The sequence below is a fragment of the Taudactylus pleione genome, unplaced genomic scaffold (genome assembly GCF_031769625.1).
Source record: "Taudactylus pleione unplaced genomic scaffold, aTauple2 ptg000095l, whole genome shotgun sequence".
Classification (NCBI taxonomy): Eukaryota; Metazoa; Chordata; class Amphibia; order Anura; family Myobatrachidae; genus Taudactylus; species Taudactylus pleione.
Window position 1 is genome coordinate 14,406,915 of NW_028284497.1, and position 60,948 is coordinate 14,467,862.

Here is a 60,948-nt window from a genome sequence, read left to right on the forward strand (position 1 = left end):
TTTTTTTTTATGTACTTTGTAAGGCGCTGCGGAACACTTGTGGCACCATATACAGAAATGATAATAATAAAGAGAAGTGTCTGAAAATATGCGTATTTATTTACATGTACAGACAACTCTGCATACTGTAGCCCACAATTCCATCGACAATCCCCCACTCTGAACCTAGTCTGTGTAAAAATACTCTGCTACATCCAGTTTTGCCTACTTTGTGGCAAGTGGAGATGTGACCAAGGCCACCCATAAAAATTAAGGACCCCCTAAGAAATATAATCCTGGATAGGTGGACTTTGCAAGAGTATAACCAGACGCTGATGCAGGTATATAAAAAAATAGTTTTATGTAAAAAAAACATAATTCAAATATAAAACAATTTAATATTTACATACTGTAGATAACATAAAAGTATATAAATGAAAGAAAATAAATATGTAAACACTATATTAGAGGCATTTGAACTGGTGTAGGTGCAAAATCTTAAGGTGCATACACGTGTAACAATTTTGTAACCAACGATTTTCTGTCATATTTTCTCTTGAAAAAGTGAACGATTTTTTGAAGTGTAACGAATGATATTTTGAACGATGAACGAATAATGTTCCTTCCCTTAATGAAAATCGTCATGTTGGACAGTCTGAAATGGACGATGAACGATAACTACAAACGGGAGTGCGCATTTGTGATTCTTGTTCATCGTTATAACTCATAAACTGAATGACTTTTTTGAACGATTTAACGATAACGACGTCGTTATCGACAAATTGTTCAAAAAATCGTTACGTGTGTATGTACCTTTAGTAATACATATGAGTTATCGTGTCCTTAACAATTTCCAGTGCATTGTTAAAGAGATTGCTACAATCTTAAGGCGCCCACACACTAGACTATTATCTGCACAATTTGCACAATTTTGATGCATCGTAACAATAAATCATTCAAATTTGTGGAAATTGTGCAGTTTCCACTGGGCGATAACGATCCGATGCTCGGTCCTGCAAGTTGTTAATCGTATCTTCGGATCTTACCTACTGCAAGTAAGATCTGGCAATCTCTTTAACGATGCACTGGAAATTGTTAAGGGCGCATGATAGGTCGTTAGTAGATTGTTTGTGAAAATTAGCACTTTATGCATGATATCGTTTGTCCAGGACTGCAAGGGAGCTGCCGGGGAGTTCAAGGGAAATCTTTCAAGACATTGCATTGTTTGCAAGTCGTTTAGTGTGTGGGTACCATTACCTGCTGTAGGTAAGATCTGAAAATATGATTAACGACCCGCGGGACCGCGCATCAGATCGTTATCGCCCAGTGGAAACTGCACGATTTGCACAAATTTGAACAATTTATTGTTACGAAGCATCAAAATTGTGCAAATCGTGCAGATAATCATCTAGTGTGTGCAGGGGCGTAGAGAGTGGTGCCGTGCCCCGGTAAAGAGGGGACATGGCCTAACTGCGGGAGGTGTGGCCACGCCCCCTTGAAACAAAACAGCCCCTCAGCCCGGCACAAAGCTAGGGGGGGTGCGATCAGTGTGATCACTCCCCCCCCTCAGGCATAGGAGATTGCTGTGGCTGCTGCTTAGCATGCGCAGTCGGGGACCATCGCCCCGCTGTGCACTCGCGAGCGGGTCTGAATCAGGTCCTCACAGCCTTCCAGGCTATGACATTAAACTTAAACTTGACACTTCAAAGCCTGGGGAGGGGAGAGTGGAGAGGAGACAATCGGGCTGACAGACTGCCCTGAGCGGCCCCGCAACTTACCCCCGTGGCCATGCTAACCACCGCCGTCAGTCACCTGCAGACCCACACCACTTTCTCACCCCTAGTACCTCGATGACACCGACGGCAGGCTGGGTGTGTGGGGCCTTATTAGGCTGGCCTCTCATCGTGAGATTGGCTCAGCCTCAGCCAGGCACTGACAGGCAGCCAGGCATTCTGTGTAAACGCACAGAAGCCAGGTGACACAAATCGGGGTGCGGGCCTCAATTGAAAAGCTGCCCCAAAACCAATAGCCCACCGGGATTTTTCCCACAGCAAAAGTAACAGCCAATCCGCCCCTGTCTCTAAATCAGGCCACATAAAGCCAAGAACAATGGGCTCTATTCAGACCCGCTCGCTAGATGCGTTCGCACGCAGCCAGCGTATGCAAATCCGGCAAACCCACAGTAAGGCAGGCGATTGCACAGCAAGGCATTAGCATGCCCACTGTGCCTTGGCGTGCGATCACGCTGTGTATGCAGATGCCCACCAACCTGTCTTAAGACACCCACTTATGCACGTCATCTGCAAGATTTGTATGCAACCATCGGTAACACTGAGTACCATCGGAAGTGAACGCAGCACTTGTGGTTGACCATACCCTACCGCAAGTACTGCGAATGCTTCAGTGTGAAATTCAACCATGTGACATGTACTATGACGCTGTGTCTTAATTATGCACGCCTCTGAAACGGCGTTGAGACGCTCAGACACGCCTGCGTTCGCACCGCCACTCCCCCGTTTTCATCGACCAACCCCTGTCACCACCCACAAATGGCTGGTCCTGTCACTCAAGCTAGTTAGGAGTCTATGCACAAGGGGCGATCGCACGGACTGGTTTGCGCACATGCACTGCGATGCGTATGCATGCGCACAATGCAAACATTGGCAGTCTGCGCGCAAACGCTTCCTAATGAGGACTGAATCGGGCCCAATGTCCCAAGTGCTAAAAAGACAAATGTGACCCCCTACAATCCATATTTCTCACATTTCCCCATTACTGCTCTCACTGCCCCTCCAGACCACAGATCTATCGTTTCCCCTTTACTGCTCTCAGTGCTCCTCCAGACCACAGATCATTTCCCCTTTACTGCCCCTCCAGACCATAGAGCTATCCTTTCCCCTTTACTGCTCTCACTGCCCCTCCAGACCATAGAGCTATCCTTTCCCCTTTACTGCTCTCACTGCCCCTCCAGGCCACAGATCTATCATTTCTCCTCCAGACCACAGATCCATCATTTCCCCTTTACTGCTCTCACTGCCCTTCTAGACCACAGATCTATTATTGCCCATCTGCTGCTCTCACTGCCCCCTCCAGATATTGCCTAGGTAAATTGAATGATCACTTCTCCCATCAGATGCAAATGCTTTGTGGTTTTATAGCACAGCTGTGCCATCTCTGCTCCTAAAGGACTGCTTTCATCAAACTACTGTGCGTTATGTAACTCACCACCTCAAACACCTGCTGTCTGCATAACTTGGACACTCCTTTCTAAACTCCCTGCCTGGACATTGCAATGACTTGCCACTTTGCTTGCTGCTCTTAGTGATTGCTATTTATTTATCAACACATCTCTGACTACATAATTTCTGTACCAATATCAATTTGCCTTTATATCCTTAAAATTCCTATCTGCATTGCCATTGTTTTTTTTTACCATACCTTTACGTCTATGCACCTTTAATATTTTTTATGTTAATATTTTCATCCTACACAGGATGCGGGGATTCCGGCGCCGGAATCTAGACACTTTGTAATCCCAAAGAAAAGTATCGGGTTTGTGGGAAGGGTTAGCATTAAGCACTAGGGGGAGGTTTAGGGTTGGGCACTAAGGGGGGAAGGTTAAGTTTAGGGTGGGGGGAGCTGGAGGTTAGGTTTAGGTATTGGGGGGGAGGTTAGGGTAGGGAGAGGCTTAGAATACTGACCGACAAGTGTCTGTATTCTAACCTTATTGGGATGCTGGCATCGGGATTCTGACTGCCGGGATTCCGAGCGCTGGTTTCCCGTACCCATCCCGCCTACACCCATACTTATAATCTTACCTGCACTGTTATATGACCAGCATTTTTGCCAATTTAACTGCACTGTCTATCTGTACACACTGTAATTCGCAACAGCTCACTTCAAAGTATTTACTGTCACCATTTGTCCTCGCTCCCACCCAATACCCATCCTCCCCCCTTTCCCTCAGCTCCCTCCCAGACCAGCCCAACCCCACATACCAGCAATCCATATCTCCTCACTTCTCTCCCTCCCTTTCTTTTCTCCTCCTGTGAAGTCCACTCTATCCTTCACTTCTACGCCATTTATGTGTGTCTACCGTCCCCCTGTCCCCACTTCCCATTTCCTTGACAACTTTGCCCCCTGCCTCCACTTCCATCCTCCCTACGTGCCACTGACTTGGCCTCAAATTTGGAAGTGAAAAAAGAGGCAATCTGTCATGAAATCTTCTCCCATGACTAGTCTGTTTCCCCTACCACGCCACCCTCCTGCCACCAACCATTGTGCTCCTTCTGCCCCACTACAGATGAAGTCCATTCCCTTATTTTATTCTCTCCCCTTGAATCTCATCCCCTCTCGTCTCATTCATTCACTCTGACCCACTGCCTGCTCCCACCTTGCTCACCTCTTCAATCTATCGTTCTTCACTGGCATTTTCCTCATCCTTCAATCTCGCTCTTGTCTTACCCATTCCAAAAACAAACAACCTTCACCCCTCATTATATAATTACCGCCCCATTTCTCTTATATAATTTTCCTATAAAATACTGGATCAGCTTGTCTACAGCCATCTCACCTGCTACCTCTCAGATAACTTGATCCTCTACAATCTGGCTTCCACACCCTCCACTCCACTTGAACTGTCCTGGCCAAAGTCGCCAATGATCGTTTGGTCAAATCCAGGGGGCCATTTCTCCATCCTGGACCTCTATGCGGCCTTTGACACCGTGGGTCACCCTCTCCTACTGCACACCCTTCAGACCATGGACAGTATCACCTCTATGTCAACGACACTCTAGCACTCATGATCTCTCCCCTTCCCTCCTCTCTCGGGTGTTCAGTTGCCTCTCCGCCATCTCCTACTGGATGTCCGAGTGCTTTCTCAAACTAAATATGACCAAAACTGAACTCATGGTCTTCCCTTTATCTAGAGTCTACTCCCCTCCCAACATATCACTGTCAACACCAACTCCACTGCCTGGGAGCAATTCTTAACTCTTCCCTCTCCTTCGCACCCCACATTCATGGGTCTATTTACTAAAACAGTGTTAGGAGACAGAGTGAAAAGTGTTAAGGTGCCAGCCAAACATCTCACAGGCTGTGTTTGAAAAATGACAGTTGGGAGCTGATTGGCTTGGACTTTATCACTTCTCACTCTGTCTCCTAACACTGCTTAGTAAATAGACCCCTCAATCTCGTGCCCTATTTTGTCGGTTTCAGCTTCGCAATATCACTCGCATCGCAAACTGATATGCAGTTTACTTTCCCCTCATTACCTCCCTTAGAGGCAAAACTTTGTTTATTCGCATTGGATATTGAGAAATTGTTTAATGCAAATATTTATCGTTATGTTTTAGGCTTATCCACTTTAGCAAAAGTAATTATTGCCCGTTCTTGGTGTGCTCCAGATTCTCCTGATATACACAAATGGAGGGCACTTGTTAATGATACCATTGATCATGAATGGTATGTTTATACTAGTTGTAAAGCCCTTTCTAAATTTCACAAATTATGGGATAGGCTCTTTATTTCATGGGCCTTCGTAGACCAATCGGGGATCCTTCCGTGTAATCTATCCTCTTCTATTCTCCCTTATCGTTCCTTTTTTGTTTGCCCGTTCTTTATTTTGTTTGCTTCCTTATTGTTCGATTATTTTATTTTACTTCCATGCGCGAGCTGTTTATATGTCATATTTGTGATCTCAGGTTCGGTTTACTGCTGATACTTCTTTGATTGTATATTTTGGTATTTAATTGTACCACTGTACTTTCCTTTTTTATTGGCAACACATTTTTGTTTATCTGTTTTTGTTTTGTTTATAATATGTAGAAAATTTTCTGATAAAAATCTACATGATTAAAAAAAAAAAAAAAGATAGCCTTATGCACACCATGACAAAACAAGATTTACTTTGTGGGACAAAAATAATTAAATTAAGGGGTTGAGAAGGCGCATTTATGGAGGCAATTCAGGTTTTGTGGGGGGAAGGGTAGCACAAACTATTTTCTTCCTTGTAGAAGGGTTTGTTGTTTGCAGTGCTCTCGAGATCCTGCCAATCGAGAGTTAACCTATATTCAATGCAATTTCTTTTGCAACTTCCAGGAGCACTTTTACAACAAGCACATCAACCAATGTAATGAAACATTCACACACATAAGAGGGACACGTTACTATTGTTATTTATATAGCGTGCACACATTCTGCAGCGCTTTACAGAAAATGCTTGGTCATTCACAACAATCCTTGCCTCAGTGGAGCTTACCATTTATGTTCCCTACCACATGCACACACTAGGGTTAATTTTTTTTGTTGGGAGCTAATTAACCTTCCAGTATATTTTTGGATTGTGGGATGATACCAATGCAAGCACAGGGAGAATATACAAACTTCACACAGTTAGGGCCATAGTGGGAATCGAACCCACAACCTCAGTGAAAAGTAATGCTAACCATTACACCGTTTGTGCTGCCCAAATATATGTAATAAAGGCGGCACAGGCCAATCACTGGCATCAACAGTGATATGCTAATCAAATAAAAACACATACACAGGTATTTGCACAAAATGTCACAGTGTTATTCACATACTTAGCATATACTGGAAAAAAGGGACACCCAATGTTATGACATATACCAAAAAACTGGGATGTGTTCTTCCTACCATGTAAGTATCGCAACAACGCTCCCTCAAAAACACACTTGGCGCATACAAACCCCACTTTTCCATGACCATGCTGATAATTGAGACCCAACATTGAAGCTGGAGGTACAGTAGGCATGCAGCAGCCGTCGCAGCTCTCTCCCCCATTGCTCTACTTGTGTTTCTTTGTCCCCTGCCCAGTATCTTTGACAATCAGTAACAGATTGTTCATCTTAATGTCAAATCAAGCGAACATGAATGAAAAGAACAAAACTTCATCAAACAGAATAATGGACCTATATTATTTCAGCACACTGGGCTGTGATCTAGGCAGGTGGTATTCCTGCCTGCTTCTCTGTATGCTTTCTGAGGCAATCTCAGATTACCCTACCTCTTATCTCTCTCTTTGGCGCTCACTAGTCACCGCTGCCCCAAAAGTGTGGCAATGAGGATGGTCTTACCTCCCAGTCCCCTTTTCCCTCATGCTGTTGATCCACAGGCTTGGCAACCATGCCCCATGCCCCTTATTCAGCCCCGGCACCATTCAGCTCCTTTGCCCACATAAAGACAACTCTGAGGTCTCCATGATGCATTTCTAGTTGTCATTTCTAACTAGACTCACAATCCTTAGAAATATGTGCAGATAGATATTCCTAAAGCAGTTCCAAACGAGATTCGACAATTAGGTGCATTTGTACAACTAGGCTCTTTGCTTTCATTGAATAATACTTATTCTTACCTAGTCTTTTTGGTTATACATTTATTTTCTGTAACATAATTATACATCTTCCAGACATTCCTAACACTTACTGTGAACTAAACACGGCTTACCAGGTTCCCCTTTATAAGTTATAGTGAGGAATAAATGTGGTGGCAACACCCTCGAGATGTGTTTCCAGATCCTCTCTGTATGGAAAATTCCCTCTCCCTAACCAGTACAATTATTCAAATACCTACAGATGTGTCTTCATACACCTAGCATCCATACACCATACAGTGCGAGATGCCCAGTGCGACTGAGCCGCTATGAGAGGGCTAGCGTAACGCATCTTTCTTTACATTTTGCATTAAAATTGCGGCTGCTGCATCGTAACATTTCATATACAGATTTCAAAGCAGTCGCACAGATATATTTATGAGAATAAGACACACATTTTGAGTGAATAAAGACACTCAGCAAGGTCAAGTTGCCCGAGACTTGTTGTAACCCGTAAGGGGCTATTCACCGCGACTAGAGCCACAGTGTATTAGAACATAATTATTGTATTTTCAAAGATCTATTAGCAGTATAGCACTGCATAATAGTGTTGACAATAGTTTATTAGTCAAGCCATCTAACAAGTTTGCCAAACACATATAAAACTGGCCATATTTCCAGCCTGTAGATAAAAGGCAGATTGTCCCTTTCAGTTCTTCCAGCTGGGGGAGGGGAGCTTTTATGTTAAGTGTGACTGTAGTTTTCCTTTAAGTCAGTTCTTCAAATATTAGAATACATGTTATCTCTATTATGTCAAGACACTTGCAATCCCCAGCCATGTTCTTTTTTTATTTTCAAATGTAACATGAAAAAAATAAATCAGAATTTAATATAATTATACTTTTTCTATTCCAAAACAAATCTCAACAATCTACACATTTTTATACAGATTTGCTTTGTACTTAAGATCAGAAAAATTGTTTCATGCGTTTGTCTATATAGTTGATCCCCTATAGATTTGCAAGGGTCAATAAAAGCAGGATTAATAGTGTGTGGGAGTGACAGCAGCAAACATTTATCAGAAATAATTGGCTTTTTGTGAGCAAACCCCTAGTGACCAAGATCAAGTCTTCTATTGATGGCCTCCAGGCTGAACATGGTCCTCTGAAGCTTTCCTGTGGCCCACAAGCTCCTTAAGTGTACTATGGCCCCTCTAGCAATATGGAAAAACACTCAACAATTGATCAATAATGTATGAGGCTCACTTCATAATAAACTTGGACATAGCCCATTCTATAAAATTTATTGTCAGACCAAATGATACAGTAGTGAGCAAAACATTTTGGGGTGATGCTCATAGACGAGAGTGTCCACCTCCTGAAACCACTACAGTTTCCCCGGTGATGTATGCAGCATCAGGAGAACAGAGGAAAGAGACTACTCCAGCACAGTCTTCAGGCTCCCCAATTCTGTGGTAAAAACAATCATGTCAGTGTAACTCCTTTGCAAACAGCTACCATACATTTATCAAGGTAAATGTATATACAGGTTGAGTCTCCAATAACCAAAATGCTTGGGTCCAGGGGTATGTTGGATATCGGAATATTCTGTATTTTGGAATATGTGCATAACATAATTAAATATCTTGGGAATGGGACCCAAAACTAAACACAGAAAGCATATATGTTTTATATACACCTTATACACACAGTTTGCAGTTATTTTATACAATATTACCAACAATTTTGTGGCTCAAACAAAGTTTGTGTACATACATGAAATTCGTTTATGTTTCATATACACCTTATACACAAAGCCTGCGGGTAATGTAATACAATAATTGTAATCATTTTGTGCCTTAAACAAAGTTTGTGAACATTGAACAATCAAAAAATAAAAGTTTCACTATCTCAGTCATGCTTTAAAAAAAAAAATCCGTATTTCGGAATATTTGGATATGGGAGACTCAACCTGTATATGTAATCAACAAATATATCAACATATTGAATAAGATACACAAATTAAAATTAATACATCAGGTTTCACAGTAGGACGAAAAAGTGACATTGATCTAGCCGATTAACAGATTTGTACCACAGGCAGTATGTAAGTGACAATTGTTATGAAGCAGGTAGTGTATAACCCACAGATTCACAAAGTCGGTCCTCAAGACCCCAAACAGTGCATGTTTTCCAGGTCTCCTCGTAGAATCACAAGTGAAATAATTATCTCCCCCTATGGTTCTGTCAGTGAGTAATGAATACACCTGTGCAGCTGCTGGGTGACCTGGAAAATGTGACCTGTGTGGGGTCCTGAGGACCGAGTTTGAGAACCTCTTGTATAGACTATTTGCAAAACAGTTTATGCATTACTTGTTTGTATCTATTGTGCATGTATAAAATACAGTATACAGTAAATATACAGTGCACGCTCCAGCCCTGATGGTCACAAAAGTACATATTTGGGCCCTGCTTTATATACAAATGTTGTGTAACACATTAAACACTAACGGCCTGATTGAGTTGCTCGCAAGTCTGTCTGCAGATGGATATGACAATTTTTAAAACAGCGAATGCATGGGAGCTTGCACACACAACTTAGATCAATTAGGCCGTTTCAGAGTGTTATGGATCTCATTTGTATCGACGCAGATGAGTTGGTGTAACTGGGTGGCAACAAGGCATTCACACGTAGAAAATGTGTGTCATGGGCATGTATGTGGAATTACCGGCTATTAAGAGTTGTGCGTATGTCTGATGACAGGTGAGTATCTTGAACCCAAGATAGGGGTAATACAAATGTGTGCTTATAGTGATGGCAGCTACCTTCACAAGTGGATGGACGGGGGTGGTGTCGTCGCATAGATGTAGTCAACTATGAATACAGGCAGATACTTGTATTTGTGTCTATAAGGTTTCTAGAGCGCCAGTGATATGTCTTGTACCAGAAATAATTAATTAAGAAGGTATGCAAATGTCTTATAGCCTCCCCCTCACAACAACGAGGTGTCTGCTCAACCTGATCAGTGCAAGTGGTGGTTAGCAACTTCAAAAAACAATATGAGGACAATGTGTTCAAGTCAGAGCGCCTTAAAGTGCTATATGGTGCATAATAAATAAATAAAGTGCAATAGAAATAGGCAGTGATCACTTAAACTATATGTATACAGACTCAGTAAGAAAGACCACTATCTAGGATCTAATAAATAGATCTAAACCATGAATAAAATAAAAAGCATATTTAATAGTGACAACAGACATAAAAACATGGATAAAAAAACATAAGCATAATAGATGACAATATTAAAAATAGATATAAGTGCATGTGAATAAAGGGATTATCCCTTGAAGAAGTCATCTATTATGCTTATGTTTTTTTATCCGTTTTTATGTCTGTTGTCACTATTAAATATGCTTTTTATTTTATTCATGGTTTAGATCTATTTATTAGACCCTAGATAGTGGTCTTTCTTACTGAGTCTGTATACATATATATTGTTTAAGTGATCACTGCCTATTTCTATTTCACTTTATTTATTTATTATGCACCATATAGCACTTTAAGGCGCTCTGACTTGAACACATTGTCCTCAGATATTTGTATTTATTTACTAGAGACTCTGAATCATATACTAAGAGTTTGCATACAGTAGATAACACACTAGCATTTACCTGCAGAACAGTTAAGTGAAATTATCCAATTGTAGATTATTCAACTCTATGAAGCATGCTCCTAGTACTCACTAAACAATAGATTCACCCAGAACATAGGGCCTGATTCAGAGCCGTTCGCTATTTGCGGTCGTTCGTTCAAAAACAAGGGGTGGCTATTCAAATGATCCGTTCGCAAATTGCAGTCTGTTCACACCTCTAAGTCCGAACGAGCGAGCAAAACATACGCTTGTTTATTTGTTAAAAATGCCCCCTGGCCGCTCGCACCATACGTCATGTCCACTATTTATTAGATTAATCGAGTACATCGACCAGCGTATGAACTGCTCGCTATTCTTGTGGTTGGTTTTTGCTACCACAATCTTGCGAGCAGTTCTGGCTATAAAATAACCCAGTGACGTGGTCAATGACGCTGCTGTATTAATTATGCACACCCATAAAACGCCCGTTTTGACCTTTAAGCACGCCTGCGTTCTGATCTCCACTCCCCATTTTCAAGCACCTTCCCCTGTTACCACCCACATACGCCTCATTCTGTTACTCAAAATAGCAGGCATTTGCTATATTGCGAGCACATGAATTTCGGCCGCACTGACTGGTTCGCGCATGCGTATAACGATCCGTACGCATGCGCAGATGTGCGAACATCGCTCGGAACGAGCGTATTGCCGCTAGCGAGTGGCTCTGAATGAGGGCCATAATTTCTATTTTTGGTGCAAGCACAGAGCATTGAGGTCTCATTTATCATGAAACATTGCTATGTAACAGCCGTGGGAACTTAGCTAACTGTAACATAGGTGAACCAATGAAACAAGTCCTAAGGGCATGTAGTTATTATACCGACATGCGGCATCCCGGCTGAAGAAATCCCGGCACTGGAATGCCACTACCCGGCTACATGACCTGCTCCGGAATACCGACAGTAAGTGACATCCGGAATCCCAACAGCCAGCATGCCAAACGTAAGTATAGTGGGGCTGGTTAGGACTTAGCCGCGCGGAGAAGGGAGAGGGGGGGGGGGGGTTAAGATTAAGTACCACCAGGGTAGGTTAGGGTTAAGCACCTCGGGGGGGGGGGGGGGGTTAGGTTTATGCAGTAAGGGGGGAGGGTTAGGTTTAGGCACCAAGGGGGAAGGGTTAGGTTTAGGCACCAAGGGGGAAAGGTTAGGTTTAGGCACCAAGGGGAAAGGGTTAGGTTTAGGCACTAACGGGGGAGGGTTAGAGTTAGGATGGGATGGGGGGAGGGTTATTGTGAGGATGTAGAAACAGAGGGTTAGGAAGGCAAGGGGGGAGGGTAAGTACACTTACCCAACCCTTGACGGGATCCTGAGCATCGGGATGCCGCTGTTGGTATATTGACAGCAGGCATCCCGACTGCCGGGATTTCATACCCATTCCGTCCTAAGTATGTCTGTGCTAGGAGGCAGAACCCACTAGGAGAAAAAACCCACTACTCCTGCCAATGCACATAAAAACAAAACAAGTTGCCACAGTAAGATAAGAGCTAGATGTAAAGTACTAAAAACAACTTCTCATTCAAAACAAAATACTAATATTAGGAGCATTCTGGATAGTTACTACGAATGGTTACTACGGTGGCCCGACATGAACCTAGTAGAGTATTTATGGGATGTGGTGAAGAGGTCCTGCACCTACAAATATCAGGAAGCTGTGGGATGTTATCCAGATGGCATGGGTGAACATCTCTCCAGAGATCTTCCGTCCGAGGGGGCCTTACACGATACTAGGCATCTATCCCATGACTTTTGCCACGAGAAATTTGGGCTTTAAACAATAATGTGCAAGTCCATTATGTTATAATGTATAATTAAATGTACATTTTTAGGCTATCACAAGCCATTGTTCTTGGAATGCAAGGTTATAGAGCCTTATTCAGAGATGGACGCAGTGCCGATAATTCTGCAGTTGCGCAATGTTTTGGTACTGCACATGCTCGAAAAGCATGTGAGCAATGCCATTCGCAATTGTGTACAGAATTGCTAACACTTGAGAAGGGGTTTGCGATTCCTGGGCGTTTCTTGCGATTCCTGGGCGTTTCAGGGTGGAGACTGGGAGGTGACCGAAAGTGATCACAAAAAAGGGCCAACTAACGGATGTGTTATAGGTGTGTCACAGGCGTGTCTGTGAACGCTGCTGTGTTCCTTATTGCAAATACAATGCTCCAGTGGCCACGTTTAGTTGGGTTTGAGGAGAGTGGCTAGGGTAGACCCTAATCTACTGCAAATGTTGATGGTGTGACTGATGTTGCTGTGCTTGCAATCTCCATCGCAAATGCACAGACCATGCACCCTAACAGTGGGTGTCTCACCACTCGTACACTCCATCACACCGTCCTGCACAGCAGGAAAGCGGAGATTAGCATTTGCTTATTCCTGTAACTGCTATTGCGGAAACGGATGCAGCCACATCTGCATTACCAACTATCTCTGAATCAGGCCCATATTAATTAGATCCCTAAAAAACCCATTACCCTTTCCTGGAACCAATCCTCTTCTATCCATCCATATTAAGTATTTTCTCAATGATCTTGCTGGGTGTAATTACATGGTCATTATGTCTGGAGCACTGTATAACCTGGACTCTAGGGAGAGGTATACAGGGAGACCAGACCCAAACCTCCTGAGACTAGCAGCTTAAGCACAACAATGATAGTGGTTGATGTGCGTCTCATAACAGATGAGGGTAGGAGGAGCAACCCAGATGCGGGAAAACCTCAGCTGGATCGGCGTCTGGGCTGGGGGAGGGGCTGCCTGGGAGAGCCTACCTCCCCTATGCTGTAACAACCCCCGGGTGCGCTGCCCTTATACATGGCCTCCGCCACTGTCCCTGACGCTAGACTAACTTACCCTGGTGGTCTAGTGGGGGAGCAAATGCAGCTGTCGCCCAACTACAGCGGCCTCCGGCAGGTCTCCAACTACCGGAGGTACGCACTGCCACGTGGTTCCCTGTGCTTCTGGCTGCAGTCCCGGGTCCCAGCATCGACGCTAGCCAAGCTCCGCTGGTGTCCGCTGAAATCACCAGTTCAGTTACTGGTGTTGCGACGCCGGCGGGGGTAGATAGAGCAGCAGCATAGGCGTACTTTAGGATGCTTAGCGTTGCTTGCTCTAATAGCAAAAAATAACTAAAATAAATCATAAAATAAAAAGCTTGGGACAGCCTGAGCAGCCCCCGTTATAAAAGCTGCGTCTGAATCCTGCCGCACCAAACTCAAAACTGAGTGCCTGTGGCCAGGGTATATATGGGGGAGGACCTGAGGCATCCTGTGAGCTGAAAGCTTAACTGTGCCTGAATCACTCCAACCACATTTTCCCCATGGTATCCCTGTGGATCCCTATGGACCCTGAAGAAGAAAAAGGATTTACTTCACAACACATTTACCCTATAATATACAAATCATGTACCAATGATCCCCTTACACCTGCAGGTACAGAGAGGAGGTCTAGATCTAGATTTTCAGTAGAATAAGATTGATTGTTCCTACTGTCAGTGCAGCTTTCAGTTTCAGAACTGTTTTCTATGTACCTGTGACTGTAAGCTGCACAGCGCCAAAGGAAATGAACAGCACACACAGTGCCATAGCAGGGCACTAATGCTCGCGTTGTCTGCTCCACCCCCACACATGTGATGTTATGACATCAGGCAAGGGGGGAAGGGACCAGGAAGCTCACCCTACATGCCAAATAAGGATGACACTTGGCCTAGCCCTGGAAGGCAGCACCGCTTGCACACCCCTAGTTATGGGTACACACATGTGCAGAGTAATATGTGCTGTGGTCAGTGTGGCAGTTAATGAAAACTGAAGTTGGAACATGTAAAGTAATCACTAAGAATTAAATCAGTACTCTGTTATAGTATTGCTTTATTATCCGGTACTTGTCCAGTATGTATTGTAAGCAAACCAAAAGACTGATGGTTAGTGTATTCCAAAACTAGAATTATTCCACTGCTTACCTTCTAATACCTAGAGAGGTTGTTAGCTGCTCCAAGACTGATTCGTTCTTCCACAGCTGTGGAGAGAAAAAGACTGTCCAGCTCAGCTTCATGTTACTGACCTCCACTACACAGTACAGAAACCAACCTGCCTCACAAGCACAAATTTGTTTCACAATACTACACATCGTTCTTTAACATCACTATAGACTCACAGGTGTACTGAACTTGGTGCGGATGAGGCCAGGTGCAAGACAATTTACTCTGATGTTCATAGGTGATAATTCTGGTGCGAGAGCCTTGGTGAGGCCGAGCAATGCAGTCTTACTGACACTGTATGGGCCCAGAGCCTAGGAGAAAATGAAAAAACTATTTCAGGGAGAATATGCATCAGTAAAAATAAGATAATGATTATTTATATAACTCTTTTCTCCGAAAGGACATAAAGCGCTGTACATTTTCTGGAAATACACCATGATGGTGGCAGCCATATTGAAGGCAGAATGGTTGTGTGAATACAATATATATTCTACAAAGTACAAGGTCTGCAGATTGCTCACCCCACCTACAAAAATACTAGGCAAGGCGGGCTGTGTAAGTTACTATTGGTGGGATAAGCAAAACTTGGATATGTGGTACACATTGAGGTACTAGAAAACGCAGAAAGTGAAATACTAAAAATCAATAACACAAAGTCATGAATTCCACAGATCATTCATCCTACCCACAAGTGTACCGTGGGAGGGAGCCATAGATAACAATGGGCGGGTAAAGCAAGACATGGAGATAAGATCCATAATTGGAAAATAAAAAAAGCAAAATTCGCAATACAGAATACACAAAGCAACCTACAAAGTACAAAATGCACACAGAATCATGTATTTCATCCTAACCATGAACAACATGGCAGTAAGGGAAACCCAGAAGCAAATAATTCCTCTGCGCTATTAAAGGGGAATACAAAGTACCCAATATGTGATGATATATAAATATGAATAATTTTAAATAAAAAAAGCCGCTAGTTCCTAAATGTTGAATCGGTGGGGGAAGGAAAAACCAAAATGTACCCGAACCTTGGAAACAGCGAAGGTAGCAGTGGAGGGGGAGGCTGGGCAGTCCAAGGTAGCTGACAGGTTGAAGTTGGCTATGGCTATGCAACACAGAACACTTGGGGACACGGGGTAGGGAACAAGACCAAGTTAGACTAAAGGATTGCATTTCATTTTGAGCAACCCATGATGCAGAGGTCCAGAAGGTGTGGAGGCCATCGATGTGAGGAGACCTAGGTGCTGTGTGTGCAGTCCCAGATGCAATAGATGTGAGTGGGGGTGGATACTAGAACCAGTGGCCAAAGGAGGACAGTATCTTGGATGAATCACAGTGGTTATAAGAGAGTAGGCAAAGAACATAAAGAAATTACAATGGCAAATAAACAATGTACATTCAGAGATGATGCATTAATGACAATGGAAAGGCAATGCATAGCAATAGAAAAAATGAGAACGTAGCTAAGTGAATAAAATGCATTATACAATAGTACTGAGAGACACCTGTAGCAACAATAAGAATAATTCACTCACTGGGAATGGGGTGAAGCCTGCCACAGATGAGACAATCACAATACTGCCACCTCTGGGAAAACAAGACAAGATATTACCAGGAGGCTAGGTAAGAAGCAATGCTGTGCCGTCTACACACACTTTAATGGATTAAAAAAACTCAAATATGCTGATGAACCATGCAATAAATGCAACATGAATATGACATAGAAATGTAAGATTTGTTCACTTTAAAATATCCACATAAATGATGCAATTAGACAATGATCAGAACAGCAAGTAGATCAAACAAACAGGACACTGTGAGGACATACTTGAAACCTGTTCCACAGATAGCTGTATAGAAAAGTTAATGTGCCCATAACATACTTCTACAAGGGTGGTTCAATAAGTAAGGTAGTAAGTTCTCTCAAGTGTGTATGAGTGGCCTATCTGCTCGGCAGGCCAGAGCACATAGGCCACTGCTTTCCCTCATGGCCATTACACTGCGCCTCATATCAATCATACTGTCCCAACATCAGTTGTAAGATGGCAAAAACAAGGTCAAACTGAGGTGTGTAGTGTGATTCGATTTCTACGTCTAAATGGCACATCAGCAGCTGACATTCATCGCCGACTTGTTGAATTGCGGAGGGAATTCGGCGAAAAAAACTGGGGTTGCTGCAAACAGGCATTGTATTGCTGCACGATAACACCAGGTTACACTCAGCCAACCGCAGGATTGAGATTCAGGTGTTACGGCACTACCATAGGGAAACACTGGACCATCCTCCCTACAGCCCTGACCTGGCACAGAGTGATTTCCATCTTTATGGACCATTAAAGAAGCACCTGGGTGGAAGGCGATTCACAACCAATGGTGAAGTTTAGCAAGCCATCATGTCGTGGCTTCAGGTGCTTGACATTGACTTATTCTACAGTATGTCGGGATAGATGCCTTGGTGTATTGTTGGATCAAATGCTTAGACAAGTATGGGGGAAAAAGATTTATGGTCTTACCTGGGTAAATCCTTTTCTTTGGAATCCATAGGGGAACACAGGCATTACCATAGGCATAGCCTGGAGCAGGAAGAGTCCGGGCACCAACTAGTTAAACTTTTTCTCCCAGCAGCCTCAGCTCCTCCTCCCCTATACCCCACCCCCAGCCGCCGGCAAGCCAGTTTACCTAGCAAGCCAAAGGCAGGAGCGAGAAAGAGGAGTAGGGAGACCAACACACACACAGGTCCCAACACCCGTAAAAGCCAAAAGGAGAACTGGAAGCAGAGTAAAATCCCTGCAAGCCAGGGGACACAGGCATTACCATGGGGAGTCCCAAAGCTATCCCACTAAGGGAGGGGACGCGCTGGAGCTGTGCTGACAACCCTTCGGGCAAAATCAGCAACCACAGTAGCGAAGATGTTAAATTAATAGAATCTTAGGAACGTATGGGTGGAGGACCATGGGGCTGCACCCTATCATGTTCCTCAGCCGAGGCACCCTGGCAAGCTGCCCAAGAAGTACCCACCGATCTGGTGGAATGAGCCATCACCACAGACGGAAAAGGAAGGTCCGCCACAGCGTAAGCGTGACGTATAGTCAAACGGAGCCAACTGGCCAAAGTCAGTCTTGAAGTTGGCCAGCTCCATCCGTGAAAGTCATAGAAGACAAAAAATTAAGCCAGAAAAAACAGGGACCCTGATTTCCAGAGTGATGAGAAACCTAGGGGTAAATTTACTAAAGTGAGAGTTTTTAGAAGTGAGTTTTAAAAGAGATGTTGCCCATAGCAACCAATCAGATTCTTCTTAACATTTAACTAGCACCTTCTAGAAGATAATAGCTAGAATCTGATTGGTTGCTATGGGCAACATCTCTTAAAACTCATGACATCACTGGTCGTTTACGACATTATAGTGCACGATTAATGAACGATTACGATGTCGTAATCGTTCTATCACTCATTAAAATCGCCTAATGGATATGCAGTTTTACTCACAGCCGTATACTTTAACAACAGAGAGAAACAATCGTTAACATCAGACAGTTAGGGAGGCTCAGACCTTACTCAGGAATTGCTTACTTCAGCGCACGCTATGAGACCTCAGGCGGTGTCTGGTATCGCAGTGGCTCATTTATGCAAGGGATTTATCGGTAAGTACCAAAATCCTGTTTTCTCCTTCATCCACTAGGGGACACTGGAGTTCAAGACAGTGGGGACGTCCCAAAGCCAACCTCCCGGGTGGGAAGCGCGGAGTACTTGCCGACCTTCCGGCCAACCGAAACAAGGACAGCCCAAGACTGGAGGCATGTCGTAGAGCCAGGAGACAATCAGAGCTCCTTGCTGAACAGTCACAGACATTCCACAACTTACAGCGTAAATTCAATGGAATACGGCTAGAGAGAGTACCCGCAGATGAGAAGCATCAGAACACCGTAAGCTCAGCCAAAAACAGACCAAGCAAGACCGTTGGGAGCAGAAAACCCCAACTAGAATCCATAGAATGGCAGTAACATGAGAACAAAACTCGAGAAAACCGTATTAGCGACAACTACAGGAAGCTGCAACAGTCTCAGACAGCAGAATCCCAGCACTGCGGGACATCATATAGATAAAAGTATAATGAGACCAATATACAGAGACAGAGCTGAACCTGTCCACAGACTCCTAACAAAGCAAACAAGGAGGCAAGAGTCACGACCTAACAGTCGCCCTGAACCATTCTCGAGGTCCAACAACTAATGGGTTGGTAACCAGTGGAAGGTTTAGACCATAGAAGTTGTCAACGAGTGGAGATCCCACTGGGCATGAGGCAGAGGCGGATACGAGAGGATTGAGACTACAATTCCTTCCAGTGGGTCAGACGGCAGTACCACCCATCCTGTCAAACAGCAGACAACTTCCTACATGATGGTAGAGTGTAATCAGTACCAACTACTGGCCTGAACATAGTATGAAAACACCCAGGATACCCTTAGCAGAAAAAGAGCACGGATGCCACCTCCACCCAGGGAGAGCTACCAATATAGGGAAGTATCCCATCTGCAAGGCTAAAGCACTAGGACAACTATGAAGTTACCATTGAGGTACCTGTCAGTGAGATTAATTTATCAACAGATACTGAACAGGAAACAAACCAGGCCCCCTGTATGGAACATAGAGACTGTCACACTTTATAGTAAAGATGTGCATTAGCCCATAGATGCGCTTCAGTCCATAAACCCAACAGATTCCAGTAGAATAGGGTCACAAATCTCAATGTTACAACTATGCACCTACACACCAGGAAAGCTCTAAAGTGTATAGCCAACTGATTTAAAAGAACTGAAGGCTGCTAGGATAGCAGCTAGGGTGCGTAAGAGAGAATAACAGCTATGTCAGGATGCATGAAAAGGAAGCATCTTCCGAGGTATTAGTGGGGTAAGCCCGCTTACCTGTGAGCGACCAGAAGCCCTCTGGACACTATGTAGGATGTCACTGACCTTATTCATCTCACAGCAAACCACCACGTCAGGTACAGAGAGTAGCCTCAGTGGGCAAAGATCAATGCTCTACAGCACGGACTTCAGTCTGGAGGTGCTGCAGAAGAAAATACTGTAGAAACTAGCAAATTGTTAATGGAGACAAGAAGGTCGTACAACAGGACGCTATACCTGAGCCTGTTCCATTAGGGATATGTATCCATATAGAGATTACACATACCCCAAAAACGGTCTGCTAGTGTATCCTTACATTAACACTTATAATGGTGAATTGTGTATTACGCCCACAATCTGATACAACCCAGGCCAGACCCTGCCTATATCGGCGGGTGGCCCTAGGCCTCATGTAAATTAACTAAATAAGCCATGAGGAAGGAATAGATCCTGGATTCTCTATGTACTGATAGGAAATGTACCCAAGGGACCTTCAGATACCTATTTTAGTGAGATATGCGACAAGACAATAATATAAGGTACCAGAATCGATACCGAGAAAGGTACCTGTACATAGACATAGAATGCGTTAATTATCCCAAGTAAAGAAGAGATATATCTGTAGTGATAACGCCAGTCAGGGCCAAAAACAGATTTCTCCAATTATTAGGAAAATTCATACAAGGAATGGGCATATATCAGTATATATACACATACACACATATAAATATAGCTGCATGAAAAGGCAAACTCTTTGAAAGGAAGAGTTAGTACCGACATAGTAAGTCACTTGTCAAACTCCTGCACCAGGAGAGCCGCACGCTACATTACATATATATATATATATAAACACACACATATATATATATATATATATATATATATATATATATACACACACACATACACATATCCCGCACCAGGAGATCAGCATGCTATATCTATATATACACACATTGCATTCCTAGTGTCTTACAAGTTTGTTACTAAGTGCGCCCTAGAGTGTAGTTGTAATTAATAGGTCCCCCGAAGTGGACACCGTAGATATAGACTAATGGAAACAGGACTATAACCCGAGGCGGGTGTAAGTACATATCCTTATATACATGTGTGGACATACAGGAAGGCCCCAGGAGATGTATAGAGTCCATACTAAAAGCAATGCCGTAGGAGTCTGTGACTATCCTATGTAAGCTGCAGAACATGTCTCTAATCTATAGAGCCACCATATAATATGTATGGATATAACCGGCAGCTTCTGGTAAACCCTGGCAGCTTTCCAGACGTGGAATAAGATGTATCTTAATGAATGTGGAAGTATAGGCATACCTACACATATCCATAATTATATACATAAATCAACACACACCACACAATCCCTAGGGAGAGATGGTGTAAAGCGGAGTTATAGAACAAACTACCAGATCAGGAGAGTCCAGCCTCCCATCGCAGCATCCTCTTTAAATATGCTAGATATCAGACATAAAACTGAGAAGAACATATCCTACCCCTGCTTTAATGGTAAGGATAAGAAGCTATATATATATATATATATATATATATATATATACATACACATACATATATACACACACATATACATCTACATAACACATACATAAATCCCTACATGCCTACGCGTACCTACATACAAGATTAGTAGGTGACGATATAATTTGAAAAATATAACATGGGCAATAGTTAGAAGGAACTGAGCCCCAGGTCTTAACGCAGGGTTTAGTATAAAATACAAGTATATACATACATGTGGCTTACCTCCACACAGGGAGACTACTCATGTGCCGCGCGTGGCCGTCATTCTGCTACGGTGTTGGGGCAGGAAATGTTAGCAACGTACTATCCCAGACTGATTGCGATCCTGGGACTCTTCCGTTACCGGTGTACTCGCTTTATCAGGTGTGCCCTTCTGGCTCCAGATGATGGAAATCAAAAGATGACCTCAGTGATGTGAGACAGCAATGCCAACCACTACAACGGCCATACGTTACTTCTTGTGTGTGCAGCCCAGCAGCTGCCGGGCATCAAAAAATTACATAAAACTCATGATTGTTCCTTTCCACGGAAATCTTTAGTAAAAGACGAAAGATTTATTCGATCTGAAGAGTAACCAGAGTATAAGGGAATAAATAAGATATAATTCCATATAGATGCACAGATGCATACCTTCTAAGGTAAGCACCGAAGGCTGTTGAGATTTAACATATGTGCAGCCACATATGTGCATGAGAAGAGTACGGCTCATTCTTAAGGCGAGCCAATGTGAGGCATAAGCCTGGGGATGGGACGCACCCTTGTGCTAACCTTGGGTTAAAGATATGCAATAACCGTAATTTCTGGCAGCAGCCAGAACAGTGGCCCCGACTATTTAGGCAGAGTGATCTCTGGCAGCTATAGATGCAAGAAACACACTGCATTATTCTGTTACACATCAAGCATATTTGCCCCAGATGTTCAATGTAATAAGCCTGTCGCACCTGGTATACCCAGGCGGTCTCCCATCCAAGTACTAACCAGGCCTGGCGCTGCTTAGCGTCCAAGATCAGACGAGATCGGGCGTGTGGCCGTAGGCGCTGATAGATATGTGGTGGGCAAAGTGGCATGGACACAACCTCTATATTAGGCAATGGCATGTTCCTCCCCGTGCTTCAGGGTGCCTGGGACCCGGACACTCACTCTATAATAGTGGCGGCGGGTCCTTTTTTCTTTTTATAATATTAAACCAGTACACTGCCCAGTTCCGTAGGGGAACTACTTGCAATATAACCGAGATGAGGCAGAGCCAGATCTATATAAGGACTGCAGGTTAAAGTACAAACTCCACAGTTGTGCCGTTAAACCTAATAAGACCAGGTGCTGTAGGTTTAAGTAAAGAAAAAAACGGTAGAGGCGCATATGCAAGCACAGGGAGAATATACAAACTCCAAACAGCTAGGGCCGTACTGGGAATAAAACCCACAACCCTGCTAATGGTTGCACCCGCCACACAACTCCAGAGTAAGGATGCAGGAGATGCTGGCAATAAGCCCCGGCTCCTTTTAAGGCAGGTGCATATGCTAATAATACTCGCTGGAGTATGGCGGCATCTGTGCACGCCAGCATGGAGTAGACTCTGCCCCTACTATAAATAAGCGGGCGGGGCGCAAACAATGTATTGTAGGCATAATGCGAGTGGGGGAGCGGGAATGAAATAGACAGCGCCGGTGCAATCTTCATACAAGCACCGGCGCCGCATCCCGCAGCCGAGAGCGCTGTGAGTAACAGCCTCGCTCTCCGGCGGCTGTGTGCAGAAGCCAGCGCCAGTGCTTCTACAAGCACCAGCGCGGCAGGGAACAGCCGCGCTGAGCAGCTCCCTAAGCCCCGCCATACAGCCAATTGGTGCGCAATGTAGACTCCCTTATGGGAGTAGAGGGGCGCGGCAGGCTCCCTCCTCGTGGGGATAGAGCAGAGGGAGTATTCGGCTCTCGTGAGAGCAGCAAACAGAGCGCTGTCAGGCTCTATAAAGTAAGACAGCGCTCAGTCGTGCAGGGATCAGGCATGCTGCTAGGCAGCAACGTTACAGACTGTCTGAACAGTCTCCCTGTACAGGTATCCGCGCTCTATGCGCGGTAGCTCCGCCCCTTGTAATAACGCTAGCGGCGTTATAACAGGATTCCAGGAGGGGATATACTACAGTATATACCACATGAGCCTGGGAGGGGGCGGAGGGGCCGCAGATTAAACTCCGTTCCCCATAAGGGGAACAGAGCTATACTTACCACTGCTGGCATCAGGGCTGCGGCTAGGCATTCGGAAGCACGGACACAGCCTCTATATTAAGCTGTGGCGTGTCCTCCCTGAGCTACTGCCAGGGTGCCTGGGACTCCGACACGCACTCTTTTTTTTTAGTGGTGGCGGGTCACCTGATGCCACCATGTAGCAGGCTGACAGACGCAGTACTCGGTCAGCCTGTCCTCAATGCTTTGTGAAAGCTAGAAATTAAAATAAAGGAAAATAAAAGAAAAAATACTAAGAGTGGGCTGGAGCTCAGCCCTATGTGACCGGCTCTCTCGGGCACATTCTAAAAACTGGGGCTGATGGGGCATAGAGGGGGAGGAGCCAGTCACACTTCAGAATTATTTAAAGTGCCAGGCTCTGCTCTACCACCGTCTATACCCCACTGTCTTGAACTCCAGTGTCCCCTAGTGGATGAAGGAGAAAGCCTACCTGTCCCCATTCCATTTAATTAGAAGCGCCCCATTGCCTGTTCCCTGGTGGTCTAGCACTGCTCACTCAAAGTATAAATAAAACTAAATAAAATAACAGAAAAAACTAGACAGTGCGTGTCTCCTGCAAGGCACCAAACTAAAACTAGCCTGCCCGAGGCTTGGGATGGGGTGTATAGGGGAGATGGAGCCGGGGCTGCTGGGCGAAAAAGTTTAACTAGTTGGTGCCCAGACTCCTCCTGCTCCAGCCTATACCTATGGTAATGCCTGTGTCCCCTATGGCATGAAGAAGAAATAATCTGTACCAAGGCCATACTATTGATTATACGTGTACTGCATGCACGAGTTGGATAAATTTATGCAATGAGAGGTCTTGTTACCTTATTTATTGAACCACACTCGTAGTATGGTTTACAAGATGAAAGCAATCATAGTAATGGTTGTTTTACGGCAACACCCCTTTTCTCTGCAGTTGCCTGCCTAGTTTTTAAAATAAACGTTAGATGTAATGCGAAATCAAAGAAGCAGCCACCATTTACACATCGTGATTCATGAGATACCAACTCCAGGTTTTATGTATGGGACATATGTGTGACTGACAATCTGTTTTACTTCCTGCTGTCAATCAGTACTGGTATCACATGCCAAGAGACTGTAAGAAGAGCTAAGGCACATAGTGGTCCCTCTACAGACTGCTAAGTTCATCAGGTGAAAACGGTTACTGATCATTATGGCATCCAGATGTTATTACTTTTACTGAAAGTCCAGAGTCATAAATCATCTCTTATATTCACTATAAGGCAGCTAATGAGTGTTACTCTGGGTACACACTGGGTGATATATTGGCCGTTCAATCGAAAGGGCGATAAGGATGCCATTCAATCGAACGGCCAATATATCACATATAACACGTCGGAGGATGTGTACCTTGACATCGTTCACAGACATATCGCGTCGGTGAATGCCAAATATATCTGCAGATATATCGGCGCATCTGGCTGGGTGTACAGGCGACCCACAAACTGCCACATGCTGCAGGGACTGACGTCACAGCAGGACCGGCAAATTCAAATGCCGATCCAGCTGTGACATCAGGACAACATGTCGAGCAGGCGATCGGTAAACATTTATATGTACTTGGATCGGCTGCTCGGTCGGCGCGACGTCCAGTCGGCCATCAAGTCGACCAAGTGTGTACCCAGCTTTAGATTGTGGATACAAAACATTTTTCTGAGGCTTCCTCTTGTACATGTATGGACAACAACCAGTGGCTCTTATGTGTTTCACTGCAATTTATATAATCCTTAGCCAAAATGATGGGCTTCATTTAGAGTAGAAGTAAATTTAGCTACAAGGTGTAATTTTACACCTTAGCAATACCATGTTGACCAGCAGTCTATAGTTAATTCTAGCTCAACTCTTCATCACAGTGTTAAACAAAGATTTTCCCTATTTGTGCACCACACGCAGAATCAGGCAGTATTTTCCCTGCATGTAGACAGAAAATTGCATTTGCTCCCTTTACAATACAACTTGGTATCTCCTGGATAGCTGGATGTACTTCGACCTGTGATGTGTTATATTTTCTTCATAAATAACTTTATTTCATTCAGATCATCTTGAAGTGTCAGAGATAAATTCTGAACAACATCCCAGACTAATCTTTCATCAAGTGAACAATAATCCTCTCCTCACCCTCTTTCCTGCATTTTGGGCACCACGAGTTTCACCAGTAGGAATGCAGCTTTTATGTTAATGTCCAGAATCTAAGGAAAAAAAGAATGCAAGGGGTGTGACAGATCGAGCAGGAAGTGTTACTGAATAGTTCTGTCCCCATTATTATTAAATCATAGGTTAGGTGCCTATCTTAGTCATTCTTAATAAGTGTACATCTAATGTTTTAATGTTACTGTTTAAAATTAAAAAAAAAGGTAGCAAAATTGCACAATTTTATTTCTGTTTATGTTGGCACATGAGCTGTTATTAAACACTTTCTATAAAGTTTCTTATGTGTAATGCTGTATTATTGGCCTTCAGAGGGAAAGAAAACACATTAATGTTGCTTTTTTTTAGCAGGATTAAAGTAGTTCCTCACAAGAGGGAATACAGTGCAATACAAGGTTTATAGCCCATTATGCTATAAAATGAGATGGGTCTGGTTGTTCTGGTCAGCAGTCAGAAAAACCATTAGTTCCTTACAGGAAGAAATGTGGTGCAGCACAAGGTTAATAGCCTAGTACTGTATGCTATAAAATGAGAGTCTTACAAGTGGTGGAGACAGCCGCCCCCTGCCAGCTCCATCCCAAATCACATGACGGGATGATGTCACACCAAGGAACAGGAAGTAGAGCACTACCTGGAGCACCCTTAAGATGTTCTAGGCGGCTCTACAGGCTGTGTAGCCAGAGCGTCCAAACTCTGCAGCAGCGTAATTGTCTACAGAGTGCTGTTCAAGGCACCTGGCAAACCAAAATGCAGGTGCCATGTGGCTGCGATGATGCTGCCCCCAGGGCCCTGCGTGACGCCACAGCTCACACACCCCTAGTTACAGCCCTGCCCTCAATCTCCCAAACCGGCTGCCTTGGTGCTACACATTCTCTGCTTTGTTCCACACTCCAAGTCTATCTGCTAGCTTGAACGACTTAGTCTTAAAAATATTGATAGAATACGCACGTTTCTTACCTAAGACACAACAACCGAAACTCTTAATAATTCTCTCATCATTTCCCATCTCAATAACTGCAACCACCACCTATCTGGTAACCCCCTTACCTATCTATTCTATTCTTCAATCCAATATAAATGCTGCTGCAAGACTAATCTAATTTCTTACAGCTCCACACAGTTAGGGCCATGGTGGGAATCAAACCCAAGACCTCAGTGCTGTGAGGCAGTTATGCTAACAATTGCACCATCCATGCTACTCTTTTATGTACTTTTAATTATGATAACCATCTATTACTCCCGCCGACAAGAATTCTTCTGAGCTGCTACCCCCTTGTGAAATTCCCTACCTTGCCCTATCCTTCACATCTCTAAACAAACCCATCCGGTTCCAATCTCCACTCTGTACCACACACCTTAACCCTTGTCTTAGCTTTTCGGTTTTCCAATAGAATGTAAATTCTATCATTAGCAGGGACCTCACTACCTTTTGTTTTCATGTCTGTATTTATTTGTCTACCCTATATGTCCCTGTTTTTCCCACTGTCCAGCACTGCGGAAAACACTGTGGTGTCTTCAACGACAATGATAACAATAATAATTTTACACATAAAGTAGTGTATGTAAGCATTTACTTGCAGAGAAGTTTGTTATTGTTAGACCTACCTTATCCCAGACCTCTTCAGTAGAATCCAACATGTTCCCAGAAAAGGGGTTTACTGCAGCATTAGAAACAAGGATATCAACTCCTCCGAATTTCTGCACAGCCTAGAAAACACCATCACACTGTGAAACATGAAAAGCAAACCAACTCCACCACTGTTCATTTCTCTTCTCTTTCCACCACCTTGTTTTTTTTTCTTTTTTCAAAATATTTTTATTGTAGAATGTCCATAAGACAAACATACATCAATTGGTAAATACGGAAAGTAAAAATACATTTAAATAAAACAAGAACATCGCAGGAAGAAAAAGTTAATCAAACATAAAAGTTACAAAATGATAATATCAAAGTGTTCAGCGAGGTACGGTGGGATCAAAAGTAGTACAAGGGCCGTACATGTAGGCAGAAATCAAGGAGGTAGTACTGTGGGGAGGTCATCCGCACAAAGACGAGTCTCATACCATGTAATGGTGTGAAAGCATTTTCTAATGCATTGCTGGATCAGTTCAAGGAGGACAGCGATATAACTTTCCCTGGTCACAAAGAGATTTTGAGTGTGGCTTTCCTTCTGAAGAGAGACCTCCTCCCAATCAATACGAAAACTTTTAAATTATTTGTCCAGAAAAAGCATCATGGATGGTGGTGTTGGTTGAATCCATAACTGAAGAATAATCTTCTTAGCAGCTCCACTAAAACACAAAAATCAGTCTAGGACCACCTACAGAAGCCCTGGTACCTTGTTGTAAAATGCCAAAAATAGCCCATTCTGCAATTAGGAGGGAATAGTTGACAAAGAAGGTGTTCGCAAATGCCCAATGTTTAACCAAAATCTTTTAACAGCCCCATAGACAATGAAACAGATCTGCCCTGCGGGAACCATACTTTATGCAGACACAAGAGGAGGTGAAGCCCAGTTTAAAATGTTTAGATGAATATAGATAGGCCCTATGATACATTTTTCAAAACATTTCCATTTGTGGCAGGTAATAATTTAGAATTGGCAGCAAGGGCAGTAAGAAGATAGTCCATGGACAAGCGAGGAAAGTGGTCTTGTCATTAACTCAATCCGATAGTGTTATACCTGTTTTTCAAGCACCACTGTAATTTATTAAGTAATTTCAGCAACTATGGAGGTCAATCCAATTAGGTGCGAATTGCGAGGTGCGAGTTGCTATTTTCTCTTGGAATTGGCATAGCGAATTCATTTTGCAATCTAAATAGCAACTCACACTGAATCAGTCAGACTGAATTCGCATCTCTCCATTTGCACCTACCTGAGGGTGAGAGATGGAAAATAAAATCTTTATTTTAAGGTTAAAATGTCCTGAACCCCTAAGACACCACCCCTAATGACTAATTAGGCAATTGAAAGTTTCCAATTAGCTTAATTAGTCCAATAATTACATGTCATTTTTGGGGTAAACAAAAAATTGTCCTCAAATTACCCCAAAATCAACTTTTTTGTTAGTTTAGGTCACCCCAAATTTAATTACAATATTTTTTTTATTGAAAAATAATAATAATTTTTTTTTGCAAATTTTCAAGGTGCTCTCAAAAGTACCCCAAAAATCACCTTTTTTTTCCTACTTTTTTTTTGCATATTTCGTTCAATTCGTTTGAGATGAAACTAAAAAAGTTTTGTTTTTTTTATAATTTCTTGCTTTTTTTTTTTTTAAAATCACAAATCAGCCATTTGACACCATTTAAAGACCTACAGTACCTTCCTAATGCCCACAAACAGCATTATGTGGAAGTTTTCGGGCAATAGACAGGCCGATCCTGTGGAAGAGGAGGGTTTGAAAATATTTTGTCTTGTTTCAACACAACCTCTTTCCAACTCCATAACCTCTACTACCTAGTCATAATCATCCACTACTTACTCTACTACGTACAGCAACCCCTCTCCTGATTTGTCTCAAACACTTCATTTAATTGCTACATGGAATTACTGTCTGTCTCACCATTTAGTCTTCTCCACAAATGCCCACAACAGCCCATGCACATGTGAATTTATCTAAAGATGCGTACACACGGTACAACTTTCATGAACGATATTGTTTATATCGTTATCGTTCACTTTTTTGCAGTCACCAACCTGACAACGACCAACGATGCACGTTCCCGCATGGACGATAAAGATATCTTTCATCGTCCATGCATTCAAGCCAACTTGGATGATATTGTCAACTTTGCCTTTTCAGAGATGTGGCAGGATGACTCACTGATTGTGCATACACACGGGACGACCTTCAATGATAACGATATTGCTGTACGATCTCCCAGGTGTGCTGGATGATCGATATCGATCATCCAGCACACCACCAACAACAGCCAGCGACCCGCGATCAACGATCGCCGGTCCCTATAGTAACCTGGTCGATGTCGACCAGGTTGGCCTGCATGCACAGTCGATGGCCGATATCTTCATCGTCCATACGTGCCCGCGCATCGCAGGTCGTTGGTGGGTTGGAGGCACTGTAAATGCACGATATGAACGATAATGATATGATCGATAGAGATCTTTGAAATATATTTTTCAAGTCGTTGATGGTACAGATGGTACCGTGTGTATGCACCATAAGTATCCTAAATGTCCTTACAAAGGAAAGTTCTAAAACATCACCTGTTGGATTGTAGGTGAAAGTGTTGAGTAAATATACTTTGAATCAAGCTCTCACCGTATTTACTAGTCTCTCTCGGTCCTCACTTTTCCCCACATGACACACAGTCCCTTCAACGTCCAGTCCTTGCTCTTTTAGTTTTCGCACTGCATTATCCACATTTTGTTGCTTCCGACTACTCAGAAGAACTCGTGCTCCGTCCTGAGCAAGTTTTTGGGCAATAGCCAGGCCGATCCTGTGGAAGAGGGTTTGAAAATATTTTGTCTTGTCTCAATTTTAATTTCTATACAGGTATTCTCTTACCAGGTAACGTGACAGTTTAAAAGGTACTAATAGAAAATAACCCTAGGCGCAAGGCAAAAAGAGATGTTTGTAAAGCTGCTGCTTTAAGGGATTGCCAACCCTTTAATAGATACCAAGAAAAAGAAAGCAGCGAAAACCTGATGTTTTGCTAATTGTTACACTGTTGCATATTCCTAAACAAATATGTAAATAGTATCAGAAAAGCCACACTGTGGACCTCATTCAGAGTCGGTCGAAGCGGCCGCACGCCACCGATGTTCGCTATACTGCGCATGCGTACAGTTCGCAATGCGCGTGCGCAAACTAGCCGCTACGATCAGAAATTTCTCTCTCCTTGAACACAGCCAGGTCGGTAGTTTGAGTGACAGATTGAGGCGTTTGTGGGTGGTAACAGGGGAAGGTGCTTGAAAACGGGGGAGTGGAGATCCGAACGCAGGCGTGCCTAATTATGCGAACAGCGTTTTATGGGAGTGCATACGGTTTATGGGAGAGCATAATTAACAAAGTAGCGTCATGGCACATGTGACATGGGAGGTTTTTACACTGACATGATTGTAGAGCTTAAGAGAGGGTATGGTCAAACTTAAGCTCTACGACCAGTTCCGATGGTTCCCGATGGTCTCGATGAATCCTTATATGCCCGGAGATGACGTGCAATGCGTACGAAAAGGGGGCATAATTTTTTGAATTCCGACCGCTTCCTCCCCTTGGTCGGCCAGCTACCGATCCGAACTTAGGGACGCAACTTGCGAGGGAATCATTTGCATATCCGGCCCCTTTTCCCTTACGACCGTGCGGCCGCTTCGACCGACTCTGAATGAGGTCCTGTGTCTGCAGACATTAATTGAAGAAAGTATAATGTGCTGTTATATTTGTACAGATCTGCCTTAAATGCTTATGTCATCTCCAAACGATAGTCACTGGTTTCATTAGACTGTTGGTATAGCAATAGATAAATTAATAAACAATCCAAAGGAGCTTCTGGCTTCCGGTATCACAAGTGCACAGCTTAACATTCACAAAAACAACAACGTTCAACCAGGAAACATTCAAGTGGCATAGGAAGTGTCTGGTGCAGAATATGAATTACCCATCTGTTGCTGCTGTGACCAGTGCAACTTTGCCTTGGAGTTTCGGAGGAGTTTGAGCCCCCCTTACGCTATACATCCTGTGAGATCCTCCACGACAGGCAGATGAAGAGAGCAAACGGTGCAAGGACGAGTGAAGCATGGAGGAGGAGAGTGGACTTTGCACCTGACACAAAGAGATAAATAGAAGGCAGGAGAATGGGATAAAAGTTCAAAGTACATTGCACATATCAGTACCCACATCTACACAAATACAAATGTATGTGACATATACAATATACACAGATATAGTGGCACTTTTGATGAATTGTTCACAAACACTGTTGGTAAAATCATATAGACCACATGGTTTACTTTAATAAAAATATATAACACTAAGATCAATAAGAAATCATATTTGTTAACAAGCCAATGTATACATTTGGTACAGATCACATCAACACACTCCCTGTTCCTGTGGAAATGCCAAATATTGGGGAAGATATATACACAATAATGTCACTTTGATGGTTGAAGATGTATAAAGTCAATAGCAAGGACACTGGGTGATGTAATGACACACACTGAATATAGTGTAAAGCTCTATTGTACTGAATATAATTACCAGATCCTTGTACAGATAGGGGGATACTCCTATTGACATACAGTAGGTATACTGCACTTGGAGTCCTCCAAATTGTACGGTGTGGACCTCTGTAGGAATTCCAGAGCTTAGAAGATGAAAGAAAATTCCAGGAATGTCCACAGGCAAACAATTAGGTCCAGGAAGATGGATCCAGGGTGGTTAGTAAATTGAATACGATGAATAGCGGGGGCACGCCTGATAAGTTTCCGCGGCCAAAGCACGCGATGTAGGCGGAAAGTAGATTCCACCGACGGCGGCAAAATTACTGCGGCTAATTGAATACGGGCCTAAATCAGTTAACTATAGTTAGAAGGAAGTATTTGGATCACTTCTAGAGACCGTGGGCAAAATTGACTAAGCGGCGGGTTTTAAACCCCGGCGGTTTGGTGGCGGTTATGCTATCTGCAGAATTACTAAGGCCAAAACCACTGCAAAAACGCAGTCAAAACACATTTTAGAATAGAACAGGGCTTTCATTTAGAAACTGCTGCAAAACCGCCACCACACCCTCGGGGTTTAGAACAGAATAGAACCCACAGTCAAACCGCCACCAAACCGCAGGGGTTTAGAACCCACCACTTAGTACATTTTGCCCCTTGGCTTTTGAAGATATTGTACAGCATATTACCAAGAAAAACATAAGGAATGTTAAGAGCTGTTTTTATCCATTTGGCACATGGTACTGTATTTACTGGCTTGTGCCATCTGCTGGTTAAATGTATGAAAGTTGTAGAAGGACTTTCAGCTATCAGGCAGCACAGACATAGCAACACCTGGATTCCAGATCTCACGGAACCACCACTGGGTAATCTCACCACGCTCTATAATACAGGCAGCATTCTGCCATATAGGAATCAAACATAGACAGCACCACACAGTGATGACCTTGCTAAAAGTGTATAAATATTTTACCTTAATATATTTTAGAGAAGCAATTATTATTTTAAAAATGTAGAAGTTCTGGATTACCTTATACATTACAACAAAACCCAACACCCAGTTGAGAAAACGTAAATATAAATATTTTATTCAACTTCCCTCAATTAGTCGATAAAAGTATTAAGATGAGACAACATCCCTGAGACAATTGAAGGTCCCTAATTAGAGAATAATTTTCTTTACATATTCCGGCTCACCCCAACAGTCCCTTTGTCCCTGGCCACAAGACCCCAGCACCACAAGGGTCCTGGCCCTACACTACTACAAGGTTAAGGAGCAAATACTGAAAGGACTTGCATTGAGATCATATTCAAGGGTGCAAAACTATTCATTTTTCAAGCCATGGCTCCTTCAAGATGAAATACTGTCAGGATAGAATACAAACCTTATTAGAAATCTAGATCACATATCATTGGGGTTTCCTCTTTTTCCTTCAAGTACAGTCTGAAAGCAAAGAGTTGTCCACCAGAACCCCAGACAAGACTGTTTTCATGCTTAAGAAGCTGAACTTTCAGAGCACTATAATTCTGCTTTAGGATGCAGAAGTAGCGGGTGGTAAGAACCTCAACGAGCTCACAAAAGAGTTTGGAAATCAGCCTCCTCTAAATTCAAGACCCACTTAAATACATGAACCTCGGTCAGTCACCAGCGTTTTGTCTCCTGTGCCTTTTACTGGATCTTTGGCTACAGCCCTGGTTAGTGGTTACCACACTGTTTTTGTGTCTTGTCCCTTGTTTCTCTCGTAGGAGCTTTGTACTAGGCCAGGGGGATTCTTAACCAAGGATACCTGTACATCCTTACAGTAAGAGATGTTCTTTTTGGGGGTTAGAGACACGCTACCCACATGGTTTCATACGCTACCATTTTTAGTTGTACAGTGCGTATTCAATACGAGTTCCTTTCCAGCACTGGCACCAGTGTTGGGTCTCAAGAATGTTTACTTAGTCGTGTTTTGGATACTGGTGTCACAATCATATTGTTGTAGTGCTGTGTTTGTGTGGGCAAACTAATATCATCGTAAAATTCCTTTTGTTATATTGTGATAAACCTATATTAATATTATAATAAAGTTGTGTCTACTTTTTTTTTTTTAAGTTGGTGCAAAAACTACTTAACCGATTTTCATGAAAACTGCATCATTTTGAAGTGGAAACACCTAGAAATAACCCGCATTTTGTTTCATCTCCATCCGTCAAGTTAAAGCTGAGCAATAACAAAAAAAATAAATGTACTGATGTCAATAATGCAACAGATAGGTGTGGCAACAGATAGGTGTGGCAACAGATAGGTGTGGCAACAGATAGGTGTGGCAACAGATAGGTGTGGCAACAGATAGGTGTGGCAACAGATAGGTGTGGCACCATGCGCACCGCCAGTAAGGGGTGGGGGGAGAGGTGCTTTGGGCCCACGTTCACGTGAATAGGATAGGCTACATACTCCGTGCACAGGGCACACAGTGGCATTGGTGTGAATGGTGGGTGAAGGCGCTGCTGCCACCAGTCTGTATAGTGCTGCTGGTCACAGGGCCCCTATGCCAAGCAATACAACTAGGACACCTCAAATATAAAAAAAGTGTTGGTAGAAGCTATTTCATTGTGGGAGAAGCCGTGGGCAATTATTAGTATTTTCTATAAATGTAAGTGAGGTTGTATGGAAAAAGGAATTGCAGTGTAAAGATGTGGTGTTCTATCGTGTAGCTATTTAAAAAAAGAACCTTGTTTCTGCATCATCATGATGAAAGCCAACAACAGAGATTACAGATTAAGTATATCTTTCTGCATTTTTGTTAATGTGAATACAATTATGAAGTTAATATTGTAATGGTAATATTCTTGAAAAGGAAATCAGGTGCATAGGTGATTGTTCATTTGGTATATAAACATATTTAGTTATTTTTGGGAAATTGTTAATTGATTTTGGGATGGATATTTTTTATTTTCTAATATTGGATTTTAAGACAATCCATCCATAAAACACAATCCTCCAATGAGACGTCTGTCCTATGGATCAATGTACTTAATTTTTGGGTAAAAAACTAAATAAATAATAAAAATTGACATGAGATATGAGAATTTTTTTTTTTTTAACTGAAGAGCACATAAAAGGTACCACTCTGTTCTAGGCAGTTTCCTTATGGTCAAATCTATGAGTACTTGCTGAATACGCAGACCATTGGTTTACATCTTCATTCAGGTTTGGCACTCATACTTTTGCACTGTCGATACTTCTATTGATATAACAACACAATAAATCATCTGTGTAATCCAGGGGTCAGGGAACTTTTTTACCTTTTACCCCAAAATATATTTAGATACTCCGACGTTACCCCCTTGATTTGAAGGGAGGGAAATCATATAGTAGTGCCCCCATATAATTCCCCCATAGTTATGCCCCTGTAGTTATTCCACTGTAGTGCCTCCATATAATGCTCCCATAGTTATGCCCCTGTAGTAGTGCCCCCATATAATGCCCCTGTAGTGCCCCCATATAGTGCCCCTGTAGTAGAGCCCACATATAATGCCCCTGTAGCAGTGCCCCCATATAGTGCCCCTGTAGTAGAGCCCACATATAATGCCCCTGTAGCAGTGCCCCCATATAATGCCCCTGTAGCAGTGCCCCCATATAATGCCCCTGTAGCAGTGCCCCAATATAATGCCCCTTTAGTAGTGCCCCTATAGTGCCGCTTGTACACAGAAGAAAAAAAAACAAAACACTTATCTTAATCCCCGCTGCTGCATCCGCCGCCGTCCTGTCCATCCGGCTGCTCCTCGGAACTATGGGAGAGACGTCATTACGTCTCTCCCATAGTGCGCATGAGGAGAGCCGGAAGCTGGAGTTCAGAAGAGAACTCCAGCCTCAGGCTAATGCGGCGCTGCAGGGAAGGAGCCGGGCGCCCGCTGGTAATAACATCTCAGCAGGCGTCTGGCAAAGAGCCTCCCTGTGGCGCCGGGCTAGAGGTAGCTGGCGCCGCACCGGCGCCAGTGACCTCCATTCCTGGGGGTAATGGACGGAGAGCCGAGCATGCAATGATTAATATGCATGCCCGGCTGTCCGGCCATTACCCCCAGGAATTTCATTTTTACCCCAGTTGGGGTAATTCTGTTCCCCGACCAGTGGTGTAATCTGTTGTACTCAGGTTCTTTGCCTGATTTTAATATTTGTTTATCTATAATATTGTGTGCAACTACACTTTGCTGGATAGGAAAGCACTCCAGGCAACACTAGACAGAAATTAAATTGCACCTGAATGTTTGCTATAGTTGTTTACATTGTCATCCTGGGCATGATCCTGAATCACATGCAGGTCTGAATGCGGTAGGACTGCAATTAGAATGGTAATGTGACTATATGCACGTCGTAAACGAGTACTTATCTATGCGATCGCACCGCACCCCTGTTCACGCACAAGAGAGCAGCCAATATCATTACATTGGTACTTACACCTACCACACACTAGCTGCAGGAAATCCATCTGAATTTGGCTTTCACAATGCATACACAGGACTCAGAATAGCATGACACACTTACGAGTAGGTTCTCTCTTGCAAGTGTTCACAGTGTTCCCGCACAGCTGCTACCCGGAAATGTACATTAAGGGCCGTATTCAATTAGTGGCGAAAAGCCGTTTTCGGTGAAAAAATTTAGCCGGTGACGTCATTTCGCCAGCAGAAAATTATCCCCGTATTCAATTGTGGTGACTTTTCGCCGGTGCGGAAACGCAATGCAAGGTACCCGGAGGAAAAGTTTTGCCTATGAACAGCTGTCGAAAAAAGTGCAGAATTGCGGTTTTGGGGTGCAAAGGTGGGGAAACCACTCTGCACCCTTAAGACAGGTCCCCAAAGGTAAACTGCATCAAAAAATAAAAAAAAAAACATTAAAAGAACACCCCAAAAAATGACTTTGAAAAAGGGTGCGAAAAAGTTCAAAGTTGGGGTACAAACTTAAAAACTAGCGAAGTAGACTGGAGGTGTCTACAAGTATGGGGGTGTTTTTTTTTGTATTGCAGTTGCTTGCTGAAGGTGCGTTTTTTAAAACCTAACTTTTGAGATTTTTAACCATGCTTGCGCCCATTTTCATGTACCCCAAATTTACTGGGACTAGTTATTTTCACCACTCCTAAATGCTATTCTTCACCACTTGTGCAAAGACGCTAATTAGCAGCTATTGAGAGCATTTAAGTACCCCAAATACCTTAAGCAGGCCTATTCTGGGATATTTATAGTGATCTCCAATGTCAGTGCATCTTTAGGGGGCGTCAGGCTGATCTCCCCAAATCTGACAGCACTTTTCGCCTGTTTGCATTTCGCCAGGTGCTGTTTTCGCCGATTTGTAATTGAATAAGGGGATAAGCAGGGACGCGTGTGATACTTTTCCGCATTGAATATGCCCCTTAGTGTCCACAGAGAAACAGCTGAGAGTGTGCATTCACAAAGATGCGTTTTCAGTCCAGGATGTATTCCCACTAAGCAAACAATCACTATGGGCCATATTCAATTTGGGAGCGAAAAGTCCATGCTGGACTTTTCGTTCAACATTGGAGGTTTTCCGGGGATAAAGTATCGGGTGCGCGCCCGCTTTATCCCCGTATTCAATTAGAAATCAACAAAAACGGGAGCAGGCGGAAAGGTAAGTATCGACAAAAAACTGGAATTTTCGGGAAATATTACAGGGACCCCCCTAAAGGTGTCTAGACGTGGGGGGTCACTATGGGTACCCCCAATTTTACCTGCTGAAGGAAGTTGGGGCTTCTAATAGCCGCGGCAGGTGCATATTTGCGGCTATGAAGAAGGGGTGAAGAATAGCACTTAGTTTTGTTTTTTTTTGTGAAAAAAACTATTCCTATCAAATTTGGGGTACATGAAAACACCTGCCGCATACTTGGGGACCCTCTGAATTTAATTTGGCTCTTTTAGAAGTGTGTTCCCTAATTTTTTTTATTTTTTTTTTAATCCCAAAATTAAAGTACATTTTTTGAGGTGTCCCGATTTTTTTTAAAAACTTTTTTTGACACAGTTTATTTTTAAATGACATTCCCAGGGGTGCAGGTTATTTTTTTTAAGCCTGCACCCCTAAACCCCAATTCTGCACTTTTTTTCACCACCTACTTCAGTGGTGAAAAGTTATCCCCGTTTTTTTTCAAAGACTTTTTGAACCTACGAAAAGTCTTTGAAATTGAATACGGGGATAATTGAAATAGGCGAAAATGACGTCGGCGATAAATTATCGCCGATTCCGATATTTTGCTTCAAAATGAATATGGCCCTATATGCGATTGTATGTTTACCTTGTGCAATATGTGTTAGAATGTACAATGTGTAAAACCTTCCCCCGCCCAATCACACTAATGCTCAACTCTATTTGACATGCTTTGTATAAACATAAAGATGCCTACCACACATTATGGACCCTTGGTTAGTAGGTGCTTTTGTTGCCCCTCTCCCTTGGTCTGAGCCCTGTGGTTACTCATGTTAATGTCCCTAGGCCTAATGACCCAGCCTTGCTTTCAATAGCCTAACTCAGTGGTTCCCAAACTTTCTCAGTTCATGGCACCTTTATTGGTTAAGAATTTTTTTGCGGCATCCCTAGGCCAAAGGGTAGAGATAATATGAGATATGGTAAGAACTTACCTTTGTTATCTCTATTTCTACGAAGTCCATAGGGTTCCACAGGATCCCTTGGGGAATAGGTGATGACGTCAGGCATCGGGCACCATAGAGTTAAGTTTTCAGCCTCCCAGGATGCACTAGGGTCCCCCTCCTATACCCCGCCCTCGAGCCAAGGCATCTCAGTTACGTACCAAGCCATAGGCCGGAGGAGGATAAGGAAAAGAGAGAGAGAAAAAAAAAAGATCTGGACACACACAAGAATCACATTGTCACCAGAGGGAGACGGAAAAACCGGTGACCAGAGTAAAGCCCATCTGCAGCACAGGTGCGACAGATGGGCTGCAGTCCTGTGGAACCCTATAGACTTCGTAGAAATAGAGATAACAAGGGTAAGTTCTTACCATAGCTCATATTTTCTACTTCAGGGTCCATAGGGTATCCACAGGATACCTTGGGGATGTCCCAAAGCAGTATCCTTCAAGGGTGGGGACACTCCTGTGCTGAAAGGAGAATCCGCCGCCCGAAGGAAGCATCCTGAGAGGCAAAGGTGTCAAACGCGTAATACCTCACAAATGTATGGACCGAGGACCACGTGGCAGCCTTGCAGATCTGGACTGCAGAGGCACCATGTCGAGCTGCCCCCGAAGGACCCACAGACCTAGTGGAATGAGCCCTCACAGAGGATGGAACCGGCAGGCCTTCATGAAGATAAGCTTCTGAAATGGCCATACGGATCCAAGCTGCCAAAGTTTGCTTTGAAGCAGGCCAACCCTTCTTACGGAAGCCATAGAGGACCAACAAGGCGTCCGACTTCCTAAATAAAGAAGTGCGGTCAACATAAATCTTTAAAGCCCGCACAACGTCCAAAGTGGCATCACCCACCGACAGGTCAGGTGAGTTAAAAGCCGGCACAACTATTTCCTCGTTGAAATGAAAACGGGAAACAACTTTGGGAAGAAAATCAGGACGAGTGCGCAGCACCGCCCTGTTCCCATGAAAAATCAAGAAAGGGGTCTACAAGAGAGAGCCCCTAAATCAGAAACACGTCTGGCTGAAGCGATGGCCAGAAGGAAAATTCTTTTAGCTGTCAGCCATTTGAGATCCACTGAGCACAGTGGTTCAAACGGCGGTCCCTGGAGAGCCCTCAGGATCACAGCTAAATCCCAAGGCACCACCGGTGGAACAAATGGCGGCCGAATTCTAGAAACACCTTGCATAAAGGTGCGCACATCAGAGATTGTAGCAATCCTACGATGGAACCAGACAGACATAGCAGACACCTGCATCTTTAAAGAAGCAAGGCAAAGCCCATAGTCTAGTCCCGCCTGTAGGAAGGCTAGTACTCTAGACAGACGGAACTCCCGAGGTGCATAATCTCTCGGTCGACACCACTGGAAGAACGTATGCCACACACGATGGTATATCCTTGCAGAAGCCGGTTTCCGAGCTCTCAGCATAGTGCGTACTACAGAGCTGGAAAATCCCCTGGACCTTAACATGGCCGTCTCAACAGCCACGCCGTCAAAGACAGCCGAGTCAGGTCCAGGTGAAGACAAGGACCCTGAGACAGTAGGTCCGGTCGTAGTGGCAACCGCAGAGGGATGTCCACGGACAGACCCTGAAGGTCTGAGAACCAGTGCCGTCCTCCTTCCTGTTTGAATTTCCGGATTACCCGTGGAAGAAGGGAAAACGGAGGAAAGAGATAGGCAAACCGGAACGTCCACTGGACGGACAGAGCATCCACCAGAGACACCTTTTCATTTCTTGTGCGAGACCCGTACACCGGCAACTTGTTGTTGTGCCGTGACGCCATGAGGTCGATCTCTGGAAGACCCCACCTGTCCACCAAAAGTTGAAAGACGTCCTGGTGCAGAGACCATTCCCCCGGATGAACGTCCTGGCAGCTGAGAAAGTCGGCCTCCCAGTTGAGGACTCCCGGGATGAACATCGCTGATATGGCCGGGAGATTGAGATCAGGATGCGGGACACCTCTACGAGTGCCGCCCAACTTCGGGTTCCTCCTTGCCGATTTATGTAGGCCACGTTGGTGGCGTTGTCCGACTGGACCTGCACGGATGACCGTGGAGAACCCGATGGGCCTGCTGGAGAGCACTGAAAACGGCGCGGAGTTCCAAGATGTTTATCGGAAGCTCCTTTTCCGCCTGAGTCCATCTGCCCTGGAACAAGTGTGGACCCGAGACCGCTCCCCAGCCCCGAAGACTGGCGTCTGTCGTCAAGAGGACCCAGTTCGCCACCCAAAACAGACGACCCTTGTTGAGATGGGTCGTCTGCAACCACCAGGCAAGGGACAGGCGAACCTCCGGAGTGAGCACTATCGTCTGGGACTTGAGACTCTGAGGCAGTCCATTCCATTTGGACAGGATCAATTGCTGCAGAGGTCTGGAGTGAAACTGGGCATATTCCACCATGTCGAATACGGACACCATGGAGCCCAGTAACCTCATTGCCGAATGCAGAGACACCCGGCGACTCTGCAGACAACTGCGCACCCTCAACTGTAAGGCAGAGATCTTTTCCCTCGTCACAAAGATCCTTTGCTGTCCGGAGTCCAATAAGGCTCCGAGGTGCAGAATTCTCTGAGCCGGGATCAGGGTGGACTTCTGCCAGTTTATTAACCAGCCGTGCCATTGGAGTACCGCAATCGTGAGGTCCAAGTGGCGTAGAAGCAGCTCTGGAGATCCTGCTACCAACAGAAGGTCGTCCAGGTACGGCAACATGCGGACTCCCTGCAGCCGCAGGGAAGCCGCCATGACCGCCATAACATTGGTGAACACACGTGGTGCTGTCGCCAGTCCAAAAGGTAACGCCCGGAACTGGAAATGATCGTTGCGGATTGCAAACCTGAGGAACTGTTGATGGCGTAAAAGAATAGGGACATGCAGGTAAGCGTCCTGTATGTCCAACGACACCATGTAATCCCCAGGTTCCAGCGCCAGGATGATGGACCATAGGGTCTCCATCTGAAACCGCGGCACCCGCAAGGACTTGTTGAGTGCTTTGAGGTTGAGGATCGGACGCTACGACCCATTGGGTTTCTGCACCAAAAACAGATTTGAATAGAAACCCTGGCCCCTCTGGGAGAATGGAACAGGCACTATAACTCCAGCCAGGAGCATAGTGTGGAAAACCTTCTGCAGTTCCATGGCTTTGTTCCGGTCTGATGGAAGATCCGTGGTGAATAAACGGGACGGGGACCTGTGCCGGAAGGAGAGGGCATACCCGTGAGAAACCACCTCGAGAACCCAAGTGTCTGTCGTGGTAACCGACCAACACTGGGCGAACTGCAGCAGACGGCCTCCCACTCTGGGATCCCCCAAAGGGAGGCCCGGACCATCAGGCCGCAGGTTTGTCATCGGACTTAGGGGCCGGACGTCTGGTACTCCAGGCCTACTTCCGGGGCTTGGCCGATTTTTGGGGGCCAGCCTGACGGGGGAAGGACTGTGCTTTAGGCCTACCCTGGGCCCTGTAAGGCCGACGTACCTGAACTGGAAGGAACCGCAGCAGACGGGAGACATGCCGATTTGGCTGCCGCCAGCGTGGCTACAATTTTGTCCAGATCCGGACCAAATAGGACTTCTCCATTAAAAGACAAAGCTTCCAAACCCTTTTTGGAATCAGCGTCCGCCTTCCAAGATCGCAAACCATAAGGTGCGACGAGCCGCCACAGCTGCCGAAGAAACCCGGGAAGTCAGGGTACTGATATCTAAAGCCGCTTCGTTAATGGAAGTGGCCGAATCCCGGAAATTGCCTATCAACTCGGTCTGTTTAGCCGAACAGTCGGAATCGAAAGACGCCTCCAAACCATCAGCCCAGCGCTCCATAGCTCTGGCTACCCAACAAATGGCCATAGCCGGCCTGGCTGCCCCCCCCCGCGAGGGAATAAACGGACTTCAGGCAGATTTCCACCATACAGTCCGTGGCATCCTTTAAGGAGGACATGGTGGGTTTAAGTTTAAAAGTTGTGTGTAAAACAATGCTGACTAGAAATGGCAAAAGTAAATATGTTGAGAACGCCAATGCCACTTGGAGATCATCTCAGGGGTGGGGTGGAGGCATGGGGAGGAGGGAGAGTGCATGAGAAGGAGGTAACGGCAAGTGGTCTGGCAGACAGCCTTAATGGGACAGGACTGTAGATTAGGCCAGTGCTTCCCAAACTGTGCGTGCCGTGGCGCTATTGCAGGGGGTGTCACAGCCCGGTGGTCTAGTCGGGTCCAAAATTAGATTATTTGACTGGTCGTACGCTGCTCTAGCCATAGCAGCTTAGCGTGTGGTCATTTGCACAGACTCAGAGAGGGCTGCAAGCTTTAGCACAGCCCCACCTGTGTACACTAGCACTCTGTGTGCCCATACACGAACACCAGGGATGGATCCAGGGTGAAGTGGGGGGGAAGCTAACATGGTGATCGCCCCCCATAACACCACCCCAAAACAGACAGCTCCCTGCGCATTGCTGTTGCCAGTAATCATGTGCTTCTATTGCGCAGCCTGGTAGTAAGTAGCACACTATGGTTTTAGTCAAGTGGGCAAGTTTCATTACCCACCTAGGAAAGTTGTCAGGTACCTGTCAGGCTTCATTACAGAGCGCTTATTGCCAATTGCTATGGAAGAAAGCAAACGTTCTGTTGCTAGACATTTTATTTCTACTTCAGGGTCCATAGGGTATCCACAGGATACCTTGGGGTATAGGTGATGACGTCAGGCATCGGGCACCATAGAGTTAAGTTTTCAGCCTCCCAGGATGCACTAGGGCCCCCCTCCTATACCCCGCCCCCGAGCCAAGGCATCTCAGTTTCGTTGGTGCCTGGCCGGAGTCGGATGCACTTGTTTAGAGGGGGGCTAAGGATAGCCCCTGAAGTTTTCTACAAGGCAGCTGTGGCTGCACATCTGGAAGTACAGCATGGACAGTCACTCTTACGTCCATGCTGTCTTCCCTACACCCCCGCCGGTACCAGAACGCCGGTACTGATCCGAGGATGCTGGTAGGCATCTGGGGTCACAGCTAGCGGTGACCCCAGATGCTTGGGACCATGGCCGGATTCAAGGGGGACAGCAGGTAAGCAGCGGGGTCCCGCGGAGGGTCCCCGCTGGAACATGGTCCAGAGTCCCCAGGCAGGCGGGCTCCCTGGGGACTGGCTGCAGCGTGGAGCCAGGTTTCGGACCTGCGCTTCCACTACCCCCTGGGACAGCGGACCGCAGCTGAGCGGTAGCGCTGCGGCGTCCCAGGGGTTAATTGCATGCCAGGGGAGTGCGCCTTCCCTGTATACAGCCGGCGCCTCCCCCGCTGCACACAGCCCTCTCTGCACTGCCGATTGGCCCTGTGGCAGCGCTCCTCCCCCAGGCCGGCCTCCTCTCTGCTCCTCGGTGGCCATCTTTATGAAAGCATGGTGAACGCTGCTGGAAGCTGCTGATCGGTGGCATTATGGTCTGGGTCCCCCAGCATACCTCACCTCCGTTGGAACAGGTCTGTGTATGCAGCGCTGAGTCCTACCAGGCCCTGTGTCTGCGTAGTTGAGGATCAGCGCTGATAATGCAGGGATTGATTTCTTTGCATCGTATGTGACTGCTGCTAGCGTCTGCTGGCTGTACTTTCACTTTCTACTATCAGCCTTTTCACTGTCCCTGCTCTTCTTCTGCTAAAGCCCTTGTGGTACGGTGATTACAGGGCGGTTCTCTCACTATACTAACGCGTATCAGTGAGAGGGGTCACATACTTGCCATCATGTCTGAAAGTGATTTTCCTCTCCAGCTTCTGTGTACTACATGTAAGGTACCTATAGCGGAGGGGGAGGGTAGCGCGGAGGGGCTATGTCGGCCGTGTTTTTTATTGACGCGGCCAATTACTGTCACGGCTCCGGTACAGGAACCGCCCTGGGCTTGTTTCGCTAAAGCGCTTACAACCCTAGTGGGCCAGTTAGCTCCGCAACCTACGTTCCCTCAAATGGGATTGTCCCAGCAGTCAGTGGTGTCATCACCCATGCAGGGGTTCCCGAGACAACTGATGGTACCCCACAGTCTCCCTATTTCCCCTCCTCAGGTTTCTCAAGAGCCTGCGTGGGTTAATTCGCTGACAAGTTCTGTGCAGCATTTGTCAGACGTATTACAAGGGGAGTCCGTGTTACGGCCTCACAAGCGGCCGGTGGCGTCTCTGTCTACTCCTTATGAGGATGAGGAGGGGACGACCGATGATGGGGAGATTCTGGATCTGTCGGACCAAGAACCTCTCCGTACTAAAGAGTCGGACGCTAAGTCTAAGGTTTATATACCTGGCCTTATTCGTGCAGTCCGCACAGCTTTAGTTATTGAGGATAATGAACCTCAGGTCTCAAAATCCAAATATGCCTTTTTAAAAGATGTTAAGGGTGACGCCACGGTGTTTCCTCTTTCGGGTCAATTGGTGGACCACATAGAGGAAGCGTGGAAACATCCTGGCAGACTGTATCAGCCTCAGAAACGTTTAGCAGTGACTTATCCATTTGCGGACAATTATTTTGCTACCGTATCTACCAGGAGAGCTTCCAGAACTCTGGTGCGGGAGCAATATCCCGAAAGTTGAATATTGTAGCGAGGCGCCATCATGATGATGTCCGGTAGGCCCCAGCAATGGTCCACTAGTTGGAAGACGTCTGGATGCAGCGCCCACTCACTTGCATGGACGTCTTGACGACTTAGGAAGTCCGCTTCACAATTATGAACGCCTGGAATGAAGACGGCAGACAGTGCTGGAAGATGACGCTTAGCCAACGAAGAATTAATTTCTCCCTGACTTTGAGTGCTGCCCTGGTGGTTTATGTAGGCCACTGCATTGGCATTGTCCGATTGTACCTTCACCGGACATCCCCGAAGTAGGTGTTGTGCCTGACACAGGGCCCTGTACACGGCACAAAGTTTCAGAATGTTGATAGACAGCCAACTCTCTGGACGCATCCAATGTCCCTGAAACGTTAGGTGACAAGTTACCGCACCCCACCCCGGAAGACTTGAATCGGTGGTGAGAAGGAACCAGTCCTGGATCCAAAATGGGTGTCCCTTGTCCAAATGTGATGGCAGGAGCCACCACAGCAGGGAGAGACGTACCTTCTGAGGAAGAAGTAGAGTCTGAGCCCTGAGGTTCGGGCGAGACTTCATCCATCTTTTCAGAATGAAACCTTGGAGAGGCCGGGAGTGGAACTGACCGTACTCCACTATATCGAACATGGAGACCAATGACCCCAGAATCTGCATGCACGAGTGTATGGACACCCGACGCTGACTTAGAAAGTTGCGAATTTTGGTCTGTAGAGTCAAAATCTTTTCCGGAGGAAGGAATACTCGCTGAGTTCTGGACTCCAACACTGCTTCTAGGTGGAGCATCTCCTGGGACGGAGATAGCGTGGATTTTTTCCAATTGTTTATCCATCCATTAGACTGTAGGAGCTTCGTGAACACACGAGGGGCTGTGGACAGACCAAAGGGCAACGCTTGAAAACTGGTAGTGAGTGGTTTGGATAGCAAACCTGAGAATTTGTTGGTAATTGGCTCGTATAGGGATATGCAAATATGCATCCTGTATATCCAACAACACCATAAAGTCTCCTGGCTCCAAGGCTAGAATGATGGACAAACGAGACCCCATGTGGAATCTGGGAATCCGAAGAAATTTGTAGTTGTTTCAAATTGAGGATGGGTCAAAAGGAGCCGTCCAGCTTCTGAACCAGAAATAGATTGCCGTAAAAGCCTACCCCTCTCTGGGATGGGGGAACTGAAATGATGACCCCTGAGGCCAAGAGAGAATGAAAAGACGCCACGAGAGCTTCTGCCTTTTCTAGCTGTGTAGGCAGGCTGGTGGAAAAGAACAAGGAAGGCAGACGCTGTCGAAAGGTGAGAGTGTAGCCCTGAAACACGACGCTGAAACACGACGCCTCTGACCCATGCATCTGTTACAGTCTGCATCCAAACTGCCGGAAAACGAAGCAGGCCTCCCACTCTGAGGTCCCCCTGAAGGCGGCAGGCTTGTCTGCCGGCTTGGCAGCTGGACGTCTAGTGGACCAGGTTTGCTTACTTCTGGGCTTGGAGCTTTTAGAAGCAGAAAACCTGCTTCTGGGAAATGGCTAACCTCTTGCCTTGCCTTTAGGACGAAAGGAACGAGATGTTAAAGTCCTGGATCTTGGAGTGGTAACCAAGGGTAAGAAAGCAGATATAGAAGTCTGCTAACGTACTCACTATCTTGTCCAATTCTGGATAAAACAAGACATCACCTGAATAGGGAAGGGCTTCCAGTGCCTTCTTGGTTTCCGTGTCCACCTTCCAGGTGAATCTATGGCTGCTTCAGAGAGATAAGAAGCTGCCTCTCTCACGTGTATAACCATAGTAACTAAGTCACCTCTGTGTGCACCAGAGGTAAGACCTTCCTCCAAAGCATCTGCCCAGCGGCCCACAACTTTAGCCATCCAAGCCGATGCAAGGGCTGGACTAGCCAGAGCCCCTGCATTAACATAAGTGGTCTTTAAGAAATTTCCCAGCTTCATGTCCATGGGATCCTTAAGAGATGCCGTGTTAGGCATAGGTAGGAGGGATGATCTAAACAGCAGAGTAATGTGGCATCCACCTGGGGAGGAGACTCCCACTTAGCCCTATCCGCTGCGGGGAGAGGGTAAAAGGTAGCAATACGCTTGGAAAAAGCATCTGCTGGGGTGTCCATGCCTCCGCTAGGAGGTCTTCTAGCTGTGCAGATGACGGAAATCCCTCCACTGTCTTTTTTTGTCTTTTAAAGACAAGTGCCTTGGATCTGGGAGGTTGCTCCGAGTCCTCCAGTAGAAGGATAGCTTTGACAGCCCTACTAAGAGCCTCTACGTCTACTGGAGACATAGCTTACTCAGGGACAGAAGATGTTTACACATCGGATGCAATGGAAGCACTAGCCTCACATCAGAAGAAACTTCTGAATCCGAACCTCTGCCAGATATTGGAGTGGAGCTTTCGCGTAGAGCAGGCCTACGCCTAGGAGCCCTATCCTTATCAAGTATAACATAAAGAGTGCCCCAGAAAAAGAGTCTTCTCTCTCCATTATATGAGCATTTTCTTTGGCTCTCGGGAGCACCACCAACTTGAGTGTATTGAACCCTGCAATAAGTCTATATGTATACCTTTATGTTGGTTAATACAATGTGATTTTCATACAATCATTCTCTGTGTGGTTTCCTCTCCCTTTTTCCTTTAAATTGTATAGATGTGTATGCTGGAGCGTCAGCCAATAAACAGCTCAAAATGCTCCTGCAATTGGTCGGATCGGGAGGTCGCATCTTATGTGCAATTTAAAGCTGGGTACACATAATGCCGATCAGTTGACAGATCTAAGCTCTCTGATCCACAGAGCATTTATCCAATCAGTGTGACCCCTGTACACACTATTCTAGCTTGGTGTGTACGTTCTTCAATGGATTGGGAGGTCAGGCATCTTAAATATAGAGCTGGATAGGTACACACCTATACAATCATTGGGACGATCATCTGATATATTCTGATTAGCCCGATAATTGTATAGGTGTGATGCAAGAGTGCTAGGTGATAATCGGCTTATAATGCTGCTGCAAACTGTAAGATCAAGAGGTCGCATCTTATCTGTAGTTTAATATTTAAGATGCCTGACCTCCCGATCCATTGAAGAAAGTGCACGCTGAACTAGAAATAGCTCAGTGTGTACAGGGGGTGACACAATTTGGATAAACACTCCATGGATCGAAGCGTTTAATTGATCTGCCAAGTGATCGTCATTATATGTGTTAGGCATGCCGTTGCCGTTGGGAGGTGGGAAGAAGCCAGGATTTCTGTCAACTGACGGAAATTTCCTGGCCTCTTTCCCTCATGTGACGGCCGGCTTGCGTGACCCCATGGTCAGGTGATCCGATGCTGGGTCCAAGGTCGCAGCTCAGATCATTAATGCATGATGGAGGCATGATGCCTCTTGCTGCGTTACCATATTAGTAGGGACGGAATTGCAAAGTTTCTTGTGGGCAACTTTGCAATTCCATTCTCTGCAGAATCTGGCCCACTGTCTGCGGGATATCTGTTTTCCATAACTGATTCTGGGGCCCATTTATCAAAGTGTATTTGAGGTGAAAACCCCGAAAACACACATTTTCTGGGGTTTACCTCAAATACGAAGTATCCCCCGTATGTATGAAGGAGGAACCGCAGCAGGTATCTCCGATAGCTGCTGTGATCCCTCCATTGCCGCTGGCAGCCTCCTCCCCCATAGGTTTCTATTGGGGATGCGATGCTGCCAAATTTACCAATATCTGGAATGTGCTGCATTCCAGATATTGGCCCCCGCAGCTAACGCCATCTGAAGATGACATTAGCCGCTGTAGCCTATGGGCTACACCGCGCACTAATAGCCGGCGGAAGGATCCACCAGAACCCTCCCCGGCTATGGCAGATGTGCAGTCCACGGAACTGAGCATGCGCACCACCCCCTGCACTGGCCACAAGCTCTCCAGAGACATCGCAGGGACGGGCTCCTTTCGGGACTCGTGTCCCTGCATGTCCTGGATGATAGGATCGCCGTTTGCATTGCGATTAGGGGTGTTACTGGCATGCCCTGATCGCATTGCAAAAGCGATCATTAATAAATTGGCTCCTAAGGGGCATATTTATCAAACAGTGAAAGGCGTGGAAAAGTTGCCCATAGCAACCAATCAGCTCCTACCTATTATTTTATAGCCTATACTTGATAACTGCTACTTCAAAGATGATTGGTAGCTATGGGCAATTTCTCCACTAATTCACTTCTCCACACTTTTCATTGCTTGATAAATAGACCCCTCAGACACTAGAAAGTATATTTATTAAAGGTTGTCTTTAATCAATTTAAAACAATCAACATTGATGTGTTTCTGGGGCTAAATTACACATTTACAATTTTTTATTTGTTTTTTAAGAATTATTACATGTGTACTTTACCCCGATAAAGACATCAATTGTTGATCGATTTCCATCAATTTTTAGTCGATTAAAATCAACCTTTTGTAAACATATCTTTAGGGCTTATGTGATAGGCTCTGAGATGAAGGAAATAGTGTGGTTTTGGCGAGTTTGCAGCTATATTTACTGGGCGGAATTCAACTGTATTCGCGGCCCGCATCTCCCATCTAAAGTGACAGGAGATCGCGGGCCGCTATACAATTGTCCAAGATGTTCGCGCTCATCGCGCCCATAGAGGTCAGGTTTAGCCGCGTAAAGCAGCTAAACCCGACCAAAGTGCTGGGCACGATCGCGAAAAGTGATGTTTGGGCGCCCAAACATGTCACTTTTCGCACATTTCAGCTCTCATCCCCCAGGGGGTGCGAGCTGAAATGTAGCGCTGGCTGCTGATCGCGCCCGACAGGAGCAAGAATAGAATAGCTCCATCGGGCGCGATAGCGGCTAGAAATAATTGAATTCCGCCCACTGTGTTAATTATAAGGCAAAACCAGCCTTTTACCCAATTACCTCTTTAAATTTAGTGGCGAACTTGCCAAAATCCCACCAATTCCTTTATCTCGGAACCTACTGTATCACATAACCTGCTTTCTGTACTATCATATAAAGAGAATAGTGTCATTTTTTAGAACATTTCTCCCATTTAGGGTTGGTTAATGTTGTTATGAACACATTCTTGAGGTCTCTTATTGCTATATTTTTTCTACAATTTTGATCCATTTTGTTAAAATCATGTATGGTAAATGATAATCTGACTAATGCACACACAGAGACATGTATTATCTACAGTGCAGGAGTAAAATGTCTGTATACCTCTTATTCTCTGTGGTGGGGGCTCGGGGGGTAGGTAATGCCGCCGGGGCGCTAGGGTGCACAGCGGTGTTCGGGGCGGGACCGGGTCTTCCGCTCCGCTGGGTGTCCTAAAAAGTATTTTTTACAAAAAGCACTTTCCCGACACCCCGGCAGCAGCAGGCGGCGGGGCAGACACACGAGAAACCAGCAATGAAAATGCAAAACCCAGTTCCGCAGTTTGTTACAGGAATTGGCAACAGATCCAAGGACTCTCTGGTTTGCTCCCCGTCACGGTCTAATCTGTCTCCCCCTGCCGGCCACTCACTGCAACTGCCGCCGTGCTATGGGAGTGATGGAGAGGACTGGGGGAGGAGGAGGAGGACATGTGTGTGGAATCGTAGTTCAGGGGTCTCCTAGATTCATTCCAACCCGTTGTATATGGCGGCGTTCACAAGGTCTTATTTGAAACCCCCAGAAAGGCAGCTGGCAGCCTGTATGCATTTTCACATTACAGCCAGGATTTTATTTTTTTTTAATGGATGTACTGTACTCGTTACTGTAACTGGGTCAGTAAATCTGAGGAGATCATGTAACTGTACAGTTTTAATTATGTTGCAGTAAGGGGTGTAAAGTGCTCCCGCAGCTGCCGGGCTGGCAGGTCACACAGCTCTTATCTGTCTTGGGGCCATATTCAATTTGAGACGAAAAGTCCGTTATCGGCGATAATTTTTCACCGACAACGTAATTTTTCCCTATTTCAATTATCCCCGTATTCAATTTCAAATACTTTTCTGCGGTGCGAAAACGAGGAAAACTATTCTCCATGTAATACATGGCGAAAAAAAAGTGCAGAATTGGGGCTTAGGGGTGCAGGCTTAAAAAAATCAGCCTGCATCCCTGGAAATGTCCCTTAAAGTAATGTGTGTCAAAAAAATGTGGGAAAAAAATCGGGACACTCCAAAAAATTAACTTTAATTTTGGGGGTGAAAAAAAAAAATAGGGGACAAACTTCTAAAATAGATAAATTGATTCCAGAGGCTCAAGTATGCGGCAAGTGTTTTCTTCATTATGGGTGGTAGTGGCAGGTGTATTTTTTAAGAATTTTGAAAGAAAATTTTAGGGACTTAAAAATATGCTTGCACCCATTTTCATGTACCCCAAATTTGATGGGCATAGTTATTTTTCCACAAAAAAATTGCTAAATGCTATTCTTCATTTGTTCTTCACAGGCGCGTTTATGCACCTGCCGTGGCTATTTAAAACCCAGACTTCCCTTCAGCAGGCCAAATCGGGGGTACCCATAGTGTTTCCCCATGTGATGACATCTTTAGGGGGGTGCCAGGATGATTTCCCGAAAATTGACAGGACTTTTCGCCTGCTCCAGTTGCACCGGATCCCGTTTTCGCGTCCTTACAAATTGAATACGAGGATAAGCGGAGACGCGCTCAATACTTTTCCGCCTGCAAAACAGGCGAAGCAGGCGAAAAGTCCGGACTTTTCACCCTCAAATTGAATACGGGCCTTGGAGTTGACCCAGTAATATATACAGGCTATTATATGGTGGCTAATTTGTAAAATCAAAATAATAATACTAATCTTATTTATACAGGACTTTTCAATAGGACTCAAGGCTCTAGAAATAGAAACCATGAATATAATACAAAGGTGAGGTAACCATTTGGGGTCATCCGTTCCTAGGATTATTCATCCTGCCCATGGAGGATCCAGATGAGGGCGCCATTTTAGGCGCATTACATAAGACTACACTGGACACTGGGCAGTAGGGATGGCAAAATAGCAATTAGTCATTGATGGTTACAAACTATTCAATGGATTACCATCGCGGTCATCCCTGTTCTGTAACTGGCTGGCCCGTGGGCCAATAAGAACCAGGGGACGGGGCTTCGCGGCTGCCGGGGGCGAAGCTATTTTCCAAGTTCCGGCACCTTGTAAAAAAGAAAACTCAAAAAACCCCATTCGGTTATGCTCATCGATGGAGGAAAACCATCTGATTCTCCCCATCAATGGCAAAAGCATTCAACATTGGCCATAAACCATCGATGATTATGAATCATCGATGGTCAATGGCCATCCCTACTGGGCAGTATAGGCAATGCTTAACAGAGATGACACGTAGGGACAGATTCTGAGATGTAGCTGTGTTTGAGTAAAGCAGCGGAATCCCGATTCACTACCTTATGCTAATGCCAGTTTCTGTAAAGCTAATGCAAGAATTTGTGTGATTCCAAGCGGGAAGCTGCTCTGTCAATTGTTTTTTCTGGCCGCAACCCTTATAATTAGTATTGGCACCTGTATCAACCCCATTCTAGGTGCAAGAGATCCGTCTCACCAGTGGCGGAACTAGAGAGTGGTGGGCACATGTGCAGGAATATGCTTTGGGCCCCCCTATGCAGTGCCCCATGTAGTGGTACCCATATGCAGTGCCCCCAGTAGTAGTCCCCAGCTACCAAGTGCCCCCAGTAGTAGTCTCCCGCTGTGCAGTGCCCCCAGTAGTAGGCCCCCCTATGTGCAGTGCCCCCAGTTGTAGTCCCCCCTATGTGCAGTGCCCCCAGTAGTAGTCCGCCTATAGAACAAAGACAAAAAAATAACTAGAGAGTGGTGGGCCCATGTGCAAAAATATGCTTTGGGCCCCCCTATGCAGTGCCCCACATAGTGGTACCCCTATGAAGTGCCTCCAGTAGTAGTCCCCGCAATGTGCAGTGCCCCCAGTAGTAGTTCCCCCTATGTGCAGTGCCCCCAGTAGTAGTTCCCCCTATGTGCAGTGCCCCCAGTAGTAGTCCCCGCTATGTGCAGTGTCCACAGTAGTAGTTCCCCCTATGTGCAGTGCCTCCAGTAGTAGTCCCCCCTATGTGCAGTGCCCCCAGTAGTAGTCCCCGCTATGTGCAGTGCCCACAGTAGTAGTTCCCCCTAAGTGCAGTGCCTCCAGTAGTAGTTCGCCCTATGTGCAGTGCCCACAGTAGTAGTTCCCCCAGTAGTAGTCCCCCCTATGTGCAGTGCCCCCAGTAGTAGTCCCCCCTATGTGCAGTGCCCCCAGTAGTAGTCCCCGCTATGTGCAGTGCCCCCAGTAGAAGTTCCCCCTTTGTGCAGTGCCCCCAGTAGTAGTTCCCCCTAGGTGCAGTGCCCCCAGTAGTAGTCCCCGCTATGTGCAGTGCCCACAGTAGTAGTTCCCCCTAAGTGCAGTGCCTCCAGTAGTAGTTCGCCCTATGTGCAGTGCCCACAGTAGTAGTTCCCCCAGTAGTAGTCCCCCCTATGTGCAGTGCCTCCAGTAGTAGTCCCCCCTATGTGCAGTGCCCCCAGTAGTAGTCCCCGCTATGTGCAGTGCCCCCAGTAGAAGTTCCCCCTTTGTGCAGTGCCCCCAGTAGTAGTTCCCCCTAGGTGCAGTGCCCCCAGTAGTAGTCCCCGATATGTGCAGTGCCCCCAGTAGTAGTCCCCCCTATGTGCAGTGCCCACAGTAGTAGTAGTTCCCCCTATGTGCAGTGCCTCCAGTAGTAGTTCCCCCTATGTGCAGTGCCCACAGTAGTAGTTCCCCCTATGTGCAGTGCCCCCAGTAGTAGTTCCCCCTAGGTGCAGTGCCCCCAGTAGTCCCCGCTATGTGCAGTGCCCCCAGTAGTAGTTCCCCCTTTGTGCAGTGCCCCCAGTAGTAGTTCCCCCTAGGTGCAGTGCCCCCAGTAGTAGTCCCCGCTATGTCTGTCTGACTCTCATTGGCTGCCAAAACAAACACATCGCAGTGGCAAATGCAGGATTTTGAAAGGGGGGTTTCCAAATAATTGGTTAAAGAACCAATGACAAATGTCTAACCAGAATAAGCCTGTACACACAGCCCCCTTCCCTGCTCCATCCATACACACACAGCCCCTTCCCTACTTCATCTGTGCACACACCAGTCCCCTTCCCTCCTCTATCTGTGCATATACAGCCCCCTCCCCTCCTCCACACAGCTCTCTTCCCTCCTTTATCTGTGCACATACAGCCCCCTCCCCTCCTCCACACAGCCCCCTTCCCTCCACCACACAGTCCATTTCCCTCCTCTATCTATGCACATACAGCCCCCTTCCCTCCACCACACAGCCCCTTCCCTCCTCGGTGTTACAAACATCATGGTTTAGCATCACTCGCCCGATCGCCTGCAGTGCTGAGCCGTGCTCCCTCTCCATCTGAGTTCCCGGCGGTATATTGAATATGGTGCTGGGCGCGCGGATTGACAGCCAATTAGGGGCGACTACGTTCCGTGAGCTGTGTTTGGCACTGGTCAGCTTCGATAAATCGGCGGCCAGGGGGGGTTTCTAGGTACTTGGAAACCCCCCCTGCGTAGTGTACTACCCGGGGCCGGCGGCGGTGTTTGTTGTGTAGTGCAGACCGCACTCACTGCGGTCCGCACTACACTGTGGGGCCCAGGGACACTGGCGGTGGGTGCAGCAGCGCTGTTGGCTGCAGGGCCTAATAGTCCCTGCACCACAGTGGGCCTCAGTGCAAGCAACTGGCTGCACCGCCGCTAGTTCCGCCACTGCGCCTGACAGGCTTCCATTCTCTATACGCACATCTCAAAATAGCCCAGAACTCAGACTACACGCTCACAGTTCCGTGCAATCTTATTGTCGCCTCCCAACAGGGGTGTAGGGAGGGCGATCTCCGGAGCCTGCCGGGTGCCAGCATCAGAGGAACTTCCGTCTTGTGCCTTGTGCGTAGGAGGCCCCGGGGGTGAGGGGCAGAAAACAGGGCAGCGGCAGTGGCGTAACAATGGCCCCCGCAGCAGCTTGGGGGCGCCGGGGGTCGTTGCTTCCCCCCTGCAACTGTGAATGCTGGCCTCTGATGATCGGAGGCTAAGGAAGCATCCGATCGCTTCAGAGGCCAGCGTTCCCAGTGATGCAGTGCGCGGGTAATGTCATGACATCACCTGCGCGCTGAGGAGCCTGCGCGGCCGCGCCTGCTGTATTTAGTGAGATCCAGGCTGCATGGCAGCAGGAACGACAGCCCGGACGATGGCTGCGATAGATCAGGTAAGTGCTGAGGGGGGGCACTACTTTAAGGGACAGAACTACAGGGGCACTACTTTAAGGGGCAGAACTACAGGGGCACTACTTTAAGGGGCAGAACTACAGGGGCACTACTTTAAGGGCCAGTACTACAGGGGGCACTGCATATAGGCACCACTACAGGGGGCGCTGCATATGGGCACAGCTACAGGGGGCATTGCATATGGGCACAACTACAGGGGGCAATGCATATGGGCACTACTACAGAGGGCCCTGCATAAGGGGTACTACTACAGGAGTGATACTGAAGGAGGCTGGAAAGCTGGGGCAGGAAGATTGAGACGGGGAAGAAGGCGGAATATATTTAGCCCTCCATGCCCCACTTTGATGCTGCCCATTATCTTTATTTTTACTTCTCTTTAATCCCATATGGACCCACCTCTTTCCTGGAACACTTGACGGGTGGGGAGGCGGGTGGCGCCATAGCACGCACGTACTTCGGGCGCCCTGGCTACATGCTACACCTCTGCCTCCCAGTCCCTTCCCCCCTGAGACGTCCATTTCACTCAAAGACAAATATGGTCAATATTCATTTGAATCTGAATTGGATTGAAAATATCCAAAAATTCCCTTATGCGCTTTCATTTATCTATAGTAATATAAGAATGTTGTTGTCTGTCTGTCTGTCTGCTCCAGGTTGGCGCAAAAACTACTAAACCATTTTCATGAAAACTGCATCATTTTGTAGTGAAAACACCTAGAAATAACCTGCACTTTGTTTCTCCTTCCGTTAAGTTAATGCTGAGCAATACCAAAAACAACATTTATTGACATCATTAATGCAAGAGATAGGTGTGGCACCATGCGCGTGGCTGGTAAGGTGTGCTTTGGACTCATGTTAACTTGAATAGGATAGGCTACATAGCAGCCTGTGCACAGGGCACACAGTGACATTGGTGTGAGTGGTGGGTGAATAGGATAGACTACATACCGTAACTGTCTGTGCACAGGGCACACAGTGACATTGGTGTGAGTGGTGGGTGAATAGGATAGGCTACATAGCAGCCTGTGCACAGGGCACACAGTGACATTGGTGTGAGTGGTGGCTGAATAGGATAGGCTACATAGCTGTCTGTGCACAGGGCACACAGTGACATTAGTGTGAGTGGTGGGTGAATAGGATAGACTACATAGCTGTCTGTGCACAGGGCACACATTGACATTGGTGTGAGTGGTGGCTGAATAGGATAGGCTACATAGGTGTCTGTGCACAGGGCACACAGTGACATTGGTGTGAGAGGTGGGTGAATAGGATAGGCTACATAGCAGCCTGTGCACAGGGTACACAGTGACATTGGTGTGAGTTGTGGGTGGATAGGATAGGCTACATAGCAGTCTGTGCACAGGGCACACAGTGACATTGGTGTGAGTGGTGGGTGAATAGGATAGGCTACATAGCAGCATGTGCACAGGGCACACAGTGACATTGATGTGAGTCGTGGGTGAATAGGATAGGCTACATAGCAGTCTGTGCACAGGGTACACATTGACATTAGTGTGAGTGGTGGGTGAATAGGATAGGCTACATAGCAGTCTGTGCACAGGGCACACAGTGACATTGGTGTGAGTGGTGGGTGAAGAGGAAGGGCTACATAGCAGTATGTGCACAGGGCACACAGTGACATTGGTGTGAGTGGTGGGTGAATAGGATAGGATACATAGCAGTCTGTGCACAGGACACACAGTGACATTGGTGTGAGTGGTGGTGAATAGGATAGGCTACATAGCAACATTGGTGTGAGTGGTGGGTGAATAGGATAGACTACATAGCAGTCTGTGCACAGGGCACACAGTGACATTGGTGTGAGTGGTGGGTGAATAGCATAGACTACATAGCAGTCTGTGCACAGGGCACACAGTGACATTGGTGTGAGTGGTGGGTGAATAGGATAGGCTACATAGCAGTCTGTGCACAGGGCAGACAGTGACATTAGTGTGAGTGGTGGGTGAATAGGATAGGCTACATAGCAGTCTGTGCACAGGGCACACAGTGACATTGGTGTGAGTGGTGGATGAATAGGATAGGCTACATAGCAGTCTGTGCACAGGGCACACAGTGACATTAGTGTGAGAGGTGGGTGAATAGGATAGACTACATAGCTGTTTGTGCACAGGGCACACAGTGACATTGGTGTGAGTGGTATGTGAATAGGATATGCTACATAGCAGTCTGTGCACAGGGCACACAGTGACATTGATGTGAGTGGTGGGTGAATAGGATAGGCTACATAGCAGTCTGTGCACAGGGCACACAGTGACATTGGTGTGAGTGGTGGGTGAAGGCGATGCTGCCACCAGCCTGTACAGCGCTGCTGGTCACAGGGGTACTTCCGCGACAGGGCCCGTATGCAAAGCAATACAACGGGGTCACCTCAAACAAAAAATGTTGGCAGAAGCGATTTCATAGTGGGCAACAGCTAATTAAGAATAACATTAATGCTAGATACAACCCTGAATCTTTTCTCATGATTTGACCAAGTTTATGATTTTCTCAGTGTTGAAACAGACTTGAGAATATCAGATTTCTAGTGTACGCACTAGAGATTTATAGTTCCAAACTATATCTGAACAATAAACAAACAAAAAAAAAGAAATCCCCAATCACTCAGAATGAAATCAGCAATAAGATTTGAAAAACTACATGGTGGTAGAAATTTCAGAGATCTCAGTTGCATATATTTGCAAAGATATGGCTAAGCCTCCGGGCCGCGTCACGGCGTCTCTGATACCGTACCGGAGGTCCCCATCACTTGGTCAGAGTCCGGGGTGCAGAACCCCCAAAAAGCCGGCGAAGGCCAGCCACCCCAGTGAAGCACACCAGTGAGAGACTACAGTGTTAGTATGGGTTACTAAGAATAAAGCAAAAACTATGTGTTAATGGGTGATACATAAGTGAAAGGTGTAATTAAAATGCTAAGAAAAAAAATAATAATATATATATATATATATATACACACAATAAGAGAAAGAAAAAATAATAAATACAAATAAAATAATAATTTGAAAGTGTTAAAGTGCTAAATACAGTGTTAAAGTGTGCCACCCCAGAGCAGCCCAGCCATACCAACTCCAAGGGGCACTGCACCCCAAACTGATCCCCAAAACTATATCCAATTTGGGTCATATAATTGCCCACTATAAGGCCACATGATAATGGCACATACAAATATACCAGAATTGAGAGCCATTTTACCTTGGAGTCACCCCTAAGTCCTCCTAATGGCATTCCAAGAACCAGCATGCCCTCCAAACGCTGGTCCCATCTATGCCTCTCAATACAGCAATACATGTTGGTAGCTGTCCCAATCACTCCAGTAATAACTGAGAGACTGTTACTTCATTACTGAAGTGATTGGGACAGCTACCTACATGTATTGCTATATACGAACAATATCTCTATTAAAAAAGTTGACATTTCTAAATGAGCTATGGCCAGAAAAGTCGGACAGATGTTTGGGAATACAGTACATACACACTTCAAAACGTGCACAATATCATCTAATTGTTTTTGACAAATATTGTGCGGCAGGTTAGATCCAGTCATCCAATCCGACTGCTTTTGAAACAATACTCGGCCCTGGGTGTGGCGTACACACTAGATCAGGGGTCTTCAAACTTGGCCCTCCAGCTGCTGTGGAACTACACATCCCAGCATGCACTGCCACCTTTTTGATATAACAGCATGCTAAAACTATGTGCAGTGCATGCTGGGATGTGTAGTTCCACAGCATCTGGAGGGCCAAGTTTGAAGACCCCTGCACTAGATTATGGCATATTGTGTACCTAGCTTTACTAGAATTGAACACGAAAATGTCTTTATATACAGGGCTGTTATCATGGATTTAAACGTTCAGTAACACCCTATTGTATTCTTCCTTGTGTCCCTGCTCATTATAATTACGTTACTTTTGAAGTGGACAGGAAGAGAACATGACTGGAAGTGGACAAGATTGGCCAGAGCAGCAGAAGATGAAGGAGCTGATGTTGTGGGAAGCAGTGATCTGACTTCTGTGCTTATGAAAGGCTGCATCTGACCAACGCAGTGTCATGGGTCTGAGTAAGTTTTAGCTTGTAACATTAAACTAAATGTTTGCATACCTTGTGTTTGAAGCAATTATCCTGTGTATGAGAATTTTTGTCTTCGTTGCAGAACAGGTTGTCTCACAAAAGTGGTTGGCATTAAAGGGGTGTTTTAGCAATCGGGTTGGGGGCGGGCCAGCACCTCTGGTGGATGGTGCACCTCTCCAATATAATATAACCATAAACCCTTATGCCATGAACCAAATCCAAAAATCATAAATGTTCTGAAGCATTTGATAATAAATAAATAGTCACATGCATAGATGGGAAAGTAATAAAACAATGCTTACTAGTTTAAGTTCAATTACTCCAAAGTTCCGGGTCTGACCCGGGTGTTGGAACAGGGTTCCAATCCGTATCAGACCCGGAAATTACCCCTTCCAAACTACGGAGTCGACCCAGCATATTCCCGAGTTGGCGCTGTTCAAACCGGAGCCGAGTTTGCAGTGACCCGGCTCTTCCAGGTCTTGCAGGGGACGCTTGAAGATGATGTAATCTACAAGCGCCACTGAAGCCGGACAATCGGGTGGCATGTGGCACAATCCGGGTCATCATGACCTGGATCGCGCTGTTTAAACTGCAGGGTGGCACGGGAACAACCCGTGGCCAACTCTGCAAAATACCCGAGTTGGATCCCCGGGTCCCTGGACCCGGGTGGATCCGTTTACACCGACAAAATCTCGGGTTGATGCGCATCAACCCGAGATTTTTAGGCTGGTGTAAAAGGGGGATTAGTCACAACATAATTAATCATTCACCTTAATAAAAAAAAAAAAAGTTTAGTTTCAATGGGTGTGTTCAAAAGCACTACACGGTTCTGAGGAGCTCCTTAGAGACCTCTATTTAGTGTACCTTGGCACCCCAAACTTGTATTAGGACTCTCTCCACTATCTGGGGATAAGAAATGGCAAATATTTAGCTGGTGTTCACTGTCTCCCTGGCCCCACCTAACACTGGGATGTGGCCCCTTAAGAGGAGCAGGTGCCGGCGGCCATCTTTGTCGCTTGGCCGGAGAAACATAGTGTAGCCACCTGTCCCTCTCTGCCTGTAATTTTGAAAACCGTAGATGGCCCAATTACTACATCAAGGATAATCTGCATAATGTTTTGGACATTGGTGGCTTTGATATTTGGAATTTGGAAGGTGGTTCTGAAGGAGACAGCCTTCATAGGATAATATCGTCTTTAATAACCACTACAACCAGTTTATCCCTGCGGCTGTAGCAAGATCAATCTGGAAAGGGAGGTTACTCATAGGGGAATTCAATTAGAGGCGAAAAGCCATATTCGCCTGTTTTTTTGTGAAAAATTCGCCTAAAAAAAAATTCACCAAATTCAATTCAATTCAATTCTCCAAAAATGATTCTCCAATCAATAGCTGGTGAAAAGAAATGCAAAATCTTTATTTTGGGGTACAAACGTGGGGAAACA

The 60,948-nt window shown here is 45.6% G+C and overlaps 1 protein-coding gene and 1 non-coding gene across 2 annotated transcripts; both read right to left on the bottom strand.

Moving 5' to 3' along the window:
• Nucleotides 1-8,584: 8,584 nt before the first annotated feature.
• Nucleotides 8,585-50,696, bottom strand: LOC148526612 (dehydrogenase/reductase SDR family member 4-like). The gene is made up of 9 exons (XM_088470241.1): nt 50,406-50,696; nt 31,448-31,611; nt 30,112-30,289; nt 27,436-27,537; nt 25,801-25,871; nt 16,514-16,565; nt 15,149-15,283; nt 14,955-15,010; nt 8,585-8,781 (listed from the first exon to the last, which is right to left on the bottom strand). Exons 2-9 carry the CDS (start codon nt 31,585-31,587, stop codon nt 8,667-8,669), a joined length of 849 nt encoding a protein of 282 aa, XP_088326367.1. The 5' UTR covers nt 31,588-31,611; nt 50,406-50,696; the 3' UTR covers nt 8,585-8,666.
• Nucleotides 21,905-22,019, bottom strand: LOC148526613 (U5 spliceosomal RNA). The gene has a single exon (XR_015878242.1). It is a non-coding gene; the product is annotated as a U5 spliceosomal RNA (small nuclear RNA).
• Nucleotides 50,697-60,948: the final 10,252 nt, after the last annotated feature.

Bases quoted from the DNA above. Each gene is read 5' to 3' on its own strand.
- LOC148526612 (XM_088470241.1), bottom strand. From the start codon at position 31,587: ATGCTTCACTCGTCCTTGCACCGTTTGCTCTCTTCATCTGCCTGTCGT. The intron at 27,538-30,111 runs GTGAGAGCTTGA...GGTGTTTTCTAG, and splicing joins GAGAGAGACTAGTAAATACG to GCTGTGCAGAAATTCGGAGG. The intron at 16,566-25,800 runs GTGAGGAGAGGA...TTGTTTTCCCAG, and splicing joins CCCAAAATGCAGGAAAGAGG to AGGTGGCAGTATTGTGATTG.